Genomic DNA, 72,089 nt, shown 5'->3' on the forward strand with positions numbered 1-72,089 from the left:
GTCATGTCTTTTTGTTTATCCTTTGTTGATTTCTAGGCATTTCCATCTGTATTTCTAATCAGACTCACATTGATGATGAATATATAAAAGTTGGTTGTCTTGTATCTGTGACAATGGCCTGAAGATGCAACAGCATCCCAAAAAAGAAACAGTTAATATCTCTTATTTAGACCATCCGAAGGAAAAAAACCCACACCAGTGTTTGGCCTCAACAGAAAAGCAGTATAACTAAACCTTAAAACAGGGGACGAATGCCTTTGTTTAACCTGTGTTTTGCAGGAGATTTTTAATTGTCAGATCTCCTGGTGAGTAGATCTGCTCGAGCCTGAGAGCATGCCTGTTTTTTCCGGCTGGTCCCATTGATGCACACTATCTCTGGCTCACCGAGTTAGTCTCCTTTGATAAAAATATTTAAAGGGCAAAGATATTTTTCTCTGACATTTTATTAATAACGACATAGCACTTGTATATTGTCCTCAAGATGCTAGAAAAACATGAATCCTCTCAGCTGTCAGCAGCGGATGGATTTAAGGTCAGAAAATGCAAACAGAAGGGGAAAAGTGTGCTACCACAGGCTCAATGAATTGAATATCATTGATTCTTGGTTCCAGTCTGTCCTTAGTTTATTGCACACAGCCCAAGTCAGCAAACAGTGAAGAACCAGTTTCCTAAGAATAATAACACAGCCAAAAATATCAATGAACAAAATACAGTTGGACTACGTACTTGAAGAGGGTAAAAGAGTCTGTGTTACATCTATAGGATGAGGTCTTGATCATATTCCAGAGTACATATAGGAGATTTAGGTTCCTAATAAAGGCAGTTCTTCACAAGTTTCCTTTACATAGTAGGCATCCCTCAGATCAGTAATGGTAAACCTAAATCAGAAAAAGTAGAGCTAAAATCTAGAATCTGTGTTCATCTACTTAAAGCTCTATTCTGCACACAGTATTCCAAATTATTTCATATATTTCTTATTTTAATGATAAATAGATTATAAATTGTGTTAACATTTGTCTTCTTTAATTTGTGTATTTACTAGGTTCTGATTTCTATCACAAGGATTCCCATTCCTTTCTCAGCTTTCCATTAAATGCTTTTAAAAATGTTCAGGTGACCTGCTGGGAAGCTGCTCAAGATGGTCTCTTGAGGAAGAAAGTAGATGCTCTCTAATCTTCCAGGAGATAGTAGGGATAAGTCATCAAGACAAGCTAGATGCTGGGGGTTTTCTGCCAGTTACTTCTGTTTGACTGTCATCACAAGACACTTAATATCTTGGTATTTGTTAATTATTGTTTAAATGTATTGTTTAACTGCAAGTGTTACTGGGGTTGATGCAGAACTTTGTACTTCTCCTGGGCCATGAGAATTCTGGTAAGAGTGCTTTGAAATTGCCAGGCAGTGTTTGGTGAATGTGGTAAAGAAGTGATGAATCCAGGGAATGGTTCTCATTTGGGAGACAAGGGTGCAGTGAGACATTTCTCTCTTCAGTTATGGGGCTGCAAACAAGCATAATTGAGTGGAATATTCCTGGCTAGCCCAGAACCTCAGGCTGGCACCACATCTTTCCTTAGACATTACAGTACATTACTGCTTTGGTCAGATAGTACATTCTACATGAATATAGGAAAGGAAATATTCCTAGAAGTCAGGAACTAGTTTTCTGATCTGTTTCCATCATCAAAAACAAATGACAATAAAGAAGTGAACAATCTCAGTGACATAGGAAGGCTTTTTCGAGCCTATAGCCACGTCACAACACAAGTGTTAGCTGCATATTCTCTAACTCGTAACTATGCACTCAGCAAACATTTTCTAAACCTTGGGACAGCTATTCATTAAGCTCAACTTTGGACCATCTTCAAGTGAATTATACATATTTCTGTGGCTATTTGTTGTTTATCACAAGTTGTACGCTCTCAAGTCATGACCCTTTTTTCATCCTTTCATCTTTAAAGAAGTTATACTGGATCAGAGCAGGTGGATAACAGCAGATCAAATCTTTTCTCTCAACAAGTTTGATGAACTAGGAAAGCATTCAGGATGGAGATGAGGGAGACCATGCTTACCACTGTGAGTTTGACAAAAGGATGAAAAGCCTCTTAAAAATGAAATAATCGGTTCCTTAAAACATACTGTGTGTCTTCATATAGAAACATTTGCTTTATATATGTAAATAATTAAAAAAACACTTCCTGCCTGCTTTTAAAAAAACCCGACACAGCAAGAACGACAGGAAAAAAACCCCCAAAACCTCACAAACCTGTAAAGGATAAGGATTGTGCCTCAAACAGCTGTCGTTATATTGGAATTGCCATACCATGGAATAGTTCTAACATCTTGGAGAGCAAAGCAGCTTTTTTACGTCATGCTTCTGTTTATACATCAGTTTTTCATCAAATTTTCTTTCTTCCTTAATTCCTCATATACAGCTGTCCACCACCACTAGAAAACCTGAACATCTTCATCTGTTCAAATCCTCTTCTCTCCCCTCAAAGAAAACCTCTCAAAGTCTATTCTTTTTACTGGAAACCTTCTTGCCAAAATGAACAGTCAATCGTAAGAAATAACTTAAGTACTTCCTGGGAGTAAAAGAAAAGTGGTTTCTGGTCCCTCTTAACTCTGTCAGAATGTAACAAATTCCTTGCTGTGAAACAGGTTAAAAAGGTTGTACTAGTAAAATGGTTTCATGTGCACATATTTAAATGTTTGAAGCCTTCTACTTTTATCACTTCTTTTTGCCCTGAATGTTTCTTTCTTAATTATGATTTTACCTATTAGATAGCACTGATGGTCCATCAATTCTAATATCTTGTCTCTCACAAACATCTGAGCTTAGTGCTTCAGAGAAAAGTGAAAAGTCTATGGTGCCTTTGAGAGGCTGAGATATACTGAGGGAGCAGGCATTTGGCTTCTGGAGTCTACAGTCCTCAGCCAGCTTTGTGAAATTTCAGTTGGGATTTCTCTTGCCTTAGTACAACTAATACGCATCAAAGGTTCTGAGAGTAATCCGTCACCTTGTAAATTCATAACAAGTTGGATAAAAAACCAAAATATAAGCTGACTTTTAGGGGATGAAGGTGTAAAATACCTTCATGTTTCAAATTTGAATGCAATAGAAGCTGGGGTTTGTGGAGTTTATGAATTTATAGTTGATTTTTGTACTTTATATTATTTGTAAGTGCTCTCAAGTGCTGCAAATCTGTAATCTGTTTTCCTTAGTTTACAAAGAATTTGAAATGCAACCTTTGCTTTGTGAAGGATTTTCTATGAACTACATTTAACCTGTACTGTATTCAGAAATTCACCACCAGAGATAAGGGAATTACCACTTGCAGAGTTACAAGTACTGACTGTCTCTTTTGGAAAGCACAAATTCATAAATAGTACCACATATATAGAGAATTTGGGGGGTATTTAAATATCAGAATTTGATGTAGCATGATGTTCAGAAACATTGCATTATTACCTGGATTAATTTTTCATAGTAGACTATTTTAAATAACATTCATTCTGAAATTATTTGGTAAACTGTAGTGTGGCTGCAGCAAAATCCATGGTTAGTACAAAAAATTGCTTTTTTTAAGCTCTTGTTGCCCAGTGAAATTTTTCATACATAAAAGTCTAAATAAATTCGCTAAAAGCTTGATCTTGTGGATTTCAGTTTAAGAAAGAAATGCTACCAGTATTATTTTTGTGTCTGCTCAAAAATTACACAGATGTTTTCAACTCCAGGAGTGGTTACCCAGTATGCTTTACAAAGAAAATGAAAGTTATATGAATCTCTTTATTTTGGATGAACTCTCTTTCAATATGACTCTCCTACCTCAGATCAATGACAGGTCAGTGATAATGCTAACACTGCACTGAAAACCAGCACCTGCTTTAGTAGTGATTTTCATTGAATGTGTAGCTGGGTGGTGAGTTAGCAGTGTGCTTTTGGAGAACCCTCTACTGCTATAACCATATCAACCGCTACACAAACTCTCAGAGATATTTGACCTCAGATAAAACTTTACAGTGTTTATTTATAGCTAGCACCAGAGTTAAATGGGTTTTAAAACGGATTTGTGTAGTCATGCTAGGCTGCTTCTCAGGTTATCAGTTTAACAGCTGAGGTTGTTTACTTGTTATTATTGTGAGCAAGAGTTATGAGCTTTAGTTAAAGATAGAGCCAATCCACTCCTGGTCATTCAGCAGACCTGCTGTCCTCTTCCTCTGTGCATTAATAATGGTTTCTTTGTGTCAAGCAGGCATGTTGTTTCTCAAGACAAGGATCAGAAAACAAGGATCAGAAAATCAGAGCTTCTTAAAACAAGACATTTTCTTTTGGTAGCACAGACTTTCTTTTAAAAATACAGCAAAGTTGTGGCATGTGTGGTGTCACTTTCAAAGTATTGTTATATATTTTCTTCTTTAAGATGGCATCTACGCTGAGAAAAAAACCATTTCATTCTGTAAATGAAATTGCCTTTTTCCCACCCTCAAATTCAGACACAGGGCTAAAACCTGTTTTATCTGCATGGCAAAAGCAAAGGTGTGTTCTGCTTTCCTACATTTCCTACCAGTTAGCCTCAGTCAGGCAACAAACATGCTGGCATCCTGGTGCCTAATTCTTCTACATCATCTGGTCAGCCTAGACATTAAATCACTCTTCTCTCATGGTTGCAGAGATCTCAGAAAGGCACAGAGCATGTCCAGCATACAGACTGAATCTAAAACTATCACAAGGACTCTATGGCATATGCAAGTATCTTGAATCAATTGATCTTAATGCAAATGTTCTGCTAGTTTACTCCAGAGACGATGCTGTCTGGCCAAAGCAAAAAGGAGTGCCATGCTAGTGTGCTTGACTTGCATTTCCCTGTAAGTGCATGGAGAATTCAAGTCCTGGATTTCTTTCATGATCCTTCTATTTAATTTCTTGACTGGTTTTTTTCCCCAAAATTTCTTTGATCAAAATCCAAAATATCTGCATCACATCTATTGGTTATTTATTTCCCTTTGAGTATGTATCACTGAAAACCTCCATTGTGGAGTCTGTGGTGCAAGCACATGCACAAAGCTAAGAAATTTTGGGGTGGGAACATCCTAGGAAGAACAATGTTGATGAGAGATGGCTGCAGTGAAATGCTGATGCATGAAACCTTAATGTTACAAGCTCTGGCAAGTGCATTGTGCTTGGCAAACTGTGATGTGACGACCCAAGGGTTCATGCAGACAAAAAGTTAAACTGCTCGTTTCAGTGAAAGTAATGGGAATAGGCAGGTTACAAATAAAAGGATGCCATCAAGCTGCCTTTCTAGCAATCTACATGTCAATAGGACAGGTTTACACGACAGTGACCTTCAGAACATTATTCCTTTCTATTGGTATATAGATCTTAGAAATAGTTCAATCATAGTATTAGGAATTACTTGGACTGGTCACCAGATAATTAAATTTATGTATGTGGAGATTTCTTTACCTGGCTCCTCTTTGTAATGGGATAGAGTAGTTAGCTCTTGATACTTCTTTTCCTTCAAAGTGTGAAGGATAGCCTAGAATATGGAATTCCTGCATGGTTAAGACTCACTCCTTGGAGGTATGAGAGAAAGATTTATACTCTAGAATTACTCAAATTCCTGGAGGTGGGAAAACTGGTTCAAATAACTACTCTAACCACTGGCTGTTTATTTGAGCCCCTCTCCTCTCTGCACCTCTGAATTCTGAAATCATGATAACAGTTTTACTGGAGCTGATACATCACCACTAAAAGAGAAGAGGCTTATTTTTTCCACTTTTGGTATGAAAGTAGTTATGACCAAGTATGTGACATACGCATATAAACCAGATCTTTAATGCAACACAGTGCTTATACTATGATTATGTTCATTTACATCACTAAAAAAAGAGCCACTTACATAAAAATAGAAAAAAATGTTAAGTCACTCACAGTGTAAATTTATGGCCATCATATTACATGGTGACAGCCCAATATGTCTTGTTTTGTCTAGTGACTTTCAGTACATGTAGAAAATGCTAGAAATTAAAGCTGCAAAATTCATTGGTTACAAAGTATTCTGCTACATGTTGATATGTAAATATTTTATGTCATGGATGTGCTAGTGGTCTTCAAAATGCAGTAAGGTATTCAATACAAATTGAGGTGTTGTACAGAGGATGTTCAATATCTTTAAGGAAAAGTCTGGGGACTTCTAGTCAGCAATTTCAATTAAAATGTGTTCTTTGCTAATGCCTTTGTGTAATGATATTAAGCAATCCATCCGTTGAGAACCAACAAGATAAGGGTTTGATAAAGCTACTTATTTAACTTTGTGTAACTGTGTATAAGACAGGAGCGCTGTTGTGAAAGAGATGATGTTTGTCAAGTAACACCTATTTGTGGAGTGTGGCAGATGTATTTGGTTGCTTAAACCAGTGAATTGAAATACAATTTAGCTATCACTCATCTAGAAATGACATGTCCCTTTCAGCAGTCTCCTGTTCAAATCCTAGAATCATAGAATAATGTGGGTCAGAAGGGACATTTAAAGGCCATCTAGTCCAACCCCTGCAATAAGAAGGGGCATTTTCCACTAGACCAGTTTCCTCAGAGCCCTGTCCAACCTGGCCTTGAATGTTTCAGAGGATGGAGCATCTACCACCTCTCTGGGCAATGTGTTATTTAATACAAACTTTGGAAATGGGATAATTCAATGCCTATGTGCAATGTTGCCTGTCATGGCTTGCCTTTGGCATATCCTTATTGAAGCTTCTATATATTAATTGTATGCATGTCTCAGTGAAGAACAAAAAAATACTTTGTTATCTGTGCTGTGAAAGAAGGAATCTGTGCAGGGATCTGGTAACAGGATTAATTTAAGAAATGAATTGCTGCCAAAATTATCAAACTGGACACATGTATATGATTTCATTATAGTATTGCTGGGAGGAGGGGCTTCTGTGACAGCCAATAGGTAATTCTGCATTTAGGTTGTCGTCTCACTTGTGGATGTCTCTTACCTTACTATAAACAAATGTAAATCGCAAATTATGCATGCATGGAAAAAATATCATGAAACAATACCTAATGATTGGTATTAACTTCTTCCTCCTCTTCAGTTTCTTATGTCCCAGCATGCCCTAGCTGACATTTCTAGTTTGGGAGCCACAGTTATTCAATGTATTCTTGCTAAATTGTGTGAGACATTTCTATGCATAAAGACTTTTGGGGTGAAGACTTTCCTAAATGGGTCTGATTGGGCTGCTCAGCTACATCTGATCCAGATTGAGTGGCATAAAAGACTTCCAGCTGTTATTAATTCAAATTCAGCAGCTCCTAGAATCAGGCACAGTGTTTAATGTATGTTTTACAGAAGTACTTGTATAAAGCTATTAATTGAAACTATTTGTAGGATCTGTTCAGAGTGAGACTTGGTACTGATGATGAATGCCTTCATTGTGCTAGGTCATTATGGTCCTAAGTAATTTTGTTGGTTAGTACTTTTCATTTTATACCTAAAAATCAAATAATAATGAAGAATTGCAGAGAAATGAAAAAAGGTATAATTGGCAAAATAGATTGTTACACCCTGTGATTGGAGGTAATGACTTGCAGTAGGAATTAAAGACAAAGCTTTACCAGTTAAACTGAATTTAATCTGTCTAAGAGTGAAATAGATATTTCTGTAAAGCCATAATCTTCTTGGGTTATCTAAAGGTAATACGAAGTCCACAGCTCATACATCTTTAAGTAATGCTCAAGGGGGCTTAACCCTGCAGGTTTGATTAATACCAAGTATTAGGTCATGACCAGTGTGGTTAGGTGCAAAATCAAACCAGAACCAAAATCAGGCCCTGCCCAAACCGGCTAAACAGCCTTTTGTCATTCCCTGTTTGTGCACAGCCTACCTCCAAAGACTCATCTGGCAAAAAAAAAGTCCTATTCAGAACAGAGAAATGGCCTGATGATCAATGCTCAGCATCGCTTAGTGGCGATCAGAACTGCACAAGTAGGAGTCAGTAAACTGGCAGACATTTGATGTGGCCATAGTTCAGACCAAACTCAGTATGCAAGGAGTGTGTGTACTCTTCCTGCCCCTCAGCATCCCCCCCTTTTTCAGTAAATGCATTGAGGTTTAAGCCTGTGCTCTGTAAAATCCCAATACATATAGCTGGAGAAGAAGGACCCATTTGATATATCTTTGTGAATTGTTGACTTATTCAGTGATACAACAGTATCAGAAATGCTTTGTTTGCATCTTTTTAATGTTTTATCACATTCTTGTCAACATGTTTTTATAAGGAAGTGAGCTAAAGAATTCTAGAAGCAGAAAAATAATAAAATTCTTTTAAAAAATAGTCACAAAAATAATTTATTTTTATTTTTTGCCAAGGGAGGTAAATTGTGCTTCTTTCATTAATAGTTGGGAGGACTTGCTACATAGGAGATTTCTTCAGTGTGGATGCTTTGTTCATTCTGACTTTCCCCTTGCAAATATATTCATCTGCAGTCTAACAAAGATTTAAGAATGATCTTGTGGCTTGAAAATATTAGTCTTTTAGCTCTCTAAACACGCTTTAGAAATAATTCCATGCATTTCTTAGCAAGGAGCCTGTTAGCTAGCTTTCATTTAGATTGTGTGTCCTTTACTTTTCAATTTCTTTTATCCATTAAAAATAATAAAAATACCCCAGCAATAGAGTTCTTTGAATAAAATCATTCTAGGAGGTGTAAAAGTTTGAATTCACAGTACAAAAGAGAATGTTTCCCATGCAGGGATTGTGGAATGCTAATAAGCCTGGCACATCAACTTGCTGCAGCTCCTTGCAAGTCCTGTAATTCAAAAAGTTCACCTTGAAGTTTGCATATAATTTTGCCATTCATAGTACATGTAACTCTCATTGTTAATACTGGCATTCTTTTTCATACTAAGAACAAGACAATCAGGTTTCAGTAGCAACCTTTTCAACACATTAATTTCTTCTGGTAATTTCTTTTTTCCCCATGTCACTTTCCCTCCCTCTAACTTCAGTTACTGTGATATAATCTTATTTTATTTTCTTTCTTCTGTAACTTCTGTTATTGCCAACACACATCAATTTTCCAGTTAAACACACTGCTTTCTGAGCTTTTTGTATTTCAGTCCAATTGGACCAATCTTCTTTCTTTTACAGCACTTATAATAGTATAAATTTAATGGGGGGGAGGGAGGGGGTTTGTTGGTGGGGTTTTTTGTTGTTGTGGTTCGGTTTGGTTTGGTTTGGTTTGGTTGTTGGTCGGGCTTTTTTATGGACAGCAGGTAAAGGCAGGAGATTCTGACCCTCTACATTGCTCTCATGAGACCCCAGCAGAGAACTGCATCCAGCTCTGGGGTCCCCAGCACAGGAAGGGCATTGATCTGTTGGAGCAAGTCTAGAGGAGGGCCATGAAGATCATTGGAGGGAAGGAATACTCCTCCTATGAGAAGAGTTTGAGAGAGTTAGGTTTGGTCAGCCTGGAGAAGAGAAGGATCCAGGGACACCTAGTAGCACCTTCCAGTAGCTAAAGGGAGCCTACAAGAAGGGTGGAGAGAGAGTTTTGACAAGGGCAGGTAGTGAAAGGACAGGCGGGAATGGCTTCAAACTGAAAGAGGGCAGGTTTAGATTGGATATTTGGAAGAAATTCTTTCCTGTGAGGCGGGGTAAGGCACTGGAATATGTTGCCCACAGAAGTTGTGGATGCCTCATCCCTGGAAATGTTCAAGGCCAGGTTGGATGCAACTTTGAGTAATCTGATCTCATGGAAGGTGTCCCTGGCCATGGCCAGGGGGTTGTAACCGGAGGGTCTTTAAGTTGCCTTCCAGCCCAAATCATTCCATGATTCACTATTGCTATCTACCCACTGTCTCCTCATCTCCTGTGCTAGGATCCTGATTGTTTCAGATCAGTTACTATGAAGCTGAAGGTTTATTGAATCTTTGGGATATTCTGTGTAGGCATTTGCCATTAAAAAGAAGAATGGAAAGAAAATACACAGATAATGCAGCAAAAGATCATAATTAAGCATTAAAATATTTTTGTGCCTCTTTTATTGTTCTACTGGATGAGGAATACATATATTATTTGAGAAAATAAACCAGGAAATTTGGAAAAGGGTTTCCTCGTGAATTTAAATTGAATGTGTGTAATATTTCTAGGGACCCCAAAGGAATAACCTTTACATTTCTTATTCTTTATTTCTTATTACATTCTTCTTATGCATTTTAACTGTGTGTATGAAGAAGTATAAAATACAAAATCATAGAATCATAGAATATGCTGAGTTGGAAAGGACTCACAAGGATCATTGAATCCAACTCCTGGCCCTGCACAGGACACCCCAAGAGTCACACCCTGTGCCTGAGAGCATTGTCCAAATGCTTCTTGAACTCTTTCAGGCTTGGTGCTGAGACCACTTCCCTGGGGAGCTTGCTCCAGTGCCCATTCACCCTCTGGGTGGGTGAAAAACCTATTCCTGATATCCAATCTAAACCTCCCCTGGCTCAGCTTCATGCCAATCCCTTGAGTCCTGTCACTGGTCACAAGGCTGAAGAGATGAGTGTCTTCTCTTCCCTTCACAAGGATGTTGAAGATCACAATGAGAGCTCCCCTCTGTCTTCTCTAGGCACACAAATACCTAGCAAATGATGAGCAAACAAATAAATTCTTAGGCAATGAAATATTTATTTAATTGGTATTTAAAGACAATTTGTGAGGCTAAGATATCTTAGTCTGATTTGGAAATGAGTGTGCATCCAAGTAAAGTGTAATGTCATGCACAAAATAATGTTTCACAAGTGTTAAAAGACTGGAAAGTAAATAATTGGGGTCTAGCTTCTGTGGAAACATAAATGAGATTTCTGCAATTTTAGTTTCCTTCCTTCTTCTCCCCCCTGACCCTGTCTGTTAGGCTGTCTTGCCTGTAAATGGTAAAATTTTCACATGACACCTGCAATAACAATCTTAAATTTTGAAAAATGTGTATATCTCCCTGCAAACATGGTGTGAGACATAAGCATATAAAAAGAATTTGAAGCAAAATGAATTCACCTGACTAACTTCTGTCTGAAAAGCATTTAATCTCTATTTGCTCCTCCCCAGAAGACTGCGTACAGGGAGGGAAGATAAACACCCCTGTTTTTACTTCTCAGCAAAACATCTCAACCATGACCAAGAGGGATTGCCTAGAGGCATGAAAGAAATGGCACAAAATATCTATTCAATCTTTGTCTCTTCTACCATCACCACTTAGTGCAAATTTATAGTATGAAGCATTTAATGAAGATGACTTTTCAGGTGAGAACTGGGCTGAGACTGATTTGCCTTTCTCAGCCCACTGGACAGGCATCTGTCAGAAGGTAACAATACTTGGTGGTTGTTGTTGCAGTGTTGAACTGCATAGTCTAATGCTTTGTGACTCTATGTCCACTGTCATGAAATTTAAGAACCTTAACATGTAAAAGCCGTATTGTATTACAAATTATTCTCCTACTTCATTAATGTGTTTTTCTCAACCAGCATCAACTTTGGTGCTAAGAAAAATCTCCTCAGCCCCCACTAGCTGCAGCAGTTCCTCAGCTTTGGATGCTTTTGAGCACAGACTTCTTTCTCTCACCAGAGCTGGGCTTTGTATTCTGGTTGTAGTTACAACACACACAGGAGACAGTTACACCCAAGCTGGGTCCATGGAAAGGCCTCATGTATCAGGCGAAACACTTCCAAAAGACTAACGGAGTCATTAATACCTTTCTGCCTGGCCATGGAGAAGACTACATTTGGGATACACTATAAAGTCCCGATCCTCTGCAATCATGGAAGGTGAACTGTAAAACAAAAGAGGTGGAGAGGTGATTTGGGAGGAGTGTCTCTCTTTAAAAGAAAGTCCCCTCTTTCTATCACTTGATGTAGGAGGAGAAAGAGAATGAAAGGAGTGAAAAGAATAAAACCAAAGGCTTAAGGGAAAGGATTATATACAAGAAATAGTAGATTTTTCAGTGGCTCTGAGTACAGCTGGACTGGAGAGAAGAACATGATGTAAGCCTCAGGTATGCCTTTCCGTGATAATGGGGGATTTAAAATAAAAAGAAAATCTCTGTAAAATGAAATAGGATATATTTATGAGCAAGATTGTATGTCAACCTTGTTTATAATAGTGGGAGACCAGATTTACTACAACTGAAAATCTCATATTAGTCCTCTGCTTTTAAGCTACCATTAATTTAGCCATCAAAAGTATAATTCATATTTGGACAAATCCTCAGAGGTGTATTTAACTACTACTGTCAAAATCACTGGGAATGTAAAAAGTTAGTTTGCTAGTCTGTCCAGAAATTCATATGGTAGAAAAGTGTGTTTCATGAGAGAATATTACACCACTGTAGATGGGATAGCATTGAGCGGCTCACTTGTTGTTAGGGTGCTGTATCTGACACAGTTCAGGTATGAATGCCTTGACGGCCCCTGGAAAGAAAGCTTGCAGGAATGCAGATTTGTGTTCTTGTCAGCAGAAGATGAAGAAGAATAATGTACATGTGTTTGATATAATGGGAACGGCAAAACTGTCTAAAATATTCTCAGCAAGGCTGCACTCCAGGGGTTTATTAAAAAGGAGGTAAAATAAACAAATCTGTTTTTACAATAGCTGCACATTGCTAGAGCTAAAGTTGTCGAAAGGAAGCTAGTGGAAAAAAATGATAAAGCATCAAAAAAGTGAGGTAATTGTGTTGTGATGATAGCATGATTGTGTTACGGGAGTGATAAATAGTGATGTTTTAGGTAGGTGATCCAGTGAAGGATAGCAATACAGAAATTAAGAAAGAGAGAGAGGGACTTGTGCTTTAACTGAAGACAATCACAAATGCTGATTTTCTCTTTAATTAAATATACTGTCTTCTCATTTATTCTTTTTAAATAGGAAGAAGTAACTCAGTTGTCACATCAGATGATGAAATTAAATTTTTTATTCCCTGACTAAATCTTCCATCTGGCAGCAATGTAAGTACATCATGATAATAAATATATTCTTTCTAAAAGGTCTCTGACATCTCTCTACAGGAACTCTCTGTCAGATAAAGTTCAAATTTTGATAATTTAGCTTAGTAAATCTTTTGGGTAGGATTTAAAAGCATAAGTTGTCATTCTTTCTTGCGTAAATACTACCTAACAATTTCTGCAGTTATTTTTAGACTTTGAGCAGTTCAAAATATGTCTTGGCAGGACCACCAAGTTGCAACCAGGACCATGAAGCCCAGCTGAAGACTGCTCGCTACTGGAGTACTGCTGAGGGCAGCAGTCCTTCTCCACTCTTTGGCACTGGAGAGGCTGCACCTGGAGCACTGTGCCCAGTTTGGGGCTCCTCAGTAGAAGAGAGAGGCTAAGGTACTGGATGGAGCCCAGCAGTGGGACACAGGCTGGTCAGGGGGGCAGGAGCACAGAGTGTGCAAAGAAAGGCTGTGAGAGCTGGGATTGTTCAGCCTGGGGAAGGGGAGTCTGACGGGAAGGAGCCCTGATTGCTGCCTGATGGAAGTGTGTAGGGGAGACAGAGACAGATTGTTTTCCACAGTGACAGGATAAGAGAATGGATGCAAGCTGCAATGCAAGAAATTCTCATTTGTAATTGGAGAAAATAAATGTTCATAAAGAATTAGGACAGGTTCAAGTATCACCACTGTAGATACTTGAAGCTTGACTGGGTAAGGTCCAGAGCAAACTGATTTCATCCTGAAGTTGAATCTAAGATCTTCAAAGTAGGTCCTGCTCTGGGCAGATAGAGAAGACAATAACCTCAAAAGTCCCTTCTGTTATAAGCTGTTCTACCTTCCCAGGAAAATTCAGATATCATTCAAATAAGGAGACATTTTCTCATACTTCAAATGGGTAAGCAGCAGTTAAGTAGGCTGCCTAAGGTAACAAAGCTATTTAGTGGCATCAGATTTCAGTAAATATTTGCTTTAAACCTTCTTGTTTCTCATTTGAAATATGCATTCATATTTTTTCTTAGAATCTGTGTTTATCCTAACTTACTGGGCCAACTCTTTTTTTCACAGACTACTGCAATACTGAATATACAATTGCTCATGTACTCTTCAGATTCTTTTTTTAATTTACCCTTGCACATTTTCATTTATTGCAATGTCAGGAAGGCATGACAGTTTCATTGCATGTGTGGATGAAACAAAATACGAAGGATAAGCATTGCCTTTAAGCAGACAAAAGAAAGACATGTGAGTATGCATTCATTGATTCCAGATGACATCTAATTTTTAAAAATTATTATTGTTCAGATACATCTGAGGAAAAAAGTAAGCTGACCTTATATATATACATAAATATGTATATATAGATACACACACTGGACTGATTTGTTAAAAAAACCACCAGCATATAGGTAATTGATAATGCTGGCTTTCGGGAGCTCCTGGGAGAATTTGCGTTCACTGCTCCTCAACCAGGCTGTGTGCTGACACAGAATTTCTGACGTATCAGTCAGCTCCTGAGAAGCAGGTGCTGCAGCCTGCTTTGTAGGTGCTATTTAGTGCCTTCTGCTGCCTTACAAGTGTGTGAGGATCGCCTACACCAATTCAGCAAAACGGTGGGTTAGAGCCTTCATGTTTATATTTAAAGTCTTTCTAAAGCCTCTAGTAACAGTAACTGACAGGCATGTTACCTGAATATAAACTAATTATCGTGTTCATGTGAGTCTTGAAGATTTTGCTTGGCTTCATACCTCATGTAGCAGTGCTAAATATTTCCAAATTTAAAGACGTTGAAAGTGTATTTGCAAGTCCTTCACTCCCTCAAGTCTGTTAAACTGCAGGCCAGGGTCTGTCCATAAAAAGTCAGTCAGTTTCTGTCTCATCCCACTTCTATTCTTAATTGAAAAATTGTGGCTCAAAGCAGAGATGAAAGAGTCAAATTGTAGTCTATTTACTAAAAAGAAGCTCATGCTAGTTATGACATTAAATTTTTCTTTAAAATAAAAGAAAAAGCTTCCTCTAAGTGCTTGCACATAGCACAGCTGTAAGCTCTTGTTTATCTGCTGTGCTGCAGTTTGTGTGCCTGCGTTTCTTGTCTTGTTGTGATTATTGAAGAATGTTTTTTTCTTTATTTTTCGGAGCTCTACAGTGCTGGCATTTATCAAGAGAAGACACACAGCACAGCCTTGCATAAATAATGGCACTGGGCCAAGTACAGCTGAGGTGGTTGCCAGCACAACTCCATTGAAGTCAAAGGAATTGCACCACGGGTGAGTTTGGCCCTTGGCTCAGGTCATGGAGGACTTTAACATGACAATTTTCAGTAATGCTTCAGCTGTTTGAGGTAGTCAAGTCTGGGTTTTCTTTTTGGTTGAGTACTGTATTTTGTTTCAAACAAAGGAGCTGAACTTCTGCTCAATGGGGTGAATGGGGTTTTTGTTAGTGGACTACTTCTGGAGTTTCTGTTCTCACTTAATCCGCTGTGAGTGCTAAATAACTCAGTTTCATAAGATGTCATGACAATAGTACTGAGGTCTAGTGAATTCCTGGGAAGATGCACTGTGCTGAATATTTTGTGGGGTTTGCTCTAGTCTTGTACTTAATATACTGTATTTTAAGTGACAAGATGTTGCCAGCACTCTTTTACACCAGTTAGAGACCTGCAAACAGCACTGATTTTTAATGGTGCCTGATTTGGCTTGTCTTCTTGGCTGTCCTATGATTCCACTTGTAGTAATCATCTTCAAAAATAAAGAATGAATTAATAAATAACTTCCATTGTGCAAGGATGGAATAAATTGTGCTAAGCATGCATTAGTAGGGCAGGTCAGTAAGTTTATAACAGTATTATAAACACACTAAAAAGCCAGAAACTTACCAGAGGAAGCTAAAACAAATTTGGATGTTAAATTTGGGGGTGTATGAAAGTATGGCAAACCAATCCAGATGTCAGGTTTGCATTGCTAAGCAGTGCTGAGTCAGTATCTCAGCATTAAACAGAGGTGCCTGTCACTTGAAATTCATTAGAATTCAGGCCTGGGTTTAATTGATCATTGCTAGATCATGATAGCATCACATCTTTTTTAATAGTAGGTGTTTTTCTTAGAGTCAAATGTCAGGGTCATGTAGTGAAGTGGAAATTGTGGCATATGTTTTAATCAAGTGACCACAGAGATATGTCTTTGGACTTGAAGAAGTTAAGTGCTCACAAAAAGAAGCTAGTGAGCAAATGTGAAGGATCCCAATGACATTTCAGGGGTTTTTCTTTTTAAATAATAGATTTTATGCCAATATTTTCAAGCTTTTTGGGGGAGTAGAGAAGACAAAGCTAAGTTATCATGATAGTAAAAACAAATTGTAGAAAACATTGCATGAAGAGACATTTAAAATGCAATCAGATGAACAGTTCAAGCTTGTGCAGCTTTGTGTCATATTTTACATGTCATAAAATAATTTTGCCTCCTCAATTGGTGGAAAAAAACCTATACCTTTGGCAATAAAATGCCATTTAAAATAATAAATCTGTTTACAAGTTTATTACGTTACATGCAAAATTTGTATTTCATTTATTGTAAATTTTAAATATAATAGTCTTGCTTGTCAGTAGAAAAATGTTAAATATTATCCTGAAGAAGAATGTCTACCTCTTAAGTGCAGATGTAGCTAGTTCTTGTAGTCTAGCTAATAATTTGGAATCAATAGATAACTCTAGAAGAAATGCCTCTAATCATAACATTGGAGAAATTGAGGTAAAATTTTGAAAAAAAAAATTACCTCTTTTACAGGAACAACAACAACAAAAAAAATCAGAACAATGTTTTTTAAAAAGTATGCCATTAAATAAGAAAGACTGGCTTTGGCTTTATTTATTGTTTTATTAGTATAATGTTCTCAAACTTTTGCTATGAATATTCTCAATAGAGATTTTTTGGGAGAAAAATCCCCACAACAACAAAAAACAAACCTGCATCTCCTTTTATGTAAGGAGGAGTAAAAAAGTTATTACATCAATGTATTATTCAATGAATGGATAAGAAGAACATTAAGGATTAGTCCTGGGGAAATCATGTCCCCATACCTGTTCATTTCCCTGAATCAAGCTGCCTTCACACTGTGTACTTCCATGCTAAGAGACGCTCCGAGCAGCAGCCCCAGTGCTCCTCTGCCATACAGGCTGTGCACTGTACAGGCTCTGAGGGTCTCACAGCAACATCTGGCTTTATTCAGCTTTCCTGCGAGCCGTAGCCTGGAACTGCTGTTTGCTCTCACCTGCAGTTTGTTCCATTGGCTGCTGTTAGCCAAACAAATCAGATTGGTGGATAGAAGTGAACAGGAGCTGTGACTGTCTCTTCCTTAGAGGCAAGTTTCACTGCAAGCAGTTGGGGTGTAAAGCCTTCCTTCTACTCGGCTTCCAGATCTTCAGCAGTTATGTGCTAGGGGTAGCAAGGACACCTTTTAACCTCCACGGCCATGCTCTTGACTCTGTCAGGGGTTAAAACAAATGCTAGATAGATGACTAAGCAGAAATGTACCATGTCCTGTAGTGACAATTTTTAATGAGGTTTGCCAAGTTATTAAATTTCTGACTAATATAAATGTTCCACTGGAAAATCAACCCTGCCATTATTAATGGACAAATTACAGGAAAAAAATAAACTATGTGAACAGTATATAATGTGTCTGTGACAAACTGTAGTAGGTGAGACCTCCAAACAGGAGAAACTAGGTGGTCCTTTCTTTGACTGAAGCCACTGTTGCCAATCTGCTAAGCTAAACACACATTTCACAGCTTGTTGCCTCTTGAATACATTCAACTGAGTTCACTTTGTGTGCCAAGTACTTGTTCAGAATACACTGAACATAACATCTAATTTTTCTGCCAAAACGGCCTCTGTCAAGCTTCCCTCCTGCATTTAGCCAGCTACAAGAGCTGTTCCTTGCTAGTGAATTCCAGTACCATCAGTGTTTTCCCTGAATCATTATAGTAAGTGCCCTTCTTTCATTGCTTTATAATGTGAATGTTCAGCTCCCCAGTTTTCCAGAGGAGACAACAAGGCTATTCCTGCCTTGGCAAACAGAAGGCTTGGAAAGGATGCACAGGCTAATACTTTGCTTGCCTTCTGTTGCCTCTCTTCTTTAATATACTCAGGTTTGTGTCAAACAATTCATTAAGGCATGTCCTTAAAGTCTTTCCAGGGAAGTGGGGAGATTCCTTCTGTTTGTGTGCTGCCTTAAAGCAGCTTCCTTTTCAGGCAAGTCTGCACCTGCTTGTCTGTCATCTCCCTGGACAGTCTGGAATTATACTTGCAAATAGAATTGTCAACTTTTGCAGGGATTTGAACACAGTGACATGCATGCTAATTCTCCTGTTGCTTCTCAGCCTCAGGATAAATAACATCAATTTCCCTTGAATTGTTCAGAGGAACACTCAGTATAGGGCATAAAGTTGGGTTTGGTCACTCAGGGTTAGAACAATGAACACTTTTATTAATAACTTTCCAGAGTGTGGTTATGGCATGCAACAGGAGACACTTTGGGGGGTTCTAGTATAAATGAGAAAGTGATGCAGCTTGGATAAGCCCTGTAAAAAAAATCCTTAGACTAGATCAGGACAACAATTATATTAACTCTTTCATTGCAAATATGAGGCAAGTGTATATTCTGGCTGCAAGGAGCAATCTGAAATCATGCGCTCATCCTTGCCAAAGCTGTATTTCTAGGGTCCCTTCATGTTTAGCTGCAAAACCATACCAGCAATGCACTAACCTTCAAGACACAAGTAGATCCCATTAGTAATTTTTTTTTTTTTTTTTTAAATATTGAGTCTTGGATTACATTCCAAATATATGCAGTTCCATGACTTACATAGGCAGCAGAGGTTTGGCTCCACAAAACAGCCTTGCCACCTTAGAGATGACATCAGCTCCCCTGGATCCAGCGCTATTGTGTGAGGGTGGGTGGCTGCATGCAACTGCATTGGGTCTGGTGATCCCAAGAGGGCTGTGATGGCACCATTGCACAGGGCCACTGAGCTCCAGGGGCTCTTCTGAAGAAACAAACTCATTCCCAGCTCCACCAGACACTCACATTTCTTCCCTTGCGCTGGCACTAATGCTGGGCTGGCACTTGGGAAGATAGTTCAAGGAATTAAAGCAGCAGAAAATTAATCCTACCAAAAAGAAATAAAATAAAAAAAGTGTTTGAGTCTGCAAGAATAAATCATCACATCTCAATTTCACATTGCAGTTAAATCTGCTCAGCTGTATTGTAAAAAAGCATTGTTAAGTAATTTGTGATGAAATTTTGGGCATTGTGGCTAGCAGGTTCAAATTTATTGGGTTCCAAGTCTATAATCATCATTAAAAAAATATTAAGACACAATGGGCCCTGCTTTGGCTGCTAGTAGTTACCTCATCTTAGTTTTTGAGTCTGGATGAGGCAAGCAAGACAGAATTTTTTTATCAGCAATGTATGGATGTCTGGCCATGATAAAACTGGTTGTCATTCTTCTGCACCTTTCTTCTGCTTTCTGAGGATGTTAAATATCCCCAATTATTTATCTTAACCTTTTCTTCCCTGTCAGGGAGTTATGATTTTTAGAGCATCTTTTCAGTAATAAGTTTGGGTTAGAACAGCTCTGAAAACTCTGATGCTTCTGAGCAAGATCCCCACATCTTGACACCTTTGTACTTCTGTTATGGCTTAGACACGGTTCAATGGTGAAGCTGTAATAAGCCAGATAAAAGTTTTGGAGGAATGGTGCATTCCTAATTAGTTTCTAACATATGAAAGCACTGTTTTAGAAGAGCATAAGACTCCAAGTTTGTCGGGTTTTCCCCAGCTGCATCAGTTGTATTAATAGGATGCTACCTTGTCATTGGGATTCTTCACACGTTTTGCAAACAGTGGCTTCATAACCCTGTTAAGGGCTGATGAACTAATAAACAGACACCTTGCTTATGGTGAATCAGGCAAATTGATGAGCAGATTTAGAGAACAGTTCTGCTTCAAGGAACTTCTTTTGTCTTCATGTCTCAAATCAAGAAAAACCTTATTACAACTAAGTCAACATCTCATTTCACTGTAACTAGTTTAGCCTATTCTGTGAAAATATTATCAGAGTCATTAAATTAAATGGAAGAAGGAGAGGATATTGCATGATCTGGCATCCAGGTTTGCATATCCAGAAGGTGGGAGTCATCTCCTTGCTGTGTGAACGCTCTTGAAGGTTGTAGCCCTCTCTGAGCATCAGAGCTATTTGTTACTCTGAAATAGAAGAGAGGTTAATCAGATGTTTTTTAAAATGCATTTCAAAAGGATTTTTTATCTCACTCAGAAAAAGTTCAATAAATTTATTAGAGAACACCAGGAATGAAAACAGTGCAAGAACCTCTGCCATTTGCCTACCACAATGAATTCAGTTACAAAGATCTGAAGGCCTTTCCCGCTCTGGGAATACTGTTGAAGTGGCTCAGCCTACAACACAAGGATGCTGTTGCTGGCTCAGCTCCACTGTCTGCCCCAACCATCACGTACAGAGATTTTGTCTGAGCTGTTCTACACATGCATTTTGAAACACTGATATGAGTCTCAACCACAGACAAGTAGGCCTGGTATCACACAAGTGGTACACACAGCATACTGGTTTCCTCATCTGTAACCCCTTTATTCCCCTCTGGATTTTACTCCACTGGCTGTAAGAAGCTTGTGTTTTTGCTATTGAAAGAGGGTTTTTGTCTACCTCAATTTTATGTTATTTAGGGTATTCATATGTTAATGGGTGCATTTAACACACACATATTTATATCTATAGACACGTACACGGAAGACACATGCAAAAGTTTCTAGCATGTATAAAAGCTTAAACTCTTTTTTTTTTGTTGGTTTTTTTCCTTTTTAATATAAACAGTTATTTATGTTGGAAATCATATCACTGTAGTGTTCATTGCCAGAGCACCTGACGTGAGTTTTTGGTTGCCCCATATTATTTTCCTTTTTATATTGCATTTCCGCCTCTCACATTAACTGGTTCCAAGAGACTCTGATTGCCACCATCTTCTGCAGTGCAGCTCTGTTTGACAGCAGGTACTATGTGTGTGTTCATAAGCATTGCCAGCTCTGCCTTCCAATTCAGGGCTCACCACTGGCTGTTTAAAATGCATGTACATTGACACCGATATGCTCACGTTACCACGTCTTGTCTCTTACTTGGTTTGTTTCTTCAGGTGTTCCCTTCTGCCCCATGTCGCCCTTTCCCTTCAAGACTACAAAGGTGCCTGTGTCAAAGAAGAGGGAGCACATAATGAGTCCTGCTCTGTCATGGAGAAGCAAAGAAGGCCACTGTTCTTGCATGTCTTGTACACTTTTTCTTTGGCAAGTTATCAGATTTTCTTGATGTCTTTACTTGTTCCTTGCAATGGAGATGTCTACTGGCTGCTTAATGAGGTTTTGAATGACAGTCTCTGCATCCAAAATAATGGGTCTAAGTATTACAGTATTTGAATCAATATTCAGCAGATAAGAAATAACTAGGGGTGGAGAAAGCTGTTCTCTTTCTCACACACATACACAGTTAATCTCATCTTGTCTGGGACCTAGAAATGTGTTTATGCTTAGATCTTCATGTTTCTCACTCCAAAGCACTTATTTTACCAATGTTAAGAAGAGGTGACAGAGTCTGACTTGCTAAACTTGACTGCATAACTCAGCCAGTGGTGACCTTTGAACACAGGAAATATTATGGTGAATTTTGCTTTGAAAGGTAGCCACAGGTAATGGAATCACAGAGATTTTGCTGCTTGCTAGAGCAAGAGTAAGCTTGTGACAAAATTAAGCCTTTTATTTCTTCATCTTCCCGCCCTTTCTTTTGTTTCTTTCACTCACCCCCCCATCCCAATGAATTCGTACATGACAAGAAACAGTGATCTGAACTGCAAATTTCACATCATTTATTGAATATAGGCCAATATTGCTGTTATGATTTGCGTCTTGCTCGAGTCAAAGTTCTGCTGGCTGAAAACAGCTTTCCCTTAACCATATTAGCTCTGTCATCTCCCAGCAGCAACAACAAATGGCAGCAAAAAAGAAACTTCAGAGTGCTTTTTCATCCGCTGATTCCTATTTCCAGGTAGTCAGGTATTGTGAACGCGACTGAAAGCAGAATATTTTTTCATGGTTTTTAGTCTTTCAGCCCCTGACTAATAAGCCTTCTTCATTGTCAAAAGGGAGGGAACTGATGAACCTGTTGTACATTGAGCCTCGTATTTCTAGCCCAAGAAGGTAGGTTTTCCAGCTTGGTTATACCAGTTCTTTGGGATGGAACAGAGAAGGATCAACCAGGTCATTGTCATCTTGGGGCAAAGCTAGTGTTTGCAAAGCTCAAATAATTTGATCACTGTGGTGCTGGAAGGGAATTATTTTCCCAGGGCAGCCAGAAATCAACTGCTGTGTGGTCAGTTTGACCTAATAACTCTGCTGGGATTTCAGACAATTTTAAGAATTATTCTTATTCAGTATTTAAATGGCAGGTTTTTTGGTATTGTATGAAGGAAAGACATTTTGATTTCAAGAAATTGAACAGGAGCTAAACTGAAACTACATTATTCAACTTTTTTTTTGAGCATGGGATTTTTAAAGAGTAAACAAGTAAATTTTAAATAGACAAAGAGCACCCTCCTGAAGCAGTGGCAGCTGCCCTAGAAAACAGGTGCTAGAGCCAGAGGAGAGTGAAAACTCCCTTATGCTCACAAGGGAAATGATTTATCAGTGACATAGATTATACCATGGGCAGGTTATCCTTCTAAGTAAAATCCTCCTTTTTTTCTGGGAAATGGGGGCAAATGTGGAAAAGAAGGAAATAAACCTATTGTGTCAGAGATAGCTTCCTGGGGTCAGATGTCCCCCTGCATGAACCTTTGCATGCATTTATATAACGGTATTTTTCTTTGACAGGGCACAAATGAACTCAGCAACTCAGTTATTACTATGCCAGAGCTTTATAACATTCTTTATGTGCTTCTCAATATGATTGTGTATTTCCTGTCTTTATACATGCCTCTCTGTGTGTAAGTGTTGAAACGTTATTCTTCTGCTATTGTGGCCAATATCAGCTGGAATTTTGTCATTTCTTTGAGGAAGAGAGGTCAAATTGATATTTGTTACTGAGAAATGTTTCTTCACATAATGTGAGACCCTGTGCATCACTCAGTGCTCCTGTGAAGGAAGAAGCATCCCCAAAATCACACATAGTCAAAGGCAATTGAAAGAAACTCACTTTGTAAGGTTATGGTCTTTTCTACATCCCACCGTGGATCTTGATGTCTTTTCTGCTCTAAAATCATGTTACTAAAGGACATATATGAGACAGCAGGTCAAATTGGAAGAAATGCACCATTTAAATCTGAAAAGAGCCTCTAGCTACAATGGGGTCAACACCTCAGAATACAAGAAAAAACATTTTTATAGCAACACTCAATAGAATTTATCATTTCTTTTTAATTCAAACCAGAACAAGCCCAAAAGTAAGGGATAGAAGGGAAAGTAGAGTAACAAATGTGAGGGGAAAAGAAACAGCAGGAAAGCTATAGAGGACACAAGGTGAAATAGTGTTGCACAGAAAAAAACAAATATGCTTCTCTGCAACAAATACAGCAGGAAGCCTAACAAAAAACCCCACAAAAGCTTAAATGAGCACAGCTGCAGTACAGGGACTGTGCATGATAAAGTGTGACGGGACAAGGAGACTAGATACAATGACTCAAAAGATTACTACCTATTCTTAAACCTTCTAGTAGTTTTCTTGTTCATGTGGTGGTGTCAGAATTTTGCTCTGAAGAGGCTTGGTTTTCCCATTATTTATCTGTTTCAGCTTGAGAGAGTTTTGTTTTACCAATTGTAAGAGATGTTTGTAGTGGTGATCTTTTAGTACAAGCCCAATTTTGTTATAGTGGTAATGGCATTAAGAGCACCCCCAGCTTTTGGGGGCATCATGTGGCTCTTTCCAAGGAACAGAGCAGTGGAGGCTGAAGGAGGTTATATAAAGAATCATGCAATACATATGTGTGGCAGAAATAGCCCTGTGTGCCTCATTCCCTTTCTGCAGGTCTACCAGAGCCAGGCAGGCCAGCTGCAGGGATTCTTTCACCTTTTGTATGCCTAATTTTATCCATCAGCTAAATACTTCCCTTAAAACTAAAATTATTTTTAAATCCTCAGGTAGTAAATGTAACATATTCACATGCTAAACATAATTGAAGTCCGTAGTTGGCACCGTTGTAAAAACCACAGCACCTGGTGACCCTTTTTTTTCCAAATGCATAGCCATTCCTACTGGATTCACCCCAGCAAGGGGCTCTTAGAGTGGTGTTTTCCAGACATCCTTCCAATTGGTTGGTAACTGCCTGGGATGCTGAGTGCTCCCTGCAGCCACTTAATACTGATGTTAGGGGCAAGATGCTTAAAAATGCATAGCAGATGGCTCACAGCAATGATGTGAGAGGATTTATCCTCCAGGAGACAACAGCTTATTCCTGTTCTTTTGCTGGTGTCTTTTGTCATATTGAGCAAGACAGCAAAAGCTAGGGCAGAATGAAATATGATGTCTTTCCCATGAACATTTCAAAACACACTTGAAAAGGTTTTTGTTTTGAAAATGAATTATTCAGTTTTGCAATGTAAGATGGAGGTATTTTATTCATTTGGATTGAAAATGGGAAGCATTAATTTTATTCTTTTACTTTTCAAGACTGGTTTTTGAGTTACCTGAAAAAATTAACTAGGGAGTAGCTGTAGTCTGCCTAGAACCTACTGAATTGAAATGTGCATATGTGTATATATGGTGTGTGTAAATACATATGTATAAATTTATACAATTATGTATAGTGTATGTAAATATACATATAAAAACTATAGGAGTATGAATGCATGTAGATATAAGAATTTGCTTGAAAAAAAAGGGAATTACCCCAAGTTCAGCTTCTCTCTTCTGAGAGATTCTGAAGTGTTAGAGAAGGCCTGAATTTATCAGGTGTGATAACCTTGCCTTGCCATATATAAAGTTTGCCTGTGTATCAGTGTCTCCTGTGACCTTTGATTAAGAATGTTACAAGATTTCAGATGGGAAGGAAAGATGTGAGAAGTCAAGTGGGTTAATTGGAGAGAGCTCCTGTACACCATGTCATATTATTACTCTCTCACCCAAATGCCAAGACAGTAACTACTAAAGCAGAACTGTGCAAACAGTCTTTCTGGTGGCATGATTCCAGTTCAGCTTAAATTTTCAGCTGAGAGTAATAAATTTTCCTTCTGAGGTCTCTGGTGACAAAGGACAATTGTCATCCATGGAGGCTGAACTTTCCACCTCACCTTAAAAGCTGTCAGTGCTTTAATAGATCATACCTTAAAGTCCTTTCTTTCTGCAGACCTAGTGTAGAGACCCAGAGTGCAAATAATTGCTTTTCTGTCTGCACCGTTTGGTGGATTTTTATTAAGATTAAGAAAACAGGTGCTTCCTCTGCAGTATGGCTTTCCATGCAAATGCCTGAGTAGTCCCTTCCTGCTTTTTCCTGAAGCAGCAGTCCCATGCCATGAGTGCAGCCACTACTCTTTCCCACACGTGTTGCTAAGGCACTCTCTGATAGAGGCATCAGATTCCACTTTTTCCAGGTACCAAATCTGAGCCGCTTAGAAAGTGAGTTCTCAGAGTGCCTTACTGTTGGTAAGGCTCAGAGATGATTCATGTCAGCGTGACTTTGTCAGCCGGTCTTTGAAGTTCTCATCAGTTTTAAATATCAAACCTAAGGTATCCAGACAAGGGATTACTTGAAATTTAGCAAGTGTCAATGAAAGTTGTGCTTTAGGCAAATAATGTGTCATTAAACTCATGTTAGCAGAGTCAGGGTATTGCAATATAATATAATAGTAAGCCACTGAGCTGGTCCTTCTGTTGCTTTGGAGTGCACCCAAGCCAACACATCATTCAGAGAAAACTTCTGCTCCTCTTGATGTAACACTGTATGGAGCCATCTGAGACTGAGTCAGCCGTTTGTTGACATCTGCATCTTCCTGTTTCAGTTACAGGCTGAACAAAGTTCAGCTATCTAGGCAATTTCACACAGGATTACAAAAGGCAAATGTCAGTTTAGAATGACTTCTTCAGCTGTGATATATGATCTCACAGTGAAATAGAAAGTCTGACTGTGGCTTAAACAAGAAGACAATTCCACTGAGTTTATAACTGAAAGGTGTAAAACAAGTAAATTCACCTGGAAGTAATACAGTTCTTTTATATTAAAACACAAATGATCAAAAAAATGGAAATTTTGCCACTCAAAAAAATTGGGAAACTGATCTCTGTGAGAAACAACACAACCCCAGCTGCCTAGTGTTTTAGCACAAATGGCATATGAATAAGAACATCAAGAAGAACTCTATCCTTTGCACTTCAAGTACACAGTAAACATTATAAAAGTAAATGTGTTAAGGTTGCAGCTGGATTAGGGAAATGTGAAAAAGGCATGTATTTCTCTCTTTTTTTTTTTTTTAAGTTTTTGCTTGTGGTCTCAGGTTGCTTCACTTCCCTTTGATATAGTCTCAGTGAAATTCAGTTGTTCTCAGGTCAAGAACGGGTCTCTCCAAATTTAAGGGAGGACCTTGTGTTTACTGGCATCTTTAGCATGAGTTCAGTAGGAAAAGAACTCCCCAGGCAGAATATTTGCCACTGGGTGATTACACTGGGAATGGATTGTGCACTTACAGCAAACAACTAATTAAAACCCAGAAGATAATGTGCAGGGGTCTCTGGCAGCCAGCTGGCAAACCAGGGCAGTGTTTGGATCTCTGCCTAGAGCCAAGGGGAGCTGTGTATGGCCAAAGCATCTGCAGTAGTGGGAAAGATGGGTGTCTGCAGGTGTGTGGCACCAGCCTGTGCCAGAGGCTGATGTCCCACCATCGAGGTCTGTGAACAGAGCTTGGCATGTCAGTGTCAAAGGCCTGGTGGGAGAGGAGGAGTAGGACTTGGCACCTGGGTGCCTGAGGAATGCTCTGGGGTTTTCTTAGCCCAGTTTTGGTGATAGAGTGGTAAAAAGCAGCATGAGGTAGAAACAGGAACAACTTAAAACAGCAGAGCTCTTGTGGAGAGGAGCCAGAGAAGATGTCATGGTTTGGCCCATCCGCATCATGAGAGTGAAAAGAAGGAAGAGTACAGGAAAAATGATTTGGCCTAAGCTTTTTGTGGCTAACTATGTATGTGAAAAAATTTGGTTTTGAAAAGAATGGAAGGATTGGGGTTTTTTAAAATATATTGTTAATATTTAAACTATTTTCTATTTTGGGCTAGCCAGATTATTAAATTTCCATTTTCTAATTCTGAAGTCAAAGTCCCCAACTGACTATGAAAGTGTATCCCAGAAGCAGACTGCAAAGCTCAGTCTCCACATGGAAGACAATAATTTCAGATGCCAGATTTACCTTCCATTAGCATTTGGGAGCATCAGAACCTGCAATAATATAAAGAGTTATCAATGGATAAAATTAGTCTGTACTCAGTTCTGATACTGCCCAAGTCTTGAAGCCTGTATATACAATGTGTGTGATATCTCTTCATCAGAGTTTAGTGTGAGGAGTTTTGAATGCTGCACCTGAATGATCCCAAAGACTCAGAGGAAGCTGAAGCATTTGTCAGTTCATAATTTGGGAGAAACAGGAAAACAGAAGAGGTTGGTAGTTTTCATGAATAGTGGCAACATATACAGCTTAACAATTCTCAGCCTCCCAGAAAATGCCTTTTCACCTCTACATAAATTAGAAGTTAACAATTCCTAAAATTAAATCTCTTTTTATTTCTTTTTAATTTGCTTTTGATCTCTGCTTCACTAGTAAGGACAGCTACAAAACTTTCCTTGGCTACTTCTTTCCCCAGTAGAGCAGGAACTGCTTTTGGGGATCTGAAGGAAAATATTCTGGTTTTAGCTAGCAAAGCCTCCCTTCACTGGCATGTTTCCCTGGGACACCAGTCTGTCTTAAGACTTTCAGGAAGTGAAGCAATTAAGGGACATTATAAAAAAGAGGGGGAAAAAGCAAAAACCGAACTGTCTTTTAACTCCATGCCCCATTAAACTTCTAGCAATTACATGTTCAAGGCCATTGTCCCCTTGTTCCCATTTTTCTCCCCATGCACAGCCACATGTGGCTGTAGGCTGTGAAGTGCTGTACTCCACAGCCAGTATCATTTCCACAGACTGTCATGGTCTGTGGTTCTTCTGACTGCCCAGAGATGCTTTTAAAGTGAAAAATACTCTGTTGTAATGAAAATTAATGATATTCTAAAAAGTAAGTCTGACCTGTCTGAGTTGAAATTAAATAGTAGGAAGGCCAGGACAAAAGGAGTGAGAAGATGAGATCTAAAGATGGACCTATTACTGTGCCCAGGGGCCCATGGACCCAGTGGAGCTGTGGGTCAATGCAGGATGGCTCACTTTTGGCTAGTTAGAAATCATGTAAAAAAACTTACTTAAAAGCAATGCCTTCTGTAAGCCTGAAGACTGTGGCCTATGCTGGGGATGGGGGAGTCCAGAGACTGAGAAGGATTTTGGACATCTAATTGAGAAAAAGTGAGAGTCATTTGAATTAAGCATTGAGCAGGCCTGAAATATAATTATTTTGCAAATTTTTTTCTTTATTTTAATGGCTATTTCTGAAAGAAAAAAGCAAGAGGATAAATGGATGAGGGAAATAACTGGCCATTTGGCTAGCAGAGGAAGGAGGAGTAGAGCATGAAGGGCAGCCAGTAGGGGTTAAGGGAGAGGGTGGAAGCAAGGGATAGGAGTGAGTGGAAGGGGCAGGGAGCAGCTTACCGGCAGGGCTAGCAGCACCTGGACCTGCATTAGCAAATCCTGCTGCTTAGCAAATCCTGCCAGCTCTGCCAGAGAGCAGAGCATTACAGTGCCATTCTCTCACTGGGGGAGTAGACGCACAACCTCCTCCTGCTTCAGCACTTGCTTCACCAGAAAAACAAAGGTCTTTTTTTTTGACTGAAAAAAATTTTGATGATTACATACTGCAACTTGATCACATGCCTTTCTTGAGTATTCCTGCTTTTCATAAAATCCCAGTTCTTGATTGATGCCTTCATGCAATAAAAATGAGCTGGTGAAGCAGCAGAAAGGTCAGTGTAATTTTCTTCCGTTTCTGGGTGAGGCTGGGGCAGGTGTTTTATAGTGAACTTTTTCCTATCAAACCCAGTCCTTGAAATTACAGTTAATTCTTGACAGAATATCTTCACTCATGTTTTAAAAATAGTTGGAAAGTTCAAGTTTATGTTGCAAGCTGACAAGAATGCTGTACCCTGTGGCTTTGCACTATCACACTTACTTGCACTAAGAAATTTAACAGGTTACAGTTGAAATACAGTTGGAGCCTTCACCAAAACCTTCCATAGTCTTCCTGCTGTGAGTCTTGCTGAGCGGATAAGGATCTAAGCTGGTGTCCTTTCTTAGTTAGAACTGGTTTTAGATTTCTTCTGAATATCATATTTGTCCTACTGGGTAAACTGAGACATAAGTCTGGGAAAGCCTTTTACACAAAGGGTCGTTTTCTCCCTGTTAGAAAAGATTACTGGAGAGTATGTCATGTTCTCCCAGCAGGTACTGTCAAAAGCTGATGTCTGCCTCTTCACAGGAGGCACAAAACAGTGTTAGATCACAGCTGCCTGAAAGCTTAAGCTAAGGAAAGGGAAAATAATCACAAAGTACCTTTTTAAATGCTGCAACAGCACTTGCTGGAAAGCAAAAACAACCCTGTCCTGCAGAGCTGACATTTGAGGGGGATGTTTTGTTATTGGTTCTCAGTGGGTTTTATGGTAAGAAGTGTTCCTCTGCCCTGTGTTTTCTACCTACCTGTCAATTGCCAAGGTACCTGCACCCTGCCTGCCTTCTTCTGAGCTTTCTTCTGCTGAACATTTTCACAAACATTTGGGTATCTAGCTTGAGGGATCTTTTAAAGTGGCCTGCAATTTAAGATGCTCCTGGAAAGGCAGACCTTTTCAATTTGGCAAGACCTATTTGACTGCAGCATGCCAGTATCACCTGGAATTAAAATTTTCACCTCCTACTTCCACCACCTTCTTTTAAACTCTGCCATCCAAAGGTCTCTCACCCTTTTCCCTTGAGTCTCCATATTTCAATATGCAGTAGTGCCATGTGGGCTGTGTATTGGCCTGGTAAAAATTTCTTCCCTGTATTTGGGAATCCAATAACAGATTGTCTTGGGAGGACCCACATATTTACTTGACACCCAAAACAGAGTAATGAATCTGAAGCATTCTGCACTGCAAATGATGCTTCACTTCAAAAGCTGGAGTGACCTGAGAGCAAAAGTAACATTGGAAAGAAAGGAACAGGCAGGTAACATCCCAAGTCAGCAGTCCGTGCTGCTGTTGCCTCCACTTCCCTGGGGTATTTTCTGCACATCGTTAATGCAATACCTGCCTGCTCTGCAAATGCAACAATTGCAATTGAGAATGTGTGGGGCTAAGACCTTGTTTTCCTGCTGAGTCCACAACATGTGCAGGTACTGAGTCCACGTCCATTCATTTGCTGGCACTGGGTGGGTTTGGACATGTGAGCACCTTCTGACACACCTCCATGGTCCTTGAAATGCCAGAGAGAGGGGGGCTGCACAACAAAGAGCAGGGTGAGTGCAATTAGCTGCTGCATCACCACTGCAATGCCAACGCCTGTACATGTAGAGTTGGTACTCTGATTTCAGTAGTTAAAAATATTTTTTTGCTTTTTTCATTTATTTTGTTTTAATGTTTCATTTATGTTTACATTTTTTTTATTTTATTTTGCACTGAGAAATACAGCAACACTTACAGGACTGCATGGCTAATCAATATCATAAAAATTAGGTGAAAAATATTGGCTTCTTCTGTGGCTTTAGTTTGTTTTTATTAGTAATGCTAGATGAAGTGCAGTCATTAAGATACAAATATACATGGATTGAGTATGAACCAGGTGAGGGAGAGAACTTTGGAAAGGACTTGACATTTGTAAGGTTTTATATCAATGGCAAAGCTCTTGACTTTTGTGGGAGTAGAGTTTGGCTGCTGTTAGGTGCTCTTTTTTTTTGAATCCTTTAAAAGAGAATGGAACCAATTTTGTGCTGACTATTCTCAAATGCATCAAAATAGCTACTGTTTAAGGCCTTTTCACTCCTTGACCTCCTTGCTGAGAGTACCAATGTCTGCCTATCTATTTGGAACTACTTTGAATTCACCAGTGTATCAAGGGAGACTTGAGAAAAATCTTCATTATTTCAGAGAACCTTACACTTAATAAGTGTCTGGCTGTACAGAAAAACAAGTCTCTTATTTCCGAAGAGCTCACAGCCTAAGCAGACATGGCAGCAAGTGGAGCTGACAAAGTAAAATGCCAAAGCTAAGTGACAAAGGAGGGAAGTGGGAAGGCAGTGATTTACTAAGACAATTGGTGAAAATGTGTGCCTGTCAAATTAGTCTTGATATTTTATGGAAAAACCTTATAGCTGCACACACAATTTATGTCCTTCGTGGACTGATTTTCTGGTGATTAATGGAGAAAAAGTCACAGCAGCAAGGAACAGCTGAGGAGGGAGGCATGAAGAAGGGTAAATGCACGCATGTTTGCAGGACAGGTAAGTTAAGCACCATCATCAGAGGGGAGGAAAACCAGGAGATAGTGCATGGAAGTGAGAAAAGGGTCAGTCATAGGGAAGTCCAGGGTGAAGAGACTGGCACTGCAAAACCTGGCACGGCACACTGGAAATAGCCAGACTGGTTGGGAACAAATTATTTCCTTTATATAACCATCACTGTAGATATTTCTGCTAGGACAGTATTTGTCACCTGGTTTTATGATTCTCCAAAGTGACTGTTATTGTCACCAGACAGATAATAAAGAAAATGTTCCTGGGGAAGCTCTGCATGTGAGTAGGGTATTTGCTGCCAAAAAAAAATCCTAAAAATCCTTTTCTGGTATCTAAGTATTGGTCTGACCTGATGGTGTCTGACTGCCCTCATGACTGTGTCACCGATACCACTTTTACTGAGGATCGCAAGGGGCCATGGCTGAGGAGTCTAAACTGTCTGAGTAAACTCCTGTCAACCACGAAATTCATTTCCCTAATCTCAGAAAAGCACAAATTAGAAAATGTGGTGCATGGCTCATGGCTTCCAGCCGTTGCCTGAATACTAAGTGTAATTTATAGATCTGTGATTAGTTTCAGATTTTCTTTCTCTTTGTTTTGCAGGCACAATCTTTTCTGCTGGAGTACATGCGTGCTTCATCCTTTAACTTGTATGGTCCCAGGACACATTTAGTAAGCAAAAAAATTCTTTTTATCATTACATAGATGAGAAATGAATGTACAGAAAACCCTCAGCAGTCTGCCCAGATTCACAGAGGAAATCTGTGACTAAATACTGCACTGACAACAGATCAATGTAAACACAGTGACCAGATGTGGAAGGCTGTTTAATGTGAAGAGGTCTATGTCAAGTACGTTCTTGCAGGCTGCTCTGTTGATTGCTACTGGACTCAGCACAGGTGTTTGTAAAGAAGAATTGTTGGAATTGGGTAGGCCAGAACAGTAGAAACATTTATTTTGCACATTCAGATTAGCCTAGGCATGGATTAGTATAGGCTGTTCTTGGGTTTTCAGTACATAACACTATACTGATAGACATGAGAAAAGAGACTGTTTTTGTATTTTTATGCATTACATCAGAGTCCTTTATACACTTATTTGCCTAAAAATTTTGAGTTTGCATCACAATTTGTCATGAAAGTCTCCAGTGTCCTATTAAAATCTGACAGATAAATGAAAAATGATTTAGATGTCTTACATTTTCTGGTCTAGCACATAGAAATTTTTAATTTGAACAAAAGTTTGTTAAACTGAATTTTCAAGGAGGTAAAATTCACAGTTTTTGACTTACACTGTTTCAACTATTTTTTTTTTACCTTCTGCTCTATTATTCTATCAGGGTTTTTGTCTTTTTTTAGATTCCTGTTTGCCATAAAAGTCTCTCAAGAGCTTCGTTTTGTGAACGGTGTTCTATTAAATGTGTCATTGAATTCAGTGAGATATGCTTGCACTTTGAGAAGAGTTCTTCTGTCTTCCCTGTAGTTCTAAACTGTCTCTACTGCAGTGATCAATACTGATCATGGCTGGTGGGGTAGTTCAGGTCAATGTGTAACCAGAAGTTATTCCTTGCCTGTGGCTGAGGCAGGTGGAAAGTCCCCAGGTGGATCACTGAAGCTGAATGATCTTTAGCCTTATAGTGCATTACTTCAGAACCAGAGCAAACCTATTTTGCTTAAGAAACAGGTGGGTATAGAGACTCTCAGAGTGGCTATTTGACCAGAGAGAAAGACAAACTTCAGATCTTTTAAATTATTCTTAAGCAGACTGTGTGAATCTTGTATTCTGAAGAGAGAAAAGGATGTGGCTGGATAAAAAAAAAAAAAAGTTATGTTACAATAATCTTTAATATTTTCAGTTATTTTTCCACGATTTACAGCTCTTTTCACTTTTACATTGTTACTGTCTTAATCAGTTTTTACTTTACGACTGGAAAAGTTGGTATATATACTTTCAGTAAAAAAAATATGCATGGGCATATGGTCCCTTGGCTATGAAAGCTATGTTTTGAAGAAGTCTATTTAGGATAAACTTCTTGACCAACTCTACATCTTCCTCCTTCCTATATGCATTTAGCTAGCCCAGAATGCATTTCTGAGACAAGGGATTTTCCTTGCTGCTTCTTTTAATATAACATTACTGTCTTTGCCAAAATAAACTCCAGCAGAAGGACAGAAACTGTAGAGTGATACTGGAAATTTCTTGAGTTAGATGTGAAAGCAGCATCTCTCTCTGACTTGGGGGAATTTTGTGCAAGTGACTTGAATGTGCTAGTTTGTAATGAATTTAAGAGAGCCCCTAGCCAAGCAATGTACAGTGTGCAAAAACAGTCCAAACACTACCAGAATAATCATCTTGAATGCAAAAGAGACTGAGCCAGACAGCAATGTACAGCTGCCCATATCCAGATTTAGAAGGTACCAGAAGGGATACCTTCCCTACTCCCATCACATTTACATTAACCATGGGAAAAGCCATTCCCTTACTGAAAACATATCAGCACTGCATAAAATCAGTCTGAAAAAAATATGCCCTTATCAAAATAAAGCCTGCTATTAGAGATTAAATTTTAATGGGACTCTCATTTTTTCAAGCAAACCAGATCAAGCATTTGCCCTTTTATTAAAGCAGTAACTCCAATTATGAGAGCTGCAATTAAAGGCATGTCAGTGGCCCAAACACTGCTCATGTGGTAGATTATCTAGACCTTTTACTAATGGACTGAGAGTAAAATAACTTCCTAAGGTGTTTCTCCTCTCCCTCCCCACATGAGCCAACTTTGGTCTCAACTAAGCTGGTGCTTGTGGTGTTTACCAAAGGTTTATTAACACGCTGATATGGAAAGGTCAATATCCATCTTCAGGTGAGGAGAGGAGTCAACACAAGAGTTGTGGCTGTGTGGGTCTTGCCTTTCAAATGCCTTGTGCATTTTCACTTTGACTGAATTGGAGATGCCGTAAAGGTTTGACGCAGTGAAAGTTGCTCGCTAAGGTACCTCTTATTACAGAAAGGGGGAACCCTGGAACAACATGCAGAGGTGAGGCTGGATAGTCCCGATGTGCCTGGAATGACTTACAGAGGGTAGGAGTATTAAATTGTTCCATTGCTGGGGAAGGAATTCTGCATGATGGAGGAAAATCTTCCATCTTTGGGATGTGGCGGCCTAATTGTGGCTGGTTACTGGTTATTTTTTTTAAATAAAAACCTTCACTTATTCCTTTGTCTTCTCCCATTCTATTACTGTTAGCTTTGATTCAAATTTTGGTTCTAGCAGACAAACTGGTTTCCTACTATATTCTTTCCTCAAATGTACCCTTGAATACTACCCTATAGCTATTTAGACCATCTTTTCATGAAAACTAAATTGTATGATGCCATCTTTGGCTTTCTTATCCAATTCTCTCCCAAAATCATGCTGGTTTCCCATGTTCTCTTCTTGATTTGTAACAAACTGTCATAATTTGAAGGGGAATCACCAGGAAAGTGTCTCAGAAAACAATGCAGCCAACTCAGTAGCTGATGTGCTTGAAACAAACATTTCTGGAGTTATCAAAACTGACAGAAATTGTATGAGTGCTAAAGCAGCAGGCAAAGAATTTCAGGGACACTTGAGCAATTCTGTTTCACTCTTTAAAGATTTGCTTCTGTTGTGATTTACAACATCATTTTGTTTTCCCTACAGCGATAGTTAAAGTGCGATCTTTGCCACAAAAAGGTGTCTCATCTGTCAGGTCTTGGAGTGTGCAACACTAGAAGTGGAACAACGAAAATTCCTTTAATAAAGATGTCTCCCAAATACCTGTGTCATACCTGTGTGGGTAGCTTCTCAGGCTCCCTTAGCAGCCAATGCTGTTTAAAGATTAATCTTTCACTAATTCAAAGCAATGCTTAAAAATAAAGAAGCATCTTCCAGCTACTTAATAGGTTGACTATGGTACAGTTAATGGAAAAAATATTTGGCATTTTAAGAGTCTTCAAAGACTCAAGAGAGAGATGAGTTTAATTCTTCCCAAGCCGTATTGATTCTTACCTCACACTCAGTTTGGATTGATCTGTTTAGAATGAAGGTTTGGCACTAAAGACAATTTTAAAATGCCAGAGAACTGGTGGAAAAAAAGAGCGAGAAAATGCACATAGAGAAAACTGTCATCAGTATTGAAAAACATTGCCTTTCTTTTTTGTACTGACTAGGCTTTGATATTTTCAAAAATTGGTTATCTGCATTTGTTTGGAAAAACGTCTCATGAGCAGCAGAGGGGAAAGATTCCCAGTTACCACCACCAAGTGAGGATTTTCTGGCAGCTGCTGAAAGATCACTTTAATCCAGATGCAGGAAAAGGGACTTACTCCCTTTATTAGAGAAATAAACCCTCAATATGTTCAGCTCATGACCTACAGCAATCTGACAGGGCTCAAATGGTGCACTCCACTAGAGAGGGCTACAGTAGTTTCTTTTTAAAGGTTGTCTCTTTGGCAACATTGGTTTTACACTGCCACGTTACTGGGATTTGCAGGCTGCCTTGATATTTCTCTGTGGCCCTTTAGAACAAAGGGATAAGTTTTAGTCCTTTGCAAAATCTTTTCTTCTCTCCCTTTCTTTCCCAACAACACACATACTCAAAATACATGTTGTTTTCTTACATAAATAGACCTGATCGCTATTAACCTCCTGACATTTCTGAAATGGTCAGTAAATATTTCTGTGTATCTGTTTGCAAGACTGTCTAAGTGTGACTTTGGCCTTTCTCCTGAGGAGACCTCTGTTCTGACTGCTTTGAATTAGGACTGGGATGCACACCACATAAGGATTAGGAGAGAAGTTCCTTCACGCAGGAGTGCCTGAAGAATTGTGCCAGTGAAACAGGTAGCAAAAGCAAACAGCCTGTGAAGAATGCAGAGCAAAGAGAGAATCAAGGATAATTTCACCAGGGGCTTTGCAGTTGGACCTAGAAGGACATTTGCAGTTTTCTTGCAAAACTATTTATAAAGTAAAAGTAAAGAAAGGGAGAGTGTGAAGAGATTAAGAGAAGAGGGTAGGAGAGAAACCAGAAGCAGAGACTGGGACATGCAACAGTTGTTTCAGGTGCAGACACCAGCAGCCAAAGCAAAGGAACTATCCTCCAAAGCATGTGCAGCCTGGTGGAGGAAATGGAGAGAGTGGATGTGCAAATATGCAGTCTGAAGGAATTAATGTGCATCTCATCCTTCAAAGGGCTGCTTTAGACCACAGCAAACGGCCATCACCATCAGGCTGAGGTGACTTGTGTGGTCATTATGCAAAGTTCCTAGCTGAAAAAATATTGAGTTGAATGCAATGGCTCTTTGTGTTTTAAACAAATCAACAACACCTTTGCATACATCTCTGAAAAAAACACCTGAAAACCCATCACTGGTGTGTTTTGGAAAGGTGGGTACAAGGAACAGCAGAGAATGGCTGTTCCATAGCACAATCTCCTCTTTTCATGACTTCAGCCTGAACTTGCAGCAGTTGTTTCCAGAAGAGCCGCTGCTGCTCAACAGAAACTGGCAACGGTATTGAATCATTTGGCTATGCGATTGTTTACACCAGAAACTCTGAGCAATACAGGATTAGGAAAATACACTGGTGAATGATGGGGGGGAAATCAAGTCTTCATTTTACAGTCTGTCAAGATTCCCTTGTTTCTCTTTGTTTTTTCCTCATACCATATGGTAATGAGATTATTTTATTATCCCAGTGCAAATGTTGAAAATGGAAAGGGTTGGAAAAACTACCTTTGTGTTTCTGGAAAGCGAGATGGGATTTATTCATTAACAAGTTCATCCTTTTTATTAGTATTGTATTTTTCCCATCAGAACAATCAGGCTTGGTTCTAAAACCAAATTTCTTTAAATGAGAACCCTCCCTAGGAAATTGAAATGGTGATTTTTATATCTATTCATTAGGATTTTTTATTTTCATTTTGCTTTCAGCGGTTGAGGACACTTGAAAATCTGAGGCGGGCTCCTTGAGCAGGTGGCAGTGCTGGTGCGGGGAGGCAGCGGTGTGTGTGCTCCCTCTAGTGAGCTCTGATCCTGAGCATCTGGGATCGCGCTGCCTGGGCCCTCTGGGCAGCTCCCAGGGCATTAGTCACAAAGTGCTTTCTTCCACAGGTAACATTCATACCAATTCTGCTGTTCAGTCTGCGGAACCCGCTTATACAGGCTGAGTCACTGCAGGAGCAGGGGAATGCGGGGGCATCTTCTAGGTCTGCCACAGATTCGCTGAGCAAGTCACTCGTGCTCTCTTTTCTACACCTGTGTACAGTGTTTCTGAAAATCCTTTACTTACTTAGCTCTTTAAACCTTCTTTCAATGAACAGCAAGTTTAAAAGAGGAAGGAAGAGAGCACTGACTGACTTCATTCTTATTAACACTTTGAGATGCTCAGGTAGAAGGAAGTCTTTGTGGGAAATGGTCTCTGAAAGAAAACGGTCAGTGGTGGAGCACACTGGCAGTGCAGTGCAACTCCAATCTGATGGCAAATTGCTCACACGTAACCTGCATCTCTACCATTTGGTCATAATGACTCTATAGTAACACTTGTTTAATATATTAATAATGAAGGGGGAGGGAAAAGTGTGCAAAGCCCAGCTTTTACTGGGCATTTCTATATTTGAGTGGTGTAGAGATAAGCATGTTCTCTTAAGGAGAGCCTGGCATATAAATACCACATATCAAGTAAGAATTCAAATGAGAAGTAATAAAACCTGTATGTTATATTTCAGACAGGGTTCTCTCTAATTTCATGGTCAGTAGGAAGGGTATAAATGGGAAGGAAGGGAAATTAATGTTGGTTTTATCCTAGTTTATCCTCCAGCATGACATGACAGAGGATCAAATTATTTAAGAGCTGTGTGTGACTATTCACCAGGGTTAGAGATAACAGGGCCTGGGTTTGCAAGGAAGGATAAGGATTCTACTGAAATGGTTTCCTTCTTTTCTTGGACAGAAAGGTACCTTTTGATTGTTCTCATTGCAAATGTCAGTCTTGAATAAGATAGCATGAGAAATACAGGCATAAGAGGAAAAGGAGTGAAATATTTGTTTCGAATGTCATATGAAAGCCCCTGGGAAATCTGGATTTGGATAATCAAGTTATGATTCAAGTCAGGGAAGTAGAACATGACTTTTATTTAAAACATATCAGTGACAAAGCTGTTCCATAATGCACACAAATCATTAAACTCCCAATGCATCTTGAGCTCTGAGCTGGAGGCCAACCAATAGATTTCACTGCCTTCCCTTTTGGCTTCTGAAAAGGGCAAAAATTGTGTAGCCTGCAGAGGAAACATCAGTCTTGGCAGCTCTGCATCACCTATTTCTGTTCAAACTGTAGTGAATGGAAAAGATGTTGACCTATAAGCACAAATTGTCCATTCATCATAATGCAATAGAAATACCTGAAGGTAGGTTAATAGTCACTAGAGTGTGAGTTGTTTAAATATGTATATATGTTTATATCCTTATTTAAAGTCTATAAAACACTTTGGTTATGGGCATATTTTCAAATCATTTTACTGCAGACCAGACAAAACCCTTAATTGTTTATGGATATTGGAGATTATGAAACAGTTGTGACCACTGGACTGGGTTTCTTTTAAAGTAAAGTAGGTGTCAAGGTCTATTAGCATTTTTACACCTGTTGTTTATCAACAGAAATTCTGCTGCCATGTATAGCTTCGTACAAAAATCAAGCATTTAATAAACTCTCAAGTCTTCTGCACTATCCTTAGTCAGAAATAATTTACAGAGAAGGAAAGTGTAAAAAAAAAGCCAAAAATCTTACTAGGCAAAACTTTCCCAAATTTCAGGAGATATTTCATTCATGTACTAGATAGCTTGATGCCAAGAGAACTTGTTTCCCCCCCTCCATTTTTACTGGCACGCAGTATCACGAAACAAGGTTGAAGCTCATTAAGTTTTCCCCTCTCAGAAATCTTTACTACAAGGCATAAGATACGTATGAATGGCATTAGAGTACAAAGACTTCATGATTCCTACCGCTGACAGTACTTCCATAGAAGAAACTAGGCTTATCCATGGAAACCAAGTATTCTCCAGAAGAACTCCCTCCTTCCCCACCCCCTTTTGGCCATACAAGGACTAATTGTGGTGTCAGCTGCCACAGGAATGCAAGGCATGTATCTGGTGTATCAAAAGAATAGCAACTGCTGTCAGCAGCATTCCTGTTCCTCATCCACGGTTGATGGCACTGGGAGCAGTTTACACAATCTTTGTCCTGCTTACAGGGAGGGGAGGGGTGTAACTTTTTTTATGTTTTTTTAAAAGTTTTCTTTCAAATACATATATGTACACAAACATATATGGCAACCACACTTATTTTTTTAAGAAATATACTATTTGTGTTTGCCTACTGTTGGCTACATTCTCTAAGCATGTTAGAAACTTAATATATTTGGGGTTACAATGCTGCTATTTCCTTTTTACTAACAGTAGCTCAAATTTTCTTGTAATGATGTGAATGTTCTGGTCCACTAAACAGAAGATGACTACTGTGTTTGAAGTGGGAATATTTTCTCTGCTCCCTTAGCTGAAGTGCCTCTCTTTGACGTGTAATAAGCTAGGCATAAGTCCAGCATTTTATCTCAATTCTCAGATCAAACTTTTCATTAACTTGTAAGAGAGTTGCATGTCTGGAAGGCCACCAAAATTGGGCCCTGAAGCTTCAAGCCAGCTGCAAACCAAGACAGTGGTATAAATCGACTTTTGTAGTTCAGGTACTCTAAATAGAGCCATCTAACATGTAGAAAAGAAAACCTGTGAATATAGAGCTCCTGTTGTCTGCACCTCTGTTTCATGCAAAGTATGCACAAATTGAAATGAGACAAAGTTAGTAAATAACATTAAGCATGAAGAAACAAGTCTCTGCTATTCTACATGGTTCATTTTGATGCTGTGGTTGAAAAAAAACAAACCAAAAAAACCCCAAAAAACAAAACCAAAACCAAACCAACAAACAAACAAAACCTGTAGTTTTTTCTTATTCAGAATGCTCACAGAGCTGAATTTTAGTGCCCTGTGTAGATATATAACCATGAAAGAGCATCCTTGTTGCCTTTCCAGCAGGCTAGAACTGATTTAAGAAGATGGGAGAAGCAACCAAAAAAAAATTTTTTTTAGGTCGTGATATTCATTTTTATGAGTTTTTTTTTAAAACTGCTGAGTCTTACTCAACTATATTGTATAAGTGAATGCACTCAGAGCTGTAGGTAAGACAACCGAGTTCACATGTATCTTCACAGAACAGCTTGTAAGAACATACCTTTTTATTTCTCTTTGCCTGATTTAGATGATTGAAGATGTCTGTTCCTACAAGCAATTCAAGAGGCCCAACAGTCCTTCAGGCAATTGCTGAGACTTTGAAGTTAAGAAAGTAGCTTATGCTATAATTTTACTTACATATACACAGCATGATGGATTTCTTTCTGGAGCTGGTTCTACGGTAGACAAAACTCCAAGAGCCTTGTCCTACCTTGCTTGTGTATAGGCTGCCTCCATTTCCTCTGTTTGAGGGAGAAAAACATGTATGTGCTGATGGGGTAGTAATTCTTATGCACACGCATTCTGACAACTAATATTTGTAAAATATCGAGGTCATGGATAAAAGTTGCTCTGACAATTTTAAAATGGCAGCCCTGGGATTCAGCATCTCAGATTTCAAAAAGTGACCATTCAGTCACACAGGAATGGAATTCATGTTATTCTAAACCAGTAGGTGTTTTTATATCCATGTACTTTTTCAGTAGTCATTCTAGGTTCATAGTGTTATAAATCAGAATAGTACTTTCCTTCTTTCTTAAGCTGGGACCTGCTTTCTCACAAGCTACTACCTGAGCTGAAGATATGTGCTATATGAAGCCAGAGGTCCTGTTGTAAAAAAACCCACAACAAAACATAAGAAAAATCAACAAACACGCCACCACCATCACTCCTCACAGCAAAGCTCTGTTCCATTGCAAACAGTCTATAGATTGTTGCTTAGATGACAGGTGCAGGTTACATTCATAACAGTAAAGAAACAAAGCAGATAAATAAATACACTCTGGCCATTAAGCTTTGCATAACTGTTGGTACTATCCTGGGGCTGCTTAACAACATTTAGAGTAGTAACAGTTGACTCATTTTATCACTTTAATGGGGAAAAAAACCATCAGAAATTAGAGACCCTAGTAAAAATTTTGAGAAGTAATAATTAAGTATAGAGATAAAATTAAGTACACTGTAAGGACTGCTAAAGGGTCCATTCCATAACCTCTGTGGTTTTTAGCATATGTTTCTGTTTCTGGAAAACAGATACAATCTTTATAGCCTACACACAACATTGAATAGGATGTTTAGAAAATACTATTGAGACTAAAAAGCATATTATTTCTTTGTTGATTATATTATTTAAGGTATTTTGTATTAATTATTTAGTCCTGACATAATATATAGAGGGAAATGTTTTCATTTGTCTTCAATTCAGATCATGTTGCCTCAGAACATAGCATGAAGGAAAACATTATCAAGTCGTAATTTTACCAGATTTGTGCCAAAATACTGAGTTATGAGCTGTAAGAATGATCTTGATAGGTTTTAAGTTTCTTGTTGTACATAATAAATGTGATAATCCAATGCATAAATCTAAATTAATATTTAAAATTTATTTCTCCTCCAGGGCAACAGTGAAACAATGTCTGAAACACTGTGTGCAGTGCTAGTCATCCAGGCCCAAGGAAGCTGAACTCTAATTATAGCAGGAGAGGAGACACTATAGGAAAAAGTTATGTAGAAAGGCATTTTCTTTTCAAATGAAAAATTAAAAAGGTTGACTTGTTTATCTAGCAAAATCATGACAGCAAGAAGATATTTCCTAGAATACATGGAGCAATGAGGGAAAAGAGCCATTAAAGAAAAAGGGCAGTGTTGTTATGAGGATAAATCAACTATGAATTAATTTGGGATGAATATTACACAAATCTCCAGCAAGTTGCAGAGCACTGGGGTCACAAAGCTTTGCCCTTACTTGATGAGTGAAGCAGGGAATTTTGATGAGACTGCGTGAAATGAAAAGAGCCAGCAACAACTTTGCCCTTGTCTTCCTGTAAACAGAATGAAAACTACCTGGGGATTTATTCTGAATTCAAGGATTCTTAATTCAGTTCACTCTCCCTACTTTTAATTGGGTTAAGGCCATTTGACTTCTGAAAGAGACTTTTCATGTGGGAATTCTAGTGCAGTGAAGCCAAACCGCACCACTCTCAATGGTTTCAAAGTCTGTTGTTCTGGGTTGCCTTGTGTCAGTAGAGACAGTGGTGTCTGCAGGAACAACATGGGAGCTCTTCTCTCATCCAGACTGTTGTCCTAATAATTTAGTTATGCTATCATCCTGTAACTATATTTTTTCCCTTTTTGCTGAGAAAACCTTAAGCTAAATCTTGAACTGAATTGCCCTGAATGTTAAGTTGCAGCTTTGTTGCAGTTTGAATGTGTGGTGTCTTCTAGGCTGTTTCTGGCAGGGCTTCTCAGTGCTTTAACACAGGTGGGCGAAGGGTTTCTCCTGTTGAGACGTGTTTCTCTATGAGCAGTCACAAGTGTGAGCTCTTGGTAAGGATGGCAAAGTCAGTTCAAGTACTTTCTGCCCTCTTCTATTTTAATACTTGGAAAAGCTTTTACAAATTTATATTTCTATTCTGTCTGACCTCGCCATGCCTTTTTCCTTCCTGGAGAGGAAGACACTGCAATGTAGGAAGTTTTCCTGGTTTGTTTTTTACTCTGGTAACTTCAGCAGTCTCACCAAGAGCACAGCATCTCAGAGTCACACTGGTACAGTGAAGAAATGCTGAAGCAAAAGCTGGGCCAAGCAGCAGAAGAACTTCTTGATCCAGATTTGATGTCAGAAAAATGTAACTATACCATTAACATGGTGTTTAACCCCATGTTGTACAAGACTAATTGGATAGCTGACAGGTGATAAAGCGAGCTGCTTAAAAGTCTCAGGACTGGGCATGTTTCCCAAATCCAGAGATTGGGCTATTCTGGGAACTTGCTGGAATCTACCTCTGATGGGTATATCCATCCATTAAAAAGCAGCTGTGTACATTTACGTGGTTTTGGTTTGTTCTTGTAGCTCAGGTGGAGGATTTCTAGGTACAGCTGACGATATCCACGATTGATGGAATGGGTGTGATCGTAACTCCATTAATTTTCAGAGGCACTAACAGCCCTCTGAGAATGACCTGGGAGCAGGAGACTGCTGGCAGGCAAGGCATCTGTCTCGTTCCTGGTGTTTCTCATATGCTGGTGACAGGCCGGATGGGATCACTCAGATTTGGCTCTGAAAATTAAGGAGAGCCTTTCAACATGTTTACACTTGATGTTATTGGAAGATCCCGGTGGAAGACAGACCTGAGCCTGGTTTAAGATGACTTTCTCCACAGATGAAGTTGCAACTCACCAGGTTTATTTTCACAGCTGTTCAGCTATGATTAGGCAGCACTTTTTGGCTGCTGGATAACAGCAAACCTTGGTCACAGTGTCTGTAGGTGTTTCCTTTTGTAGTAGAGCTCCCTGGGTTGTGGTTTCGTGACAGTCCGTACTGACCCACCTTAGTGCTGGTGTGGCTCTGCCCTGGGGGGGTGTACACACTCCTTGAAAGGCAGAGAATGATTCTGCCTTTGGTGGCCAGAATGGCCATATGGTCTTCTCACACATCTCCACTTCCTTCCTCTTCAGCTACACAAACTAGGTAAAGAAGTAAGAAACAGTTTCTAGGAATCTGTCTTAAGCCATAAAAGAAGGACTGAGTGGGACCATTCAGACTGTGAAGCCTTGTCCGTATACTTGGAGGCAGGTGGACCTTGGACACTGGGTGAGATGTCATAAGCCCATGCTGGTACGTGGAAGAGGAGAAAGTCTTACACTGAGCTTCGCCCATGTCTTCCTTCAGCACAAGAGGAGAGATTCCCTTAGACGAAAATATCTGGATAGTCCCCAGTAAGAACAGCATATGTAACACCATGAAGAGAGACGGCTAAAATGGTCTCCTCCAGTCTTGCCAAGGGAGCAGAAAATACCCTTCCTATTTTCAATGAAGGAAATATTGCATAAGAAATAATTGAAAGATTTTGAAAAATATAATCCTGTGAGCAGTTATTAGTGAAGGGAGATACTATTAAATGGAAGCTGTGCAGAGGTCAGCACTGAATTCAGTATTTAACATATTCAGCAGTGAATGTTAAATTCCTGCTCCCAACATTTGCAAGTGTATTGGAGATGTGGTCTGCCAGACTGTAGAAGCAGTCCCTCAGAGATATCGGGAATACTAATCAGCACATGAAATGAAATTTAATATGCATTTTAATATGAGAAGAAACCAAATAATGTGTCTAGAAACATAGAACAACATAAAATAGGGAGGAACAAAAGTTGTGACTCTGAAAAAGAGATTAGAGGAGGCATTGGATCAGTGTGACAGTTCCTGCAATGACAGGAAAGGTGGCATGTACCTTGGAATAGGGAAAGAATATGGAAGCATCAATGTAATTTTATGTGTGAGTACAAGTTAGAACCTGGAAATGGTTTCCATTTCATACTTTCTAAAAGGATATAAAAAACTGTAGAGTCTGAAGAAAGCAATAATAATTACTAAAGAGGAAGAGAAAAAGCTGTATAATGAGATACTTGCAAATCAAGTTGTTCTTTATACTAGAGCAGACTCAGAAATTACTTGATTTGTATACAAATGTTTCAAGGGAAGAACAAATGGATACAAAAGTGCTCCTAATTTAGCAGAGAAATACAGAACAAGAACCAATAGCTGGAAACTCAATGAGACAGGCTCAAAATTAACTATTAGGCAGGGAGTAATTATTATATTTATTTAGCTGTTATTAACCACTGGCAAAATGAACACAAATCAACAAAAGCAAGGGAGGGATGTCTTCAAATTAAGAGCCAACTTTGAGCTAGTCTGCTTAATAGAGGGAAAATACAAATACAGGTTACAAACAGAGATTCTTTCTATCCAAAACTTTGTTTTAATAATTGTGTTGTATTTAAAATAATGTAAGCAGTGAGGAAATATTCTTTCACTCCTTTGGCAATATCCTGGAACACATTACCTGCACCATTTTTTCAATTGTTCTCCATGCGTTTAGCATGGCTACATCTAGTTACAAATTATTTTAATCTGAGTGTGGTGTTTTATTATTATTATTATTATTATTATTATTGATCTTAAACTGATATCAGGTTCTCTTATTACCTCATGTAGTACACTGACCTTCCTCCAAGCCAGGCTCTTCCTAAATCAGTAGCGTACTGGATCACAGTCCATCTGGTTTTGTGGCTGTTTTTTACAAGGCAGTAGAAGTAAATGTAAAAAACGCCAGAAAAAAATAAAGATGCTAGAGTTTTTTGTAACAATGGAGTAAAGAAATCCAGAGACACTTGTTCCTCAGGATGTGAGAGAGTTGCAGAATCAATAAGGACTCCAGAGCTGCCCAAATGCTGTGTCATCTCTCTGTTTCTATAAAGTAGCATAAGCATCAGTTCTTCTATGTAAAAGACTCAGGGGACTGCAGTCTGTATTGATTTTGGCTGGGATAGAGTTAATTTTCTTCCCGGTAGCTCCTGTGGCTCTGTGTTTCGGATCTGTGCTGATAACTGTGAGAGGTTTTCATTATTGCTGAGAAGCACTTGCACAGCATCAAGGCCTTTTCTGTTTTTCTCACCACCCCAACAGCATCTGGACTGCGGGGCACAAGGAGCTGTGAGGGGACAGAGCCAGGGCAACTGACCCCGGGATGTCCCACACCATATGGCATCATGCTCTGCATATAAAGCTGGGGGAGGAAGGAGGAAGGTGAGGATGCTGCTGCTTGTTTTCCTGAGCCATCTGATCCATCATCCTGATACATGATGGAGACCAGCCTTCCTGGAGATGGCTGAACAAATGCCTGCCCAGGGAAAGAGGTGAGCAAATTCCTTGGTTTTCTTTCTTTGTTTGTAGGGCTTTTGCTTTACCTACTAAACTGTCTTTATCTCAATCTGTTACTTTTTACCTTTTATTCTTCCCTTTCTCTTCCCCATCCAACTGAGGGGGAGTGAGCAAGCAGCTGTGTGAGGCCTGGTTGTTGGCTGAGGTTAAACCACAATACAGATTTAGTTATTGAAATGAAATTGTCCAATATTTGTAACCATAAGCAAAATCATGTGGTAGTGGATAAGCAGAGCTCCATCTGGTCTTAGAGATGGGCAAAATTTAAAGCACTGGTATAACATAATGACAAAAAGCTCAGTTACTCAGCCTTCTTCCTCGCCTTTGAGTGCTCTAGTCTGCAATGCATTATTTTTCTGTCTTTATATTAGCAGGCCCAGTTCTCCATCATATCCATCATTTTGACTTGAACAGTTTCTGTGCTTGAGGTTTTTTTGTTTTCTTCTGGTTCTAGCTGCAGTTTGAGCATCTGTCTGGACAGCTTTGGATCTGCAGTAGTTAAACATCCTGTGACTTGTCTTCAGTTGTCACATTCCAGGTCCTTCCAAAAGGCACATATGTGCTACTTAAAACTTCCGTTTAGCTCATCAGTAATTTCAGTGTAGCTTGATGGTATGCCAGATGCTCTCCAGTTCAGAGAAATATGCCCATCTGAATGTGACTCTCTCCTATGAAATCTGCTTTCTGCAGCAAATTTCCTTAGACAGATCCAAGTGCTTCATGGCCCTGAAGAACTGATTCAACCTCCCCTTTTTTCCAGTTTGCAGAGCTAAATTGCTGCTTTGTGCTCTGCTCCCAGCCTCAGCCTAAACCATGCTGGAGGGTGAGTACTGGGGCACGTTGGTGTGGCCACTGAGATCACGTTGCTACAGAGATCCCTTAGGAGGCTCTTAGGAGCTTTGGGGAAGATGGATGAAATACAGCTGCAAAGCACCCTCTTGAAAGGGAGAGTCTTTTAGCTTTAAAGTGCATGGACAGTATCAACTGTGCTAGATACTGATTTCACTGAACATTCTTTGTCCTTAGCAACATCACCATTGTGATACACCAAGTATGCTATTTGTGAATGGCATAATTAGTGCTATTTTTCCTTCAGCCCTTAACCAAAAAAGTGGCTTTCCCCATATGCTTTCCCCACCAGAGAGGAAAATCTTGTATTTGTAGATTGATCTACTTAAGGAAATGTGGTGCTGCTTCTTTTTTCTAAAGATTCAGAGCTCTTCTAGACTGTTTCTTCCATGTAAATTTCTGGGGGAATGAGTCAGAAAAAGAAATGGAGGACAGAAGGGATATTTTAGGCAGCTCTTTGGCAATCTGTGAAATAATCTGAGATCTTAGCCCCACAGGTGTCCGTCTGACATACTCCCCATCACTATTTATAACCTTTTTCCTTTACAAGCAAAGAGGGCAGGAATGTGCAGGGAGATTAAGCCAGCTATTTTCCCATGCCTAGATGTGGTATTCCAGTTGATGGGCAAAGATGCTGGGAAAGAATATTGTGAAGGCTGTGCATAGGGAGCTGGTGCCTACACTGCACCTAATTTTTGGAAGAAAGGTGGGGGAAGGACTTTCAGACTCCAGATTGATTGCCACAGACCCTTTCATGAGAACTGTAATCAATTCTGAAAATTCTTCTTTCCAAAAGCCTTCAGAGATAATTTTTTTTAATCATATACAACAGTAAAATGAATGTATAAAGAGTTCATATATGGGGTTTCACATTGGGTTTTAAACCTAAAGCAGTGTCAGGCTTGGTGTGAAAGTAATTTCATTAATTTTATTCAGTAAATGATCAGTTACAGCTTTAATATATGCATCAAGATTGGTGAACTGTAACCTTATGTGGCAAATTGGTGAGGTAGTACCTTTTAAATTATGAAAAAACAGCATTAGCTGCAGTGCCCAGTATAAGTCTGCTCATTGTAGGCAGCTGAATAATAGCTATGCTATTTTCAACCATAGCTGCCATTTTCAACCAGGTGGCTATGCTGAAGAGATGGTTGTATTTTGTTCACATGGAAATTTGCCAATGTGTTTAGCTATTTACAAGATGTATTGCTGATGGAAACCATCATAACCAGTGTGATCAAAATTGGGAAGTATAACAGTGGTGCTTGGGATACATATCTTTTTGGTATCTATTTTCTGTTTACTGCATCTTTATTTTTTTCTCTACATGGGCTGTCATTTACCCAGAGTCCACTGCCCACCCTGAAAGATTGCTGTTCCTTGACTTCTTTAGCCTCTATCTCAAAAGAAGGATGTTATAGCTAAAACCAGGGTAGACACCTCAGTTACTCCAGACTCACAGTCTTTAAAAGGAGGAGGAGGTAGGTTCATCAGAGTGTAAATCCAGGGAATTCTATTCCAGGTGTATGTATGTGTATGCTACTCCAGGCTGAACTGTGTAAGAAGGCCAGATAAGTTTTGTGTGACTGTGGTGTCTTATGAGCAAGAAGAAAGCCCAGAGAGAAAGGTAAACATAAAAAGGCACTCATCTTTAATAAAATGGCTTTTAAGCCCTCCTCTCACTTCCTCCTCAGATGAAGGTATGCACAGCAAGAAAAACCGATAATGGATTTTGAATGATTCTGCATTAAATTTTACTTCCCTGTGATTTGTGGCTACCTGCTGGGTTACTTAAATGCTTTAGAGAAAGTGCTCTGCAGACATCAGCTGTATTCACTGGCTCAGGTGGTTTGTAACACAGCTTAGATAAATGTAAGAAAATCGCCTTGCTCAACAGAAGCCAGGTCTTTTTGGTTTTTTCTCAGGAGCTGTCTAAGTCTTGCTTGGGGAAGACTGAGTGTCCCCAGCGATGTCCCCAGATTGCTACTGCAGTCTGCTGTGACAGTGACACTCCTGCCTCTCTCCCAGGCTACAGCACTACAGAGCATCATGATGCTGTTCTGGTGGGCATTTTGCTGGGCTGGCTGGGGTTTGTGGAGCCCAGGAAGAGAAAGGTTCTTAGCAAGAGGAGGAATCTCAGCTCACTTCTGGAGAAAGTAGAAGCTGGTTAATTTTCTTTCCTGTGCCCTTCAAGTATGGGACTTCCTTGCAGATGGCAGTTCCCTTCAAGAGCTCGGCTTGTTCTCCCAACCAGCAGCTGTGCTGTGCCTTTTTTGGACACAAATCCAGCGTGGGCATTTGATAGAAAGGCAGAAAGAAGAAGTGAGAACTTGGTGCGTCTCTAGCACCCCCTGCTCCCCTTTCTCAGAAGAGCAAGGCTGTGCGGTGCTAATGTCCATGTGCCAACAGACTGGAAGCAAAGATAAAGCATGCAGGGCAGATACTACTGTCACCATCATTGCAGAAATGATGGCCATGAAGCACATGGATGGCTAAGTGCACCATTATCCTTGTTCTGCTACACTCTATGTTGTGTCCCTGTATAGCAACACATTGAACATCCACATTTGTTTGGATCAGGTGTTCCTGATCACCTCTTTGAGGTGAATGACTTTATCATCCCTCCCTGCCAGGCTTTGCTTCCCCTTGCCAAGTGGTGTGACAGCTGAAACTGAACTCCTGTCAGCTGAAACCTAGCTGGAAGATGCTCTCCAGCAATTAGTGTGTGTTTTGTCCACAGATGCAAACTAGAGCAAACTAAAATACCACAAAACATGCACAGTCTGAATTTTGAGTCCTTAGCAGCAGTTATTTTCCCTTTTGTTCTCTTCTATTAGGATGATTTACGTGCAGATGTCAGGAACATATACTAGAAATTAACTGTGTTTACCCAGTTTTCCTCAGAGAACTGATCTATGATTTACTGACCAACTTTCTGCTGTTTCCAACTTGCTTTTGCCCTTCTAATTGTCTTCCACTATTACTTTGACTAATAGAGTCCAGTCAGGATAGGAATTAAAAAATTTATGGTCATTATGTGACTGTACACAGGTGAAAGTTGAATCTTATTAGAACGTCAGTCAGTAAAAATAACCAATTGCTTCTCCCCAGATAATGTGATTTCTCTGGCCTTGCAAAATGTGTACATACTTCCTGACTTGATACACCTTGTATTTTATGCCTCAGTGTGCAATGATCATTTGATTTTAACAATTAAACTGGGGATAATCTCTATCAATCTTCATAATAATATTCTATTATATCTTAACAAATGAGACGAGAAATTATACACCCTTACTCTTGTATTAGTCCTGTGCAGATGTCTTTTTAAAGTTCTAAATTGCAGGATGCAGCCTAATAACTACTAACTGCCTACCAGTGCATGCTAAGGAATAAGTACGTGAAAGTAGAAGCACTCATTTCAGCTCACAAGTTTTTTGAAACAGGAGGAAACAAAGCCCTTCTGTTAAAGTGTGGAAAACCAGCTTGTTGAAGTGTTATAATCCATTCGTGGAAGGATTGGGAAGGATGATTTACTTGAATCCTCTGTACAGGCATATTGTAGTCCTTACCAACTATTATCAAATTAACCATAGCAGTGAGAAATGGTTACAGCTCAGGCAACACAGATAAGGCATGAACACAAAGAAATAGGCTGCCTCTGAAGAGATGATAATGCTATAGCCACAGTTACATTGTTCTCTAACTCCTGTCAAGCTGCCTCAAGAGGGGGGGAGTCAATAAAACATTCCTATCATAGACTAAAGGCTCATTTGTATTACCCGGCAAAATCAATCAAAACGAAAATTTCATTTGCTACTGGTCTTGATGTAGGTTACTCAATCATTTTCTCATTAGATATTTCTTGGATAACTTGTGATGTTCACTGGGGAATGACTAAGATATTTTACACATGATGTTAAAAGATTTTCTCCTAGTACTATCGGGGAATATTAGGACTTTCTAGGCTCTGAAACATGGAAGCTATTAAAGCGTCAGGAATCTGGAGATCCTATCTTTGGAACTGTAGTAAATATATCAAAATGCTGTGCCTAATGCTGAAGTCATTAAAAAGCAGAAGTGATTTCTTCAGTGAAAGCACACATTTCTAGGTAATAAATTGCCTTTTGAAACCTAATGCCTGTCAAACTCATGGAAGTTTTCCATTACTCCAAGATATTCCAGAAAGTGATTGATAAATATTTTTAACTTCATTTCCCATTGCACCATTTAATGAACTCACTTGTGCTTGGTTGCTCCCCATTAAGTTTTGTAGGAGTGTGTCACCTGATTAGGTTCTTGTTTTACTTAGATGGTTCCAAAGATGTAGCCAAATTACAGGTTTATGGATGGCTAAACTTAGCCACTTGCCAGGTTTATTTTCTCACTCATTTGTCATTTAAAGAAGCCAGCGTATTTTTCCCACATCATGCAACAGTGAAGATAATAAGTAGATAAAATTGCTTCCTCTTCACACTGCACAAGAGACTTGTTTCTAATAGGACCTGTAAAATTGACTCAGAAAGCTTTAAGGAGACTTGAAAATCTGGGGGTTATACTTAGGGTTAAAGTTGAAGTAGAAAATTTGTTCTTTCTAGCCCATTACATCTCTGAAGGAAGCTTCATGAAGATGATGCTCAGGAGGGTTACTTTATAAGTGAGAAAAAGAACATACCAGGAAAGACTGGATTTCAGAGCTGTCACAAGGACCTTAGGTGTCAAACCTGGATTAACGGTTGTGTCCGCCCTTAACTGTTGCAAGGGCTTCCAGGGCAAATTGTGTGTGAGGGCCTCATGCCTCTGTTTTTGATAGTAGCAAACAATGGGAAATTATAGCAAAAGGAGATAATTTAGGTAGGTGGTCTCTGGGAAATTGATCTTCACTGACCACCTTGGTAGTGGGAACTGAGACAGTTTCTTGAGGCTGCCTCAGCTCTGGACCAAGAGCAGTGTAAGGGGAGAACTAAGATCCCGGATGGACTGTGATGCTGGATTAGCTCCAGTCTACATATAGTACTGCCCTTGTCTCTATACCCCCAGCCTCAAAAAGTGGCAACAGGAAAATGCTGCAGCTCATGAGCTGCTCGTACAAATGCCAGAGGATAGAGCTTGAGCTGCTGATGGGGACAACTGAAATTGTGACAGTGAGCTCTGATCTAACTGAAAGCAGGCATGGCTTCAGAAGGGTGCAGTCTGGAACAGTCTTGGCTATGCTGCAGCTGATTCAGAGAGACTTTTGGGGGAGACTCAAGTGTTTATTTGTGACCAGAATAGGATCATTTTTGTAACAACCCTTTAAAAACATTTCTTGCCGATTTTCCCCTTTCATCCACTGAAAGGATTCTGTTCTCATCCGCATGCATCTCCTTGTAAAAGGCTGTCTCTGTTTAATGGCTCTGTTCCACTTCATCTAAAGATTAATAGCAGCAGAATTATTAATTGTGAATCTATAGCCTTTTGCCAAGGTAGGGAGAGTGTAACTACTCATAAACATTAGCTCCAGATGAAATGCCATGTTCAAGGTCTCAGCTGTGAAGCTGTGCTTTAATTAATTTTCATATTTTTCATTCGTTCTCAGAGATATCACAAGACTCTGCAAACACTCATTTGATCTCCATGGGCTGAATCTTGCTTTCATCCTCCTGGTGATGGTTTGTTTGCATAGATGACTGCATTCTTGAGCCCATTGGCACAAAAGTGTCAAAGGCCTTTGAAAACTCTAGGAGCCGTTTCCACAAAACCAGAGGTCAGAGGGACCTGCCACCTAGCAGCAGGATTTGACTGCAAAGACTCCCAGCCTAAGGAGATGCAGTAAGGAACACGGCTCAGAAAAAAACCAAACCAACATCTAGACACGTTCATGCTGAGAGCATCCTTTAGCCCATGTTGTTAGCTTTTCCATTGTTTTTTTATTCATGCTAGAAATTGTTACAGAATAAAAATCTGCAGACTGTCAGATAATTTTTCCACAGTGATCAACATTTCTGAGTTGATCTTCAACAAACTGAGATGTGTTTTTGACACTGAATGTTGCAGGGTTTTCCAGCCCCAGAATTTTCTTTTTCTTGGCAGTACTCCCATCTCTTGGAAGTGTTCCAGTTTTCCATGATTGATTATAATATAAATAATTTATAAATGGTAATGAATTGGAGAACCCTTCAGCTAAGCAATTTTAGGCATTGTGGGACTGCAAGTAAGTTGCCCAGACTTGTTGATTACTTATACCCGTGCTTAATCTTGGCAGATGTGGCCTTTTTAAACTATTTTACAATGTTTTGTATTATATAAAATAGATTCATTCTCATTTTATAATTCTCTTTATAGAATGTAAATATCTAGTGAACATTTTAAAGTTTCTCTGGTGTTATTCATCATATCTCTCTCTACCTTGAAATCTATTTAATCCTTGGTCAGGCATTTCTTATTAAAAATTCCATCTTATTGTTCTTAATTATTTTGCCTGTTGAGATTTCACTGAGTTTTTAAATTGCCGTACATTGCTCACATGACTTAGCTGCTTCTCCAATTTTTCCTTTCTTTAAATATTCATTTCCTCTATATTCTTGCTACTAGGTCTCCCTGTCAGTAGGATGGGGGTTTTTTTGCTGGTAATGCTTTTTTATTTCCTTTTTCCTCTATAAATAAAATGGTGGGCCTTGGAGGTTTCCAGTAGCATTATCAGTAATTCCAAGTTTGTAGCTCTTTAAGTTTTTAGTAGTTCGGGTAGCAACTATTCTAAGTGAGAAAGAAATGGCTTTCTAAGTTCTCCCCAGGGTATAGACTATGATTAACTGTATATTCTGGATTCACAGTGTAGGTACATGTTGACTATGATTCTCTTTAATGGGTGAAGACAAATTTTGGTTAATGCTTATTTCCTTTTTGCCCCTTAAGGTGAAATTCAGATTTGAGTCAACTTATATTAAAAAAACAGGCCCCTTTAGTATGAAATTTCTCTGTTCCTTTTTTCTTTTCTCTTTTGAAACTCAAATATTGAATTCCAGCTTTTTGAGATGTGAAATACAACCTTTCAGCTTAAAATAAGCTACAACTTATTCGTTCTGCACATTGTAATTGGAAGATAAAGGAATAGTTTGTTTCGATTTCCAGTGGGATTTTTCTCATCTGAGATAAAGCTCATCTATCTCTTAATTTTATTTTAATGAGTTACAACTTTAAACCTCAAATGTTTTAAATTCATTAATCTGATTCAAATTAAACAGATAAGTGCTAAGTATGGTGGGCCCCAGCTTGCAATGTTGCATTGGAAAGTGGAGATACCATGTGCCAACTTAGTAATATGTACTGTTGGTTTATTTTAAAGTGTGTGGTCTTCGTAGAAACACAGCATCTTAATGATAGTGGTTTCTCTGACATATTTATAAATTGTAATCAGGTTACAAAAAATACAACAATGAAAGTTATGGTGCCTGGGACAAAGAAAATCAGGCAGATTTCAGCTCAGTTCTCTCTCCATTGTAGCATGAGAAATCAGTATGTCAAGTTTTTGTGAACCCTCAGACAGGCCTGAAAAATATTTCTCTTTGCATATTCACAGGCTCATCACAATTGGTATTACACTTTCATAAAATTAAATAGTAAGGGGAATGTGCTTGAAAATTATTTTGTGTTGATATTCTGGTCATATTCAGATGATGTTGGAGAAAAGTTCCCTTTAGCCTGATTCCAGTCTGATATGGAGGTCTGTATCTCACAGATGCCTCTGTGGCGCCAGTCTTGACTGCCTTCAGCATACCACAGCTCTCTAAGCCTTGGTAGCAGACAGGAGTTAAGGATAGCCTAGTAATTTGTACTTCCCTGCCTTTTTTTTCTTTGTCTGTAACTATTTCAGCGTAAACCCTTTGCTTCACTGAGATTAACTTGTTTTGCATTTTTAAGCATCTCAAAATGAAGCCTAACAGGCACCAGGGCCCCCTATTTTCTTCAAAACAATAGATTTAAATTAATTAGAGTTTCAAACAAACCCATCAGGGTGTCAGCAGTCCCAGATGAATCTGGGCATCCCAGAAGCTGGAACGTGTTTCCTTGACACATTTCAAGAACCAGGGGAAGGCTCGTAGCGTAACATGCCAAAGGGCTGCGGGGGTGAGGCTGCATAGCTCATTCCCTGGCATACAACAGAGCAGGGCAACTGCAAAAATAACCTTCTTATTGTGGCAGGCAGTTAGAAGTAATCAGGATGCTGTAACAGGTAAAACATCAAGACTCTTCCCTCACATTATATAGTATGGGTGAGCCATTCATTTTTATCTTCCCATCACTCCAGCAAATTTTTCTTAAATCTGGTCAGGTTTTTTCCTTCATATATGAACACTGCTAGCCCCTTTTGTTTATTGTCTGGCCTCAAGCCTATGTATACATTTGTGTGTCTGCATGTGTATATATATATGCACACAGGCAAGCATATATATGTGTATGCACACACATATTAGAAAAACATGTTCCTTTGTGCTAAAAGTTACTGTAATGTTGTGGGTCTGATACATCTTGTGTGGCTGGACCAGTGCTGCTGCAACTACATCTTTTCCTTTTATTTTAATGAAGTTAAACAATTGTTTCTGGGTCTAGGCAGCCATATCTCCCTTACAGTGCCCCAAAGAGCTGTGCCACCTTACCACCTCCCTAGATTTGTGTCAATTGTTCTCACATGTTAGATGAATACTTACAAACTGTGGCAAAAGTGGCCACAAATTCTGCGTTCCTTCTTGTTGCAGTCAGAGCCAAACAGCATTCTGAGGGATCAAGGTGTATGTGAGGTCATTTCGTCCTGCGTAATGCCAAGGAAGTGAAGCAGTTTTCATCTGTGCTTTAGGGAAGGGTGGCAGTGTGTGTCCGAGATTTTTCCCACAGTTTGCAGGGTCAGAGACAAGGCTGAAATAAAAGCATGGTATGGATATTCCTTTGTTTGTCTCCCAGTCCTAGAAAAGCTCTTGGGGAGGGAAAATAGGTTTAAAAGAGAGTGCTAAGATGTCTGCTTCTGAGACCAGATAATGATCTATGTGTTTAAGCTTTTGCTTCTGGAAAAAAGAAGCAAACTTTGAGGGTTTAGCAGTTTTACAAACGGTAACTGAGATCCTGTCTTTGCACCCTCAGTAGCAGACAAGGTCTTGATGTTATAGTGTTCATATTTCACCCTATTCTGGAAGCACAGGGTTCTTTTATTGAAGATGAGTGACACTACAAAGGGTTTTCTCTGAAAGGGCTGACAGCATCTGCTGATGTTACACTGAATCCCTTCCCTTTTGGACTGTAAGGTTGGGGGTGTGTTAGTGGTGGCAGCTTGATGTTAAAACCCAGTTGTGTGCCTGTGCAATCACTTTAATGTCCAAGCATGGTTTGGCACAGTCTCCTGCTCTCTCTCTGTGCTAGGGAGGCAGTGAATACCAGCAAGGTGGAAAGCAGAACTCTGGGCATTAAAATCTGCTCAGCCAGCACATTTGTCTGGCCCTGCATAGTGGAGCTGCTGGTGTACAGACGGTGAACCACTTTCCAGAGCTGTTCCTCTTCTCTCCTGTACCCATGCCCTACGTGGGCACCCACTAAACCAGGAGATGAAGGAGGTGTTTGATTTTCTTGTGAGAAGTTAAAGAATACATTCAACTGAGTCTGATCCCTCCCCAGTGAGGAAGTTTTTTTTTTCACAGAGCTGTCAGCAGAAAGCAAGAGTGTTACATTCAGTTTATGAGCAGTGAGCCTGTTGTATCAATTATCCAGTGTTTTTGGTGGTGGAGTGCCAAGATTATGCATCTTGGTTTGCACGGGCATGACCAGCTTTCCTGTTTGTGCCACCCTGAGCTTTGGACAACTCATTTTGCTTTCACATTCAAGCTTCCTTTAGGCCACCATGAGCAAGAAAGATGACAGCTGCATCAGTGTCTGTCATTAAAATCTGAGAAGTTGAGTAGTGTGTTGATGGTGGCAGGGTTATTTTCTATTTTTCAACAATGTGAAAGAAAAGGCAGATCAATTATGCATCTCACTCCTACACTACTAATGGATGGACAGACAAGGGTTTTTTTCAGCTGACACCTAGCGTGCTAAGTAAAGAGATTATTCCCTTCAGTTTGATTCCTTCATGTAATGAATGATAAGTAGATGAATCAGTGGGGTAAAATGTGTGGCAGATAACAAATAAGTTACACACTTTGTAATTTTGCGTGGATGCCCTGACACAGGGAAGTAGGCATGTGCTGGTGAGCAGACTTGCAGTCACTTCTGATTGTGCCTTGATGTTTAAATAACTTGTACTTCCAACTGATTTCCCAGATGCTCCTAAAATTTTAGGATCATTTCAGGGCACAGAAATCCCTTGATAAAGCTTCTTAATGAGCTTTAGAACTGAATTCAGTGGGCTGTTGTTTGGGGTTTTTTTCAAGGAATAACACTCTATTACAAATTGTGATATTTGTAGTTATCTCCTAAACTTCAAGCACTGCTTTGCCTTGAGGCAAACTGCTCTCAGGTGACACAGAGGACAGGCAGGTGTCATGCAAACCCTCCTTTTGGTCCCTGGCTGTAACACTGAGGCAGCAGCAGAGTCAAGGCTTTGCTTCACTGCAAGTTAATATTACACTCAAATCAATAAATGACTGGCTTTTTATTTACACCATGAGTGGTGAGGATGAAAGGTAATAACTTAATTTTTTTTTTCTGATGGAGTGTCATAGGTTAGTTAGCAAGCATAGTCCCGGAAGGGATGTCCTTGCTAAGGGGTGCTTACAGTTTCCTCTGGGAACTGACAGAACCTATCAGCTGGCCAGTTTGAATATGGACAATTCTCTAAGCCTCTTAAAGTTGTGACCCCCTCTGTGATCCACATTTAAGAATAGACAAACTCCCCTCCAAGCTCTCTCTCGTTTCTGGCGCTGGCACAGGTGGCTGCAGGGCCCGAGCAGGGCCCAGTGGGCCCGGCCAGGCCCTGCTTGGGCCAGGCCGGGCCGGGCCACGGCCATCCTGAAGCCATGGACCTGTTCCAGCCATGGAACCCCCCCCACTGCCTTGCCGTGGGCAGCCGGAGCGGCTCGGCTCTCCCCCCTCTCCACTTCGATAAGAAAAATTCAACGTTCCAGCTGCAAAGCTGCAAGGCCGAGGTGAGATTAACCCTTTTATTGCTGTGAAGAGCTGAAAACCTGAGGGAAGAGAGAGAGGAGATGCTTAAAGCTGAAATTCTGTTGTGAAGCTATGATATACCAGAGTATCCTGTTGTAATTTCATGAAGATATGGGGGGTGGAGTGTTCAACTCGTAAGCAAAAGCACCTGCGCTGAGATAGGCAGATGCTGATGCAGCTGTAATTTCATGAGAAGTTTGGACAGGGAGAGATGGACCAGATGAGGACTTTTGCTCCAAACGGGAAAGGAGAAACCTCAGTCCCTAGAGATGCTCCCAGAGATAGTCCTAACGATGAAGATGATGAAGACCCTTTGCTCCCAGGGAAGGAGAAGGGCCTCTGTTTTTGTTTCTGAACGGCTCAACCTTAAAATTGTACCCCAAAAAACTTCAAGAGTGGACCCTCGAAAGCAGTTGCGGGAAAAGCTGCAAGTCGGGGAAAGGGACTCACATGCGAGCAGAGAGACTCCTCTTCCTAAATGGACTGAACGATATTTGGAAGTGGGCGGCTGTCTCGTTGTGATAATGTTTTCATGGCATGAGCAAAGAGACTTCTCTTTCTAAATGGACTGAACAAGGTTATTATGGAAGTGGTAAACAGACTGAACATCTTAAGGGTTGTCTTTTTACATTGTCAGTGGGAGAAGGGAGGAAGGTGGGAGGAGGAGGAGAGTTCTGAAGGTGGTATAATTTTTTTTTCCTTCTTTTAGGTCTGTTAATAAACTTCTTTATATTCTTTCAAGGTTGGTGCCTGCTTTGCATTTCTCCTAATTCTTATCTCACAGAAGATAAACAGTAATGAGTATTTTGGACCAAACCACTACACTAAATTGGTGTTTCCACCCGGTTACAAACCCAACCCGCGACATGGAGTCCATGAGCCAAAGATGTTTTGGAATACAGATTAATAGCCATTGATTACCAAAGCTCTATTTAGTTCTTTGTTTGTAAATAGCCCCTTCTCAAAGCATTGGTAGATTGATTCTGACCAGTACAAGATCTTTTCTACCATTTTCTTGTTCTCCTTAATTATTCTCTGATGGGATGGTCGATAATTCTGCTAATTAGTCCCTCCACTGACTCTCTTTAGAGGTACAAAAACCATAGTAATATAATTTTTTTAAAATCGCTTTATATGCAGTATAAATTTTTTTTACTAATCCAAAGGAAGAATAGGTTATAGTCATGGGATGTAATTGTTTTTAAGTCTATGGCTTTCAAAGGATTCTTTTAAAAAAGTAAATAATGTCCATTAGTAACTGCTCTCTTTAAAAATAAATATTTTTCTGATACCAAAACACAGTGCTAAAAGCTTTCAAGTTTCCCATTTGACTGTGCTGGCCAGGTAATGTAAAATCTGGCTTCCTGCATTCATAAATTGTAATTTAACACATACACAGCTTCTGGTGTTCACTTTCTGTGAATAACTCCTGAAGGATAAAAAAAAAATGGCACAGCAAAAATAATACTTGCAGAAAAGGATGGATTTAAAACATGTAAAAAAGTTAAAATGGGAAGTGTATTCCACTGGTAATTTTGATGTTTTGAATTCTGGAAATATCAAGGTTGGCTCAAAGCTTTATTTTATCATAACCATGTCATAGTGTATTATGAGATGTTTGATATTTTTCATGTAGTAAACTGTAACATGTCTATGTATGAAAGGATACTGTCCATCGAAAAAAGATTTATGGGATTATTATATATCATTCTTTTATTTTCCATTTGTGTTATATTTGCAAATGTTCACTTGTTTTGAAAGATCAAAAATATAGCAAAAGTTCATCATGGTTGTTGTGAAAGGCATTAGTCTTGTTAATGAAGTTACAGGGAATCATTTTTTATTACTGATTAGCTGAAACAATTAGTAAGAGGAAAAATAAGTATCAGTGTTCCTAAAAAATAAATGCAAAGATCTTACAAGCTCTGAGTTCCACGGGAACTTTTGATATTAGAAAGAATTTTTAAGTATGTTTGCTTTTGTCTGCATTCTAGGAGACAATGTAATTTTCTGAATTTATTTTTATTGTCTCACTTGTTTTCATCATTTTTTGATCCTATTAGGTCAGCAAAGAGGGGAATGTGTAGCCTAACATCCAGGTCCTACTGGGAGCACCAATCCTTTACATCATGGCTGTCTTTGTCATTGAGAAGTGGGCTGGTATTCTCAGTTTGAGAGTACTCACTCCTGTCTTGGGCACTTTGTCCCCAGGAAGCATTTATTTAGAATATTTCAGAGATACTTTGGCTCTTTTTCTGAGTCCCAGCAAGGAGGAACCTGATGGAGCCCTTCCCCACATACAAGTTTCCTACATCAGATTGCATTTTCTTAGCATTGAGTGCCTTTTAGATTGCCAAAAGGCTTCCAAGACAACCACAAAATGTTGTCTGATGTGACACAGAGCCTAGAGAAGATCCTTTCTTTCCTGAATCAACAGGTGGAGCATCCATGTTTAGTGTTCTCCATATTGATTATTTATGATTCCACAACTACATGTTGATCTATTTTCCTGTTTAGTTTAATAGGGTCTCATCATGTCTCATATCTTACTTAACTTACTGTGCTTTATTTACTGTATTCTCCTAACCTGCCAACTTTAGAAATATTTATAAAGCAGATGCAGCTGTGGTTTTTTGAGCAACAGTTTTTTAAAGAGAGCAGGTAGAACCATTTGTGTGCATGTGCACATGAATCTTTTACCTAAAGACTTCTTTTCAGGCACAACAGCCTTCCTCAGGTATGAAACAAAGTATGCAGACTTCAAAGCTGAGCAGAAAATGAAGCAATTGCTCAGTTATATACCAAGCAAACCATCTCAGAAAGAAAACATCATTAGTATGTGTGGAGTAGAGACAGTTGATAAGGCAGTTACCTTGCTAAGGGAAAGAAAGAAAAAATAATTTATAGTCTGTGGAACATGGAACAGTTAGTGGAAGGGAAAGGAAATTATACTGTGCCATGCAATCAGTATCTCTGTTGAATCCCTGTTTTCTGGTGACCAGTAGTTTAAACTGCTAGCTCTAGGCTTGCCTTTGGAAGGCATTTTGGAGATCCTTAAAGATCATAACTGTGAGATCAAAGATGGCACGGTTGTGAAAATTGCTCTTTTTATAAAATGGGGATATTAAATCTGTGTCAAGAGTCTATCACAGAGCTGAATCTCAGAAATATTTCATTCAGCACTTCTAGTCCTTTGAGTGTGCCATGCTGAGTCCCAGAGGATGAACTTTTGAGATTGGAAAGGATCTTTTAGGTCAGATGTATGTTTGCTTTTGTCTGCAGTCTAGCAGAGAGCGTAATGTATCTTGTTAAGTGGGATTTACTCTGGCTAAGTCTATTGACATCTCCCTTTCATCTGCAAGATAGCTGTACCTAAGTGCTACTGCTGCTGTGCTCAAATCCTCAAGTCTATACTAAGTTTTTATTGACTCATTTCTGAAATTCCATGTTGTTCTTAAAACTGAAGTCAATCTACTTCACTGTGACAGTACATCACAAGTGGGCAGAGAGGTCCTAGGGCACACACTGCTGCCCCAGATATGGGATCTGCCCCTGGGGTGCTGTTCCCACTCTGGAAATAATATTTTGATTGGAATAAGGACTTTCTGACCCCCTGAAATGATCTGGAAGTTGCAGCCATGCAACCTGGTATTTTCTCATTCCGCAAGGGTCCCTGCTCACCCTGCATCTGTTTCACTAATCTTGACTCCTTAGGCCTGGAGAAATGCCATGGTCAGGAAGATGCTCAGGTTGCTCAGAGTTTCTCAGGTTGCTCAGGTTGCTCACTAGTTCAGGTTGCTCAGAACCCCATCCAACCTGGCCTTGAACACTTTCAGGGATGGGGCGTCCACAGCTTCTCTGGGCAACCTGTGCCAGGGCCTCACCACCATCACAGTAAAGAATTTTTTCCCACTTGTCCTAGTAAAAAGTCCCTCTCCAGCTCTCTTGCAGGCCCCTTTAGGCACTGGAAGATGCTGTAAGTTTTCTCTGGATCCTTCTCTTCTCCAGGCTGGAAAACCCAGTCTCTCTCTGTCAGTCCTTGTAAGAGAGGTGCTGCACCTTCTGATCATCTTCATGGCCCTCCTCTGAAGTCACTCCAGGTACACTTCTTTCTTATGCTGGGGATCCCAGACCTGGATGCAGTAGTCCAGATGGGTTCTCACAAGAGTGGAGTAGGGAGAGAGTCACTTCCCTTGCCCTGCTGGCCACATTGCTTTGGGTGGAGCCCAGGATGCATTGGCTTTGCTGGGTCATGTTGATCTTCTTGTCAACCAGCATCTCCAGGTTCTTCTCAGCAGGGCTGTTCTCAATCCGTTCTCCTCTCAGCCTGTATCTGAGCTTCATGGGATCTTCTTGTTGCTCAGCTGAGTCCTGGACTCCTCTCCCTTCCAGAAGCCCCATTGTTCCAGTGGCAGGTCTGTTGTCACCACATTTGTCCTGGTTCCGTACATGCAATGAATACTTAGGGAAACAGCCACAGCATCTGTGACACCAGATAAATGATCTTAGGTACGTCATTACAGCTGGGTGCCAGTTAGTGAAACATCTGGATACCTTTTCTTCACCAACACTCCTTCAGGAATTAGCTGTCAGGAAGGTGGGATGATAATTCCTTTATTTCTTTTTTTCTTCTCCCTAAGAATCTTCCTGGTCTGTGCTATTATTCAAAAAGGTGTTCTCACCTTAAACTGACATCTTCTCTTTGACAGCAGCCACTGTGGGGTGTTTCAGAGGGATGCATGAAACTCCAAGGGTTGATATCTCAGTGCGGTTCTGTCACTGCCATGTGGGACAGGTGTTTTGCTGAGATAATAGCCAAGGGGCTATTGGCAGGGTGTTTCTCCAAGCAATGGTGAAACAAGACTACTGAAGTAATTAAGAAGTTGTTTTACCACTCTGGTGATCCCTAGAGCATCTATTGCCATTTTCACATTAAATAAAACACATATTAAATAAATAATTTCACATTAAATAAAACACATGTATCTCACATATTTTCTTTCTTCAGAGTTCCTACCTGAGCTGATGACTAGGAACAAATTAATCCCAGTTTGATCCAGTTTAATTAAACCATCTCAAAGGTGTTGCATTGGCTTGGATGTTTTGATCCTGTTATTATTTTTATTTATTGCAACAATATACCATTCTTGGTCTGCCTTTTGCTAGAAATATGGTTATTTGGTTAAACTTTATATTCCTAAGTAAGAGCCCGGGATACATTAATCGAACAGTATTATTGTGTATGGATAGTGTAATTGAGGCTGGTAGAGATACTTGCAATATAGGTTTGAAAACATTTTCAATCAGGGTCTTACTGTTCTGTTCCTTGGGAAATTGTGATTGTGATAAGAATGTCACACCTGGAACATTTCTTGTTCCTCTTTTCTAGATTTTGTGAGCATACCTGATTATTCTTTCATTACTGCATAACTACTGTTATTACCTATTCTTTAGTAAGTTAGATTGAAAGTACAAAATTATTTTATTGAAATATTTTATACAGTTTTGCAAAGATGGAAACCCTAATAATGAACTAATCATTTTGGCACACTCATGCAGGTTAATAATTCAACAGTGCATTAGTTATGCCCATGTTAAAATAATTCCTTTTCTTTCATTTAGCAGAAAAGGCCTACTCTGGCCAACTTGGTACCTTTGTATTTTTTCATATGGTTATTATAGAGCCTGTTGTTATTATAGTACCTTAAGTGGTTATTATAGTGCCCTTGAATGCCTTGAAATCAATACTGCATATTTACTTCAATAAAATTCAATTGGTTTTATTTCCATTTTATAGACAGAAAAGTGAAAAATGTCAAACCTGTAGTTCTGAGGCAGCCCAGCCTCTGTCCATGGATTTTTACCAATCTCAGTCTGTGACTTTGGACTACTCTCAATGCTACAGGACAGAGAAGTCAAAACAGCTTTTTATTTTGTTTAATCCTACTTACATGTCGGACAACGCACAGCAAGTGTCCTCCCTGTGTATCGGGTAAGTTACTCACTTGCTGTACAAGCCAGAAGCAGAACTTTGTCATCTCTGAAGACACTGGTTCCTTTATCAGGCTAGTGAAGGTGCAAAGAGCAAAGCTGTACACCAAGAGTTATCCTGTACCTCAGCTCTGAACAGGTACAGAAGCAGGTTTCTTAATCCTGCATCTAGATTTTTCCCAGGGGCAGTTGCCTTTTCTCCCTCAGGGCAACACAAGAGCTATGACTCTGAAGTTCATTCCAGTTGGATTTTTTATAGTTATTTTAAATCACTGTATTTCACAACTAAGTTTAGGTGGCAAGTGCAAAAAAAGGTAAGGCTGAATTAACAAAACAAGTCCAAATATATTGTTTGATTAGAAACCAAGTATTTTGCTGTGTAGTAAAATTCTTTGGTTAATGTTATTTATCCTATTTTTCAATAATATTATTTGACCTCAGCAACAAAACTAAAAATCTGATTTCTAAACACAAAATTGACAATCATAGCACTTGATTCAAAACAATAATTTTTAAATAAACATTTTTATCTAAGTTGGTTTAAGTTGGTTTGGTGTTTTTTGTTTTTTTTTTTTTTTGCTCCCCAGTTATCTTGTTTCAAAAATATTCCTTGGAATTTAGTTAAACTCATGCAATGTTTTGGTCTGCTCAAAAGTGCATAGTTCAGAACACATTATTTACCAGAAAAACTTCACTCAGCTCAAATTATTTGAGGTGGGAGATCTCTTTCTTTGGCCCAGTCTGAACCCAGTAAGTGAATTATTTTGCCTCTTTTGGTACCAGTGATGAAAAAAGTGACGGTAACAATGCATACCTCTGTGGTGGGAGGGCAGTGGCTGATTTCTACAGCCAGTATGTACCACCTTCTGCTGAAGCTGTCATCTGCGGGCAAGTGGTTTCTAGATCCATCTGTGCTATTTGTTTCAATCTGTTCTGTAGCTTCTTCACAGTCCTGTGTTAGTACTGCCACAGTAACCTAATAAATCCTCTCTGCCTGCACAAAATCAGAGGATGCTTAAGTTTTAGATGTTGCTACCAACTTACATATTTTCTCATGGCTTTCAAGTTTTTTATTTTCTGAATTTGACAGGTTTTCAGCTCCAGTAGGAGGTAAGTATTCACGGAGGGTATTATAGCTCTATCTTCATTTTTCTGCACTTTCCTACTTCTCATCCTCTGTTCTGATTTTCTGTTTCAAAAATCAAGTCACTTCAGCAATTTCTTTGTAATGTATTCTCTGCAACCCTTGTTCTTCAACCTTTTTGGGAATTCATGCTGCCTTCTTAATTGACCTGTCATTTATGGACTGTATCTGTAATTCCTGGATGATACTTGGTAACCATTCTGAATTCTGATGAACAAAGCAGAAAATTTCAAATCTGCAATACTTCAGAGACAATGAGCTGTCTGCAGGCAGGATGCAATAGTTATTATTCAGACTAGTTACTAAGCTGTCCTTGCTCATTAAACATGCACACATAACTATGTATTTTGATTATGAGCTTGATTTGGTCATCTCAATCTATTACATCAATGCTAGAGTTAAATTAATCTTTTGACATAGACAACTGCAATTTGAGATAAATTGGAATTGTGTTAGTCAAAGGCAAGATACTAGCATAAAATCCTGGCCTGCCTCATTGCTTAATTAGCTTTATAAATACGTATTTTTACAAAATTAAGACGATGGTTTTGAAGATCTTCGTTCTTTTTCGCTCTATGAAGTTGTAATCCAAGCTTATCTCTCTTTTCCTTCCTTTTTCTCATTCAGAAGTTTTACAAGCAGATCATTCTAAGTGACTGGACTTTAAAACCAGATAGGTAGGTGGGAGTAATTGCTTCTCAGAAGCTGAGATGCTGTGTGTGTTCCTGACGTGTGCCATTTCTGTTTGGTACACAACTGTGACAAGTTTTCTGCCAAGCTTTGTATCTTAATGTTGCCTATAGCATCCGTAGTTATAGTATTCTTTGCCTGACTGAAGTTTTCAATAGTAAATAGGGCTGAAAGACTTAACATGTTAGGTTGCAGGCCCAGTTATTTTATTAAAAGCAAAGCTGGATGAAGAACCAACATATCCCTGAAACTCCTTCTCCTTAGTCATTGCACATGATCTATTAATAATAACCTTTGCTAGATCTATCTCTACCAGAATTCTCATTATTTGTCCTTCTCTCTGCCCTCAAAAAGAATATGGTAACTGTGCAAAGAGCAGCCGGTAGAAGATCATGGGAGGCACAGTTAGATCTCCCTTGGAGGCCCTCAAGAAATGGTTTTCTTGCTAGTGTTCAGATATTCCCATTTAAAGGATCATCACAATGCTATAAGGAGTGTCTTGCTGTTAAGCAAAACCCCAGGAATTATCCTTAAGCCAGATCAAGTCCAGATGGATGAGAAGTTTTTTTACAATGTTCATAACAGACAGCACAATTTAAAATATTGACAAAAGAGGCATATGTGGTTAAAAGGAAGTTGTTCTGTTAATCTGTTAACCAAAAAAGAAAACATCCTTCTTCTGTATTACCCAACCTGTTCACATAAGGAGTTTTTTGCTCAAATTCTCAGGAAGGCATTCTTTTCCTGTGTGCTCATGAATACCAGTAGATGCAGGACCTTCCAAGTCAACTGCATTTGTCTTTGAACTTATTTCCTTGGAGTCTCTTGGGTTTTCACTTATATGCAAATCCACCTCTCCTCTCCTTCCCCATTAAGTCTACACTAATGTAATAAAGAAAGAATCTAGCCCTTTATCTAGGAAATGATTACTGAATATCTACCTCCTTTAGAAAGACTAAAGCAACTTCTGGCAGGTCAGGTGCTATCCTCTGAACATGACTGCCTCTATTAAACTCATTAAAGGCATAATACCTTTCCCTGGCTCCCCACTCTCACAGCCTCTCGGCAAGTGCATTTCACTGTGAAACATCTCAGGCCATTGAACATTGCATTTTATTATCAACTACTAAATGGACAGATGTACCCTAGGCAAATAATACTCATTAAATGAGCACATGCCTTCCATTACTGGTTGTTGATTTAGAACAGATACTCTGTAAATCAGCCACTTTAGAATGGCACTCAGTGGGTTTCAGGCAGACAGTCTTGCAGCTGAGGGAACCCATAGCTGATGTTTTTGGGCAGGAGGAGTTATAATGCCAAAAGACAACTGTTGAGAGGACTTTGGTGCTCTTAAATTGCTCTGTCTTCCCTTAACTGAGAGATTGGTCAACATAGAGAATTGGAGTATCGCAGCAAACTCTTCAGATCTATGCAGTTGCAGAGGCTTTAAGTGCAATACCCCATTTGATGGTTGAGGCAGAAATGCCTGTGGCTTTAGGTCCCCTTCCCTGAACAAAAGTAGAATCATACTGACTCACAGAAACATAAATAAAAATAAAAGGATCGTTCCAGCAAGGCATGCTATTGAAAAGGTCAACAAAATGAAATAAGTCTCATCTTCATGCTAAACCCTGAAAGATTTCCAGGTTCTCCTGTCTGTGAATTGAAGTCTTGGTTCTGTCTGTGACTCTGCATTTGTAGACAGATGCTCTAGCAGGTGATTTCATTGTAATTCCTAAATCAAAACAAACTGGGAAATACATTGCTGTTGTGTCAATGTCTAACACTACACAGCATGTGTGAGTGCACAACACTACTTTGCATGCTGGCATGAGCAGTGGATCAGACTACAGAACAATTACCTTTACTCGAATATTGTGCGTTCTATTATAGAGTCTCCAGTTTTAATGAAGATCAACTGTGACAAAGCTACACGGAGTGATAGAAGTACCAGAGTGAAATTGCTTTTTGAAAACAGAAAGCTTTTTAAAAAATCACAGAAGGACTGGGCGAGCCATGAGTGAGTTTTCTACCCTAACATTTTGGCATTACTCTGTGGAACCTTGTGCTATCAGCAAGGAATGAAAAATTGCAGTTGACATCTACACCTGGCATTTGTCTCCATTAACGATTAATGGAGGGACTCTGTTCTCTTGGCTTAGTCTCCACCTGTCAGGTACTCTTTAGGAGAAAAGAGAGCCGGGAGAAACCAAATAGATTTAGGCTTCCTTATTTTGAACCAGGTTTTCCACTGAAATCTATAGGCAAGTGTTATATTTGCATCCTTAAGGAAACAATTTCCTTGTGGCCCTGCTTGTCTCCCCTCCTTCAGACCTACTGTTTCATTCACTCATCTACTATGGAAATTTTCTGCCTGTCTTTTCACATCAGGAGCTAGAAATCAATTTTTATACTTGGTCCATCATTCAAAGATGATGGAAACCATGTGGCATAGCTGTGTTTTGACAGAGAGAGTACACTTCTATGTCTCTGGCACAGGAGGTAAAATGCTGCTGAAAGACAGAGCCTGAAGAGTCCTTCTATCTGCTATGGGAATAGCAGCGCCTTGGTGGAGGTTCAGTGAAGCAGGAAAGCTGGAAGGTGGTTCCTCTGCACGTCCTAGAGGAACATCCCACAGACTGCCAGCAGTGAGCCTGGTATGGCTGTAATTGGTTCCAGATTCCCCACCTCCTCCACAGCATAATGTCCAAGAGCTTTGTCCTGAAAGGTGGTGGGTTTTTTTCTTGCATTGAGCAGGAATTGCTGCAACTTAAGAAGGCAAAGCAGAAGTATCACACCCACTAGCTTTTAAATGCATTGATATGTTATCCATATCATCTTTCTGGCATGTTAGGTGCACAGACTCAATGGCTGCTTGTTGTAGCTCCCAGGAGCACCCCTTAGCTCCTAGAATTGGAGGCACACTACAGCAGTAACCCAGCTCTAGTATTTTTAGGCAATTATCCACACAATGTAAACCTGGGCCAAATTTTTCCAGGAGTGCTGGGGCGTGCTATGGTCCTTTTCCATGGCTGAGTTATAATTGTCCAATGAAAGGTGATAGTTTGCTCTTTCAGCATGGTCAGTGGAAATATCTTTGAAAGACAGCATAGAATGCAATAAAAGAAATAACAAGACTTAAGTCTGGTTCAAGGCTGTTGCTGAATAGAAAACCAAGAGAGTTGTTATAGCAACAGATGTAGGAGATTTTTCTTTTTTTAACAAGTGTATGCACCTGAACCTTGAAACCCTAACACAGCTGTAACTGTGAGAAAGTCTAAATGGCCTCTTGGCCTTATGTGTGTTTGCTGCACTTGCACTTCCAGGCTGACCAAAGCTGAGTGCCTGTATTACTGTCATCGTAAACCCAAGCTTTCAAGACTCATTGAGGATCCAAGCCTTGGATATATCAGCCCAGTCCATGGTCTTCTCTAACTGAGATGTGGTTTTTGGAATACAGTCATTTGCACAGTGCTCTGGAGCCCGTGTGGACCAGGCTTCCATCTGCCCATGAGTTGCTGTGCAGGCATGCCCTGGGTGAGTTTGCCTTGTTTTGCTGTCAGCAGCAGCATTCTGAAGATCACAGGGATTTAAAGCGGAGTGGTGGCTGCTGTGCCATCTCTCACCTGGCACGGGGCATGTCTAATCCACTCACTAATAACCAAATATCAGCTGCATGAGCCTGGATTTGAACTAGCATTCCTGCCCCTTGTAATGCTAACATAGCAGCTATTATAAGAGTAGGAGTTTTCCTCACACACAAAAGTAGGAGAAGGGATTAGCACAAACAAGGCGTTGATGAATACATGTACTGCTAGAAGCCAACCAGATATTTGACCTCAGGTTCATATTTCTGTAAACATGTATCTTGGCAACGTATCATTCAGTTTCTCAATATGATGCAATAAAAGCCTTTTCTCATTCATCTCGGCTGCCTTGTTGTGTTATGTTACAAATGATTACTGTTAATTCTGTGTTTAATTGTGCTTAGCATAATTTATTTGCTATCCAGTGATTTTAACTGTTGGACATAGCAAAATATGGTTGTTTTCTTTTTTGCTTCCTTCTGCTTCTCATTTGTGGATGCTGAAAGCAGCTGGACCTGTTCCATGTGAATGGAAATAATTACGGGCATGTACAACAGATTCATTAATCTCAAGAAGGCATCTCAAATGCAGCTACTCTTGGAGTACTCTTCATGAATTGTCTTTCCTGTCCTTACAAAATTCCTTTCTTTTAATTTTCCATCACAAACCTGTTCTCTGAGAATCTACCTCCTTTCTCTTGCTAATGGGGTTTGGAAGCAAAATGCGTTTCAACTAAAATTGGTAATGATAACATGTTTCTTAAACCTAGGCGCCTGTCCCAGATGTTCTGGAGAAAAGGGAAGCCCTGAATCTTTCAAATGCAGTTGGAGAACTAGGACCATTTTGTACAATGTGAGCCCAAAAGAGAGCAATTTTGCTCAGTGTCATTGTCCCTAACTTTTTAAATATATTTTTCCTGGGTTCCAAATGCAGAGCAGTCAGGACCCAAATATTTTATTTTGTGAACTTTAATAGTGTGAAAATAATCCATGTTTTTTCTGCTAGACTCATTTTATTTTCCTCTTGGTTTTGCCTTTTTAATCCTTGTGAGCAATTTGTCAGTCAGACTAGCAGTAAACCTTGTTCCTTTGGTGCCTAGAGGTTCTGCTTGCCCTTGAAGTCATTGTCAGATGATTCTGTTCAAATCTTACCCTCCAGAGCTTCCAAAGTGCTTGACTAGGAGTCCACATGAAAAACCAGCACAGGCCAGGATGCTGAAGTCAGGCAGCAACTATGACGTGCACCATGATGGCTTTCAAAGAGGATAAGAACCATGCATCCAGCACAGCAGCAGATGTGTTGGTGTTTCAGCACATACACGTCAGCATACATATTTCAAGCAGTTGGTCATCCATGCCCTTTCAAGTCTGAGCACAGGGACTTGTGTACATAACCCTGTGGTACTGCTAATGAACTTCCCCAGATACACAGATGGAAGTTGCTCCTCCATCTCAAAATCAAAGCCGATAATGCCCGCATCATTGCCTTTTAAATATACTGGGTTTGATCACATCAGGGAATGTTTCCAGCTTATCCATATTCAATTTATGTTACTTCTATTTCTTATTTACCACAAATACACTTGTCTGTGTGAAAAAAAATGAGATCAACACTTAATGGAAGGAAGCTTTTGAGGATGTTTCAGCTATTGTTCACTGTTATCTGCCAAATGGAATAATGACAAAATAGAAGGCAGTGCGTGCATTTTATCCAACGTGATTAGTCTTCTAATGCTAAGGATGTAGGGAAGAACACAGTCAGCAGGTAAAATGCACCTCTGGGTAAATATATAAAGAGTGCAAGGCTACTCTGAAATACAAAAAACATACAAAATTAGCAGGTTTTCACTGTAGATTCTGGTTTTATGTATATATAGTACTTAATTACTTTGAGGGAGGACTGCAGTGAGACTGCATGGAGACGGAGTGTTGGGAGAAGCAATGCGATACGGTAAGTTATGATTGAATCTTTACACCAATTAGATTTTGCAAAGGTGCACTTCAGGCAGTAATCAGAAT

General features: G+C 39.5%; 1 long non-coding RNA gene across 1 annotated transcript; it reads left to right on the plus strand.

The window, feature by feature from the left end:
- The first annotated feature begins 10,915 nt into the window (after nt 1-10,915).
- On the plus strand, nt 10,916-45,915 carry LOC121666249. Its single transcript, XR_006016628.1, has 6 exons — nt 10,916-12,047; nt 12,917-12,996; nt 13,219-13,380; nt 14,049-14,225; nt 15,127-15,247; nt 21,203-45,915. It is a non-coding gene; the product is annotated as an uncharacterized LOC121666249 (long non-coding RNA).
- Nucleotides 45,916-72,089: the final 26,174 nt, after the last annotated feature.

This window comes from Corvus kubaryi, unplaced genomic scaffold, assembly GCF_017639235.1.
Source record: "Corvus kubaryi isolate FWS band 111438036 unplaced genomic scaffold, C.kubaryi_AGA036_p1.0 37341, whole genome shotgun sequence".
Taxonomy (NCBI): Eukaryota; Metazoa; Chordata; class Aves; order Passeriformes; family Corvidae; genus Corvus; species Corvus kubaryi.